Below are 72,089 nucleotides of genomic sequence, written 5' to 3' on the forward strand. Positions count from 1 at the left end.
TATTTTTTATCAAATATTTAAGAAAAACAATTTGGAGAAATGCTTGTATTTAGCAATATATGTTATAAATTGATAGAATTTCCCACTGCATAGATACCATATTTTTTCAAAATCAAGGGTTTTTTTGTGTATAGTTTCCCGCTTTAGTTCATCTCTTCTTTTTATCTTTAATTATATTTTTATTTCCCTTAGGATTGTGTGGTCAATGAATTCCTGTTCTAAATAGTTCATAAAAAGTATTTGGGAGTACTCATATGAAAATGATGATTGTTCTCAAAATTATGTCCTTCTTTGTAAGATCCAAATCTAAAAAAAAAAAAAAAAAGTAGTTGATATGTAAAAACTATTCCAAAAGATATGTTCTTATGTAAAATTTAACCATAATCTATTGTGGTTTTACTTATCTATCATAAAACCAGGAGAGATATGATTAATTTATAAAACAGCAAATGAAGAAAAAAAAAAGGATTCATGCCTATGGAAAAGGCATACTAAATTTTAACCTTCAAAGTCCTCATTCCATGATTATGGATCATTCCAAAAGCACAACTGTTTGAGAATTATTGGCTGAAAACATTTGTGAAAAATAAGTCTGGATTTTCTCCCTTTCTCGGTGGGAATAATATCCATTTTATAGGTGAAGGGATGTTATTCATGTTATATTTATGCATCTATAAAATCTATTTTGGTAAAATTGCAATTTCTAAGGCTTCTACAGTGCTCAGGTGCTACAGATTAATGATTTACTTTGCCAATGAATAATTAGGTAATTATATAGCTCTGGTTGGTATGATGAAATACAAAAGGCACTGGAAAGGAAGCTATGACTTCCTTTTCTTAATCAGCAATTGCAATATCCAAATGACTACAATAATGTAGGAGATGGGAGATCTGTTTACTTTGTCATCTCAAAACAACAATAAGGGATATTAAAATTTTGCATAACCTTTCACTGTACTATTCCATGACTAGAACCGAGTACTAAGGAAGAAATCAAGGATATACCCAAAGACACAGAGTCCCTGGAAGAGTTTCTGTAATAATGAAAGGCTAAATGTGCAATAAAACAATTGGTTAGCTAAGTTTGGTATATCCATACAATGGAATATTATGCAATCATTAAAGATATTTTCAGAAGAGTATTTTATTACTGAAGGAAGTTCATCATATACTGTTTGGATGTAAAAAAAATCAGATTAACAAATAGAATGAACACACATACACATATACATGTTTCATACATTTACAAAGTTGGGATAATTGTGTGATATATAGATATATATGCATATAAAAAAGCAAAGATGTATCCAAAAATATTACCAGTGATAATCTTTGAATTGCTTATCTCCCCACTAAAACATAAGCTCCACAGGACAAAGATTTGGTCTTATTCACCACTCTGTCCTCAGTTTCCAGCATAAGGCCTAGCATGGTACTGGCATCATGGTACTTAATGGCTGTTTGTTGAATTAAGGAATGGGATTTTTGTGATTCTTTGATTATTTCTATTTTATAAATTTTCATATGTATATATTTTATAAGGAATTTTAAAGCAGACCTTCTACTTATGCTTCTGTTATTTTCATAATTAAACTGAGTGAGAAAGCAGATTGAGCACCCTTCATGGTTGGTGTGGATCAATCTGCAGCTGTGATTAGCCAAAAATATTTTATTTGGACTTCTCCACACTCCTGATATGAGAATAAGGAAACAGGAAAATTTTTTTTCTTCCCAGATCTTTGAGCTTCCATTTAAGAAGTCACCTCAGTCAACAAAAGGAGGCAAGCTTTCTATTTTACTTCTACTGTTAACTGCTACAAATACTGTTGCTGCTATTGCAGCTACTGGCTCTGGAGGATTTACCATGCACTATTTTAAGAACTTTGTGTGTCATTCAAACCTCAAAAAAACTTAAGAGTCAGGCACTACTATTTTTCCCATTTTGCAGATGAGATTTGAAGCTTAGAGAGGTTAAGCAACTTGCTCACAGTTGCGCAGCTGTTCACTGGCAAAAAGTGAAGGTCTGAACTGGGCAGCTTTTCCCCAGAGCCCATGCTCTTCACAGCCACATTGCAGTTACAAAGGGCAAGGTCAAATACAGTGACTGAAGCAAATCAAGACTTGGCTATAGCTCTCCTTACGTTTGCTGCCTACACTTTGATACAGTTTTTTCTTGTAAGGAGAGACAAGGAAGAAAAAGAGAATGGATAAATGTCACTTCCCCCCCAAACAAAATGACATCTGAGAAGTTTCTATAGCTACTAGTTGGTAAAAGTAGTAGAAATGTCAAATAATACTAACAAGGTATATGACATATTCTGGGTCTGGTTTGAGGCAGACATTTCCTCTCATTATCCAGTCATGGGAGGAAAAAAGAGCAACTATTCCAAATCACATGTTTTGCTGCAAATAGGTTTCTCAGATAACCTCTATTTAAAACTAAACAACACCCAACATATTTCAGAGGGTAGAGTATCTGTAATGGAAATAAATAATCCACTCTCCATAGTCTCAATTCTTACTGCACATTAGAATAACCTGGAAAGATTATTTTTTAACCCAAAGCCCATGTATCACCAAGAGGTTCTGATGAATTGGTCTGGGGTGGGACCCAGGCAGAGGGAGTTTTTAAAAGCTCTCCAGGTGAGTCTAAGTGCAGCCAGCGCTGAGAATCACAGCAACCCAATGATACTAACAGGCTTCCTTCCCACTTGTTGGCTCTGTCCCTGACCAGCCACGTAACCCTGATGAAGTTATGTTCCTCAGCCTAAGCTTCCTTACCTCTAAAATGGGGATAACAAGAGGACTGATCCAATGTGGATTCATCGAGACAACACACGACACATCTAGAACAGGGTCTAGGACACAAAAACACTTTAATGTTAGCTATTATGACGGTGATGGTGCCATTGATCTTTTTTGCCTGAGGTTGGGACTTCAACACGTTTCTCTATCCCAGAAAGCAGGGATCATAACTTCAACCCAAGTAGGATGTCATAATCTTTACCAGGAGCTCCCTTAACATGAATAAACCTCTAGAACCGAATCTAATTTGTAGCTCATTGTGAGGTAATATTTAGGTCCTGAGAGGGGATGGACAACCTCATAGCTGTAGTTCACAACATAAAGGAACTCACTCACCTGGGATTGAAGTGAATTTTCTCGGGAACTTCCCTGGGGTCTGTGACCACTTTCTGGTTGTCTCTATAATTAATGGGATCATCAGGGATCCTAAATTTGGCCATCTGAATTTCAGAGTCACTCAGCTCAGCATGGGAGATTCTTGCATAACCCAATCTGTGGCAGAAACAAATGGTTTGTAAAGATTTTATTATCATACAGAAGTCTGATGAGATCTAGTATTATAGATAACACCTTCATTATTAACCCAATTTCCCATTTCTAACTCTACTCTGTATATCACTAGAATTAACTTGATTTATTACTCTAAATATTTATCAAAATATTGCTTTTATGATATAAATGAATAAGGAATATGCACATAGGTTTAATTAACTAAACATACTTGGCAAACTGACTCTACTTTATTACACTAATGAATATTCTGTCTGTACAAATTGCCTCTCACACATTTGTTTTGCGTCAATAGCAGGAATTCTTCAGAATGACAGGAGCATAGGCCTAAATTCTTTCTTACCTTAAAAAATCCTAAATTCTTTCTCACCTAAAAAAAATCTCATGTACATTTTCATTCACAATGAAACATCTAAAATAAAAGATTTTTAATGCCTGAAAAACTGCACAATTTTCATGTCTGAAAAAATTGTACATCTTGTTTTTGCTTACATCTTTTGGTTCTCCAGGAAATTCAAAGCATTTTGTAGATGTTGTCTATCTGGATAGTTATAGAGAAGCTCACGTGGAAAAATGGGAGAACCATAAGCAGCCAAGAATTCATTTTATTTTATTTATACTTTGCCTCTTAAAAAATGTCAGCTTCAGGGCTTCCCTGGTGGCGCAGTGGTTGGGAGTCTGCCTGCTGATGCGGGGGACGCGGGTTCGGGCCCTGGTCTGGGGGGATCCCACATGCCGCGGAGCGGCTGGGCCCGTGGGCCACAGCTGCTGAGCCTGCGCGTCTGGAGCCTGTGCCCCGCGGCGGGGGGGGGGGGGCCGCGGTGGTGGGGGGCCCGCGCACCGCGATGAAGAGCGGTCCCCGCACCGCGATGAGGAGTGGCCCCCGCTTGCCGCGGCTGGAGAAAGCCCTCGCACGAACCGGGGACCCAACACAGCCAAAAATAAATAAATAAATAAATAAATAAATAAATAAATAAATAAATAAATAAAGTAGCTATAAAAATTAAAAAAAAAAATGTCAGCTTCAGTCATTCATTTATTTAAAAAACAAATACATAGCCCGTCCCTACTACATGCAGGCATTGTTCAGGTACTGGGGATAAACAGTGAACAAAACGAAGGTCTTGCCCTCATAGAGCTTTCATCCTAGTTGGGGAGAACAAATTAAATATGTATATGTGTATGGTGATCAGTACCCAAGTACTATGGGGGAACAAGCAGGGTACAGAGGACAGGGCATGCTAGGTGGCAGAGGCTGTTATTTTATAGTGGATGGTCAGAGCATAACTCTCTGACAAAGTGACGTTTGAGCAAAAAGTTGAATGAAGTGAGAGAGCAAACCATACAGGTATTGGAGGAAGGGCGTTCTAGGGAACGGGAACAGCAAATGCAAAGGTCCTGGGGTAGAATGTGCTTGGCTTTTCTGAGAACCAACTCCACAATGACTAGAGTGGAGTGCATAGGGGAACCTGAGTTTGCACGGGGGTGGGGGCAGCAGATGATGCAAAGCCTTCCTGACAGACTTGAGATTTTCTTCTGAGAATGAAATGGTAATCCAAGGAGTTTTGTGCAGAGATGCAGTGGCTACTGTGTAGAGAGCAGACTCCAGGGAAAGGATCAAAGCAGAGATACCAGTTAGGAGGCCACTGCAACAATTTAGGTAAAAGACGATGGGGGCTTGGGCCACAGTGGCAGTAGGAGGAACACTTAAAACCTGTAACTCCATACAAAATAGAGACAGAAACCCAGAGCTGGAACCAGGGGAGGCAGCAAATCTGCCCACCACAGCAGGTAAGAGAAGAGCTATGATGGCATCAGATGTGGGTCTGAGTTGTCTGACAGGTTAATGCACTTGTCTAAGCTCAGGTCCCAAATCTGTGCAGTTCCCTGTAATTCTATGTCACTGTCTCTAGTAAATCTAGGTTATTTATTTCCCAAATCTCTAAGATCAAAGTTCTAACCCATTTCATAGACAGAGCCTTCAAAAAGTCCTTGACGATAAGGAACCTGACAATCCAAATCTTCTACTAAAACAGGGACTCTCTCGTTGTTGTCCAGTAAATATTTATTAAGTGCCTACTGAGAGCAGGGCATTGAATTAGATGATCAAGGTAAAGTTTATAGAATTGGTTTTGTGGACAGAAACTGAATAACAGTAGTCCTAACTTCATTAATTTTGGTATTTTCAAAATTACCTTCCTGTCTGTTACAGACTAAACATCTGTGTTTCCTCCCCCCAAATTCATATGCTGTAGCCCTAACCCCCTGCCCCAGTGTAGCCATATTTGGAGATAGAGCCTCTAAGAAAGTAATTAAGTTAAATGAGGTCATAAGGGTGGGTCCCTGTTCCAATAGGATTAGTGTCCTTAAAGAAGAGATATCACAGAGCATGCATGCTCTTTCCCTCTGTCTCCAGAAGCATGAGAAAAGTAGTTTCTGTTGTTAAAGGCACCCAGTCTATGGTATTTTGTTATGACAGCCTAAGCAGACTAATATACCATCTCTGACAGTCATAGTCACTATATGTATGTGTGTATATATATATATATCTCCAAATATTTCTTTTTTTTTTTTTAATTAATTAATTTGTTTTTTGGCTGTGTTGGGTCTTTGTTTCTGTGCGAGGGCTTTCTCTAGTTGCGGCAAGCAGGGGCCACTCTTCATCGCGGTGCACGGGCCTTTCACTGTCGCGGCCTCTCTTGTTGCGGAGCACAGGCTCCAGACGCGCAGGCTCAGTAGTTGTGGCTCACAGGCCCAGTTGCTCCGCAGCACGTGGGATCCTCCCAGACCAGGGCTCGAACCCGTGTCCCCTGCATTGGCACGCAGACTCTCAACCACTGCGTCACCAGGGAAGCCCCAAATATTTCTAAATATACACATATATTTGCCATCCCACTCTCCTAAGGAGAGACAAAGAAGGTCTTGGGCCACAAATGTACAAACAGAGCCCAGTGATTAACTATTATGGGCACTGGTACTATAAATACTATAAATACCCCTGTCCCTTGGCAACTAACAAGTTTTACGTCTTGAATATATACCTTTTTCAGTCTATATCATAAACTGTCTTCTAGAAATTCTAATATCCCCATTAAAGCAACCACTTTAATATGAATTTAAACAGAAGCAGTGTTTTCAATCTGAGATATCATATACTTTACAAAACTAGCATGCTCCCTCCCACCTTAATGTTTTGGAAACACCAAAATAATAGTCAAGCTATCTGTCCTGCAGCCATATGGGCATGTGCTGGGTCTTTAGAGTTTCTGAATTATTAGTGTAACCAGAATGAGCTTAGCATCTCAGGGGCCTCCCTGGCCACCTCAGTAAGCATATGAACCAATGAAATTATCCAGGAACCAATTTACTAAGTAATATCCAAAGTCCTTCATAAGAGTCCACAAGACCTGCTCCCTTCCCTCGCTGCCCACACACTCCCCACTTACCTCCTTTACCTCCATCTCCATATACACACTCCTGCCCCACGAATATCACTTTTCTTCAAAAACATCAGCCCTCCTGCCTTTGGGCTTTTGCACTAGCTGGTCCCTCTACCTGGAAAGGTCTTCTCCCAGACAGCCACATGGGCCACTCCTTCAAATCTTAGCTCTAATGTCAACTTCTCATTAAGACCTACCCAAACCCCTATTTACAACTGCATCCCATCTCCATATTCTGGATGTTCCTTATCCTGCTCAAGTTTTCCTCACTATAGTTATCACCTCCTAAAATAAGACACAATGGAATTATTGACTCCATCATTCCAATCATTGTCTATCTTCCCTCAGCCAGTTGAGGGATGCTTCTCTGAATGTTCACTGCCATACCTCTGGTGGCTGAGATACATTATGCTCCATCAGTACTTGTTGAATGGCAAATGGGGTAAAGAACAGTAGAACCTAATGGTTTGCTTTCACCAGACTGTGACTCATAAGTGAGCAAGCCATATCTCCAAAGGGAGAGAAGTTGACCCTGTGATTCTATATCATCTCCAGAAGGCAACCATTTCTTTCATCAATGTAGATCACAGATCTTAGAACAGAAGGTTACCTAAGAGGTGATCAGTTCCACACCAGCTCCCCTCTTCAGGCAGGCAATGCCAAGATGCCTCCGGGTGATGAACTGCTCTGTATGGAGGAGGAACTAAGGCCCAGAGAGGTCCATCCTAGAAGCCCCCACTGTCCCACAGTTCCCAGCACTGCCCCAAGGAGGGTAGTTAAGAGTCCTCAGGTCAAATAGCTCCAAACAGATTCTGTACTAACGGAATTTCAAGATGAGTTTCAGGGATGGTCTCCAGCATGTTGCATCCACTAAAGAACCCTGTAAGTGGAGGCGCCTGTGAATCCATCACAGTCAACAAGATCTGTCCCTCCTTACCTCTCTCACATCACCTCCCATCTCACTCTACTCCAGCTGTGCTGGCCTCCTCACTGTTACCCAAAAATACCAAGCATGCCCTCCTCAAACTCTTGCACTTCCTCTTCCCTCTGCCTGGATGCTCTTCTCAGGATGTATGCAGGCGGACTCCCCCCTCATTCGGGCTGCTGCCTGAACAGCACCCCATCAGAACAGTGACCCTGCCCACCCTCGGCACTCCCCACCCTTCTTACCTGGCTTTATTCATCCTTCTCATCACATTTATCACCACCTGGCATAGTCTATTCCTTACGTGCTTACTTTCTGTCTCTTTCCACTGGAGTGGAAGCTCCACGAGTCAAGGATTTTATTTTGTTCCTGTTATATTCCCAATGCCTAGAACAATGCCAATCATGTAATAGGTATTTAATAAATACTTGCTGAATAAGTGACTGACTGATTAGTCCCTTTTTTGATATTAAAGTGCTCTTTGCTTTGTTTAAAGCAACACTGCCTTCAAAACAAATTTACACAGTTACGTGTTTGAATTTTGAGATCTTTCAGCTACAGTATTTTTGAATTTTTATATATATATGGATAATATTTACTTTTTGATATGGGATGACATGGGGTGATATTTTTTAAAAGTATAATCTACCTTGAGAGCTCACCACAATATAGTAGTGGCTCCAACAAGGTAGTTACCTTACCCAAGATTACATGATTAGAAGCTGGCAAAGCTGGAACTCAAGTCCACGGTCCATGCTGTTTCCACCATGGCATACAGTCAAAAATGGTGCCATTCCTAACATGTACTGACAGTTACATAATTATCATGCTTAATAACTCACACAGTATCCTCTTTGCATAATTAAACTTAATTTGCTTAACCATTTACTCCTTCTTAAATCATTAGGCTATACATTGAAAAAAATGTTAAACTGGGTAACTAGTCAAATCAATGTTTATGAAAAGTAACACAATTAACTAATTGCTTCCAGAAAGTTTTTCCTTCCAGGATAGACCCAAAAGATCACAATAACAGTATATTAAGAAAAACAACAATCCAAAAAAAAAAAAAAAGGAAGAAAGAAAAAGAAAAAAAAACAACAATCAAACATCTATGCTTACTTGATCAGCCCTCGATACATAATGTATTCACACCATCTGTCTTGATCTGTGCTGTCAATATCCTAATAATGAAGAGAGAAGAGAATGTTTAAAGCATTAAAAACGGTGCTCTATTCTGAATTGCCAAGAAAATGTATGAGCTACAGTAATAAATATGCCTTTCTTTTGTGCCTGCTATTTTCTCTGCCTGACTCCTACTGATTTTTTAAGGTCAAAATCATTTATTCATTCTATAGATATTTTTGGAGCACCTACCATATGCCCATCTAGCCCCAGTATGAGATGCTGGGAGTAAAACATGAAGGTGGTCTAGAGAGGGAGTTAGGCAGCAATCACAACATGGTACTGGCTCTGCACAGGTTTCCAAGTCTCTCATCCCAAGCAGAATTGACTGCATGCTCATCGGTCATCCTGTGTAGTCCTTTATGCGCACCAGCTACACCACTCTGTACAGTTAATTGTTTAGATGTCTCCACTCTCCCCTTCCTGAGCAGAAAGACTCAATCACCTAGGCTCCCTGGTTCCTGGCAGGAAGGCTGGCATTTGGCAGGAGCTCAGTCTGTTTGTTAAATTGAGTCACTGGCAACACACGTTTCAGAAGTAATCATGAGTCTATTTGACGTTGAAAGCTTGAGACCAGCGTTACTTTTCATCAGAAAATCAGAACATAAACATTTTTTTCTGTAATGTGTTGGCAAAACTCTAAATATGGAGCTTTTATATTAAAGAAATATTCATTTTCTTCTTTTAAAAAATATACCTGACTTTTGACTATGTTGACTAAATTTTACGATTAAAATTTAATTTAAAAAATATTTTTAAATCACAAAGAACACACCACAATTTATTATGTACTAATTTTTTTTCTTAAGCTTGGTGGTGGACACATGAATGCTTGTTAATTAATCTTTACTATTACTTACATATCACACACATATCAACTATGACTTTTGTATACATGGAAAAACTGTAATACATTTTAAAAATTAAATTAAAAAATTTTAATGATAAAAAAAGCAAATAAATTCTAAAGGTACTGCTCTTGTTTGCCTTGGAAAGAGATAAAAATTTAGTCATTCAACTGTATATAGTGGGGTTAATCAACTATGAATATGTTTTACTATCTTTTTATTTATTAGGTTTTAAAAAGTTGCTCTCAAATTTTAAGACTACAGAATTTAAATATTCATTTCTTAAAGAGAAATATCTGTTCACTCAAGCATTTATGATTAAAACTCCTCTCTGCATTAATAAAGTTCCTAATAGAAAAAGTTACATGAGAATCCACTGCAAATCTTTTTTTTTTTAACATCTTTATTGGAGTATAATTGCTTTACAATGGTGTGTTAGTTTCTGCTTTATAACAAAGTGACTCAGCTATACATATACATATATCCCCATATCTCCTCTCTCTTGGGTCTCCCTCCCACCCTCCCTATCCCACCTCTCTAGGTGGTCACAAAGCACCAAGCTGATCTCCCTGTGCTATGCGGCTGCTTCCAACTAGTTATCTATTTTACATTTGGTAGTATGTATAAGTCCATGCCACTCTCTCACTTTGTCCCAGCTTACCTTTCCCCCTCCCCGTGTCCTCAAGTCCATTCTCTACATCTGTGTCTTTATTCCTGTCCTGACCCTAGGTTCTTCAGAACCTTTTTTTTTTTTTTTAGATTCCATATATATGTGTCAGCATACGGTATTTGTTTTTCTCTTTCTGACTTACTTCCCTCTGTGTGACAGACTCTAGGTCGATCCACCTCACTACAAGTAACTCAATTTCGTTTCTTTTTATGGCTGAGTAATATTCCATTGTATATATGTGCCACATCTTCTTTATCCATTCATCTGTCGATGGACACTTAGGTTGCTTCCACGTCCTGGCTATCGTGAATAGAGCTGCAATGAACATTGTGGTACATGTGGTACATGACTCTTTTTGAATTATGGTTTTCTCAGGGTATATGCCCAGTAGTGGGATTGCTGGGTCATATGGTAGTTCTATTTTTAGTATTTTAAGGAACCTCCAGGGCTTCCCTGGTGGCGCAGTGGTTGAGAATCCGCCTGCCAATGCAGGGGACACGGGTTCGAGCCCTGGTCTGGGAAGATCCCACATGCCGCGGAGCGACTAGGCCCGTGAGCCACAACTGCTGAGCCTGTGCGTCTGGAGCCTGTGCTCCGCAACAAGAGAGGCCACTATAGTGAGAGGCCCGCGCACCGCGATGAAGAGTGGCCCCCACTTGCCACAACTAGAGAAAGCCCTCGCACAGAAACGAAGACCCAACACAGCCATAAATTAATTAATTAATTAATTAAAAAAAAAAAAAAAGGAACCTCCATACTGTTCTCCATAGTGGCTGTATCAATTTACATTCCCACCAACAGTGCAAGAGGGTTCCCTTTTCTCCACACTCTCTCCAGCATTTATTGTTTGTAGATTTTTTAATGATGGCCATTCTGACTGGTGTGAGGTGATACCTCATTGTAGTTTTGATTTGCATTTCTCTAATGATTCGTGATGTTGAGCATCTTTTCATGTGTTTGTTGGAGAAATGTCTATTTAGGTCTTCTGCCCATTTTTGGATTGGGTTGTTTGTTTTTTTTGATATTGAGCTGCGTGAGCTGTTTGTATATTTTGGAGATTAATCCTTTGTCAGTTGCTTCGTTTCCAAATATTTTCTCCCATTCTGAGGGTTGTCTTTTCATCTTGTTTATGGTTTCCTTTGTTGTGCAAAAGCTTTTAAGTTTCATTAGGTCCCATTTGTTTATTTTTATTTTTATTTCCATTTCTCTAGGAGGTGAGTCAAAAAGGATCTTGCTGTGATTTATGTCATAGCGTGTTCTGCCTATGTTTACCTCTAAGAGTTTGATAGTGTCTGTCCACTGCCAATCTTGACACAGCTTCTGACTGTGCCAGTGGAACCCAACAGAGTATTAAATAAAAATCAAATAAAATTCCTCTTACACACACACACACACACACACACACACAAATTCTCTCTCTTATTAGGATACAATCAATTTTTTCTTAAATTTGCCAAATATCATCTTGTCTAGTATTCTTCTATACTTTATAGACCATATACTTATACATTTATCTAATGTGATTTGATACATACAGCCAGATGTACACAATACAAATATGTAGCTACCACTTATTAAGTGCCTCCTACATGCAAGGCTTAGGGCTTTTCAGGCATTACTTTATTTTCATCCTCAGAACAACCCTATGATACAATAGGTATTACTATCCCCTCTTTATAGATGTGGACATTGAGGCCCAGAAAGGTTAAATAACTTGCCTCAAGGTCACAAAGCTGGTAAATGTGGCACCAGGTAGGCTAGTGAGTGATAAGAGACTACATAGAGAGAGAAGCCCAGCCAACAGCCAGCACCAAGGCCCCAGACCAGTGAGTGGGGACATGTCAGACCTCCCCAGCCACAGCCACCAGCTGACTCCACGAGTGAATGCAGGCAAGAACAGAAAACCACTCAGTAGACCCACAGAGTCATGAGGATATTGGACCATTGTTCTTTTTAAGCCACTAAGGTTTGTAGCTTACACAGTGATACACTAATAAATAACTAATGCAACCCCTGTGATTCCACTCTCCAGATTTTCCTCTTACTCCTCTGACTTCTCCTTAATCTCTTTTCTGAGATAATTCCCCTCCTCTTCCCTCACCCATCACCCCCATGGTAGCCACACTAAATGTGACTCTATCAGGAGTTTTCTTTGGTCTTCCTCTTGCAATTCTCTAACTCCATAAGCAATATCGTCCCCTTCCATGGTTTTAATGATCACCTAGATGGTGGCAACCCCTTAATCTGTATCTCTAGTCCTGACAGCCCTTCTCAGTTCCAGATCCATATGTCCAGCTGCCTAATGGACAGCTCCACTAATATCCCACAGTTGCCTCAATTCAACCTAAAGCTGAACTCATCTTCTTTGCAAAACTCTTCTTCCTTATGTATTCTCTATAATAATAAGGGTCACCATTATAAACCCTCTGACCAAAGCCAAAATTAGGAGTCCATCTTGACTCCACTTCTGCCTTATCCACTAGGGCAGAGATTAACTCATCTCCCTAATATCTGCCTTGCCCCTCTTCCAAAGTTGTAGGATTTTTAGCTAGGTATAAGGGTATCAAGATTAAATTTTGCATCTCTCAACTTCCCGTACAGTGAGGTATGGCCAACGACTAAATTCCAGTCAATGAAATGTAGGTAGAAGAGGTCAGTTTCCTGGAATTTGCCTTAGAGATAACTTGCATATGCTCTTGGTCCCCTCTGTATTCCTTCCTCCCTCTTGCTAACTAGAACAAGGATGCTGCCATCTTGGACCATGAGGCAAACTTGGGAGTGGAAGCCTTGTAATGCGGAGCCACAAGATAGAAGGAGCACACTGCCGATACCACAAAGTGCCGTACCAGTGGTGAATCACCAGCCCAGACTTTTACATAAAGAGCTATACTTCTCTTATTTAAGCCACTGTCGTTTTGTGTTTTCTGTCACATACAGAATACCCTCATCATACAACTCTCTCTCACCTGTCTTTCCAAGCACTTGATAAAATGGATAAGTTTTTTTGTTTGCAGGTATTATCTCAAGACAATGAAGCACAAAAAAAAGACATGTAAAGGACCAAGAAATCTACATAGGGCTTAACTAAATATAATAATTGTATTTCTCATTATAAACTAATGTATTTAACCTTCTAGTGTATATATGTCTCAAGGATTTGATTTGTCTGTCAGTTTCCCAGAGTATGATTATATCTGGATACACTGAGAAATTCAACCGTTTGGGACCTGAACAGGTAAGGACAAATTCAGCGTCATTTAGTAAGGCCCTGATCAGCCAGCCTCTCTGTATGCCATTTTATCTTTTACTCTCATCATGATTAACTTGTACAATGTGGCAGATTGTATTTTCTACACATGGCTATAATAATCCACTTTCCATATGGCATTCTTATAATGTGACTTTGATACTCCTCTCATCGAGAGATGGGGTTTATGTTTCTTCCACTTGAATGTGAGCAGGCTTGTGATGACAGCAGAACTCACATTATATGACTTACAAGGCGAGGTCATACAAGGCAATACAACTTCTTCCTGGTTCTCTTAGGACACTCACTCTTAGGACCCAGCCATCATGCAGGAAAGAAGCCCAAGCAGCCCACGGAGAGGAAGCAAGACTCTGAGCCCGAAGCCCCAGCTGAGCTCCTAGTCAACAGCCCCACCAACTTGCCACTTATGTGTCATCTGCAAAGTGGCTCCGCCAGTCCCCAGGTGAGCCACCTAGCTGTGTGGAGCAGAGATGAGCTGTGCCCACTAAGTCCTGTCCAAATTGCAGATTTATGAGCAAAGAGATGAATGCTACTCAAAGCCAGTATGTTTTTTGGTAGTTTTCCATGCAGCAGTAGATAATCAGGATATATATTACAATGTTGGGTTAGGTTTTTCAAAACATGAAGAAGAAACACTTTATTTAAGAAATCAGAAGTCCTATGAAGATTGTGTTACCTTCACATTGCCACGTTCAATGAGCTGTAGATAATCTCTGGAACCAGGTGCTGAAGTGATATATCCCAGAAATATCACTTGCTCAGAGCTATTTTTCAGTAGTTTTGAAACAGCAATAGCTTAAAGTTTCCTATCGAGGTCATCTCTGAAAAAATGCAAAAATATACCTCTTTACTGTATTTGCAAAACAATTTTTAAAAAATATTAGGTACCTAAGTAAGTTCCCAAAGAATATCTTCAAACACTGCACAAACCCAGAATAATTCCTACTAGGACACATTGACTTAATGTTATGCAAATGAGCAAGACAGCTATAGTGCTTCAACTGAGCAGGCTGACAAACTTTTGACCAAGAACAACATGACCTGTCCCCGCAAATCATTTGGAGTCGAGTGGATATAAATATCTAAAAACAGCAATTGCTCAACTTTTCATCAGAAGAAATTATAACAATAATCTAAGACCTGGTCATCAGTATTACAGCTAAAGATTAGTAGTTTAAAAAAAAAAAAAGCAAGGAGTACCGGTAAGAGGGAGAATCCTAACATTCACAGAACACACCAGGTTTGTTAACCTACTCAGCTCCTTCAACTGAACAGTTTCTGAAAGCCTCCCTGGCTCTCCTGGTCAAATACTGGCTAAGTGTGCTGCTTTTATCATGCTAAGCACTATAAGTGTGTAACTGAGACAATCAGGCAAGTACATCAAGACTCTGAGGGGTTTATAGTCAGTCTGTCTGGGGAAAAATAGGGACATCATATTTGCATGATCCAGCAAGAAAAACTGAAACCACTCTAGGTGTTTCAAACAAAGTGAATTTAATACAAGGGATTGGCTACTAGGCGATAGGAAGCCAAACAGGAATCAGTGAAGCAACTAGTTTAGTAACAGTGAGAAACCACTACCACCTCTAGGGCTAGAGGGACAACAGGAAGAGGTGATATTCCCAGAGTCCACAAGCCAGTCCTACCTGGTGGGAAACGGTACCATGGAGGAAGCTACTCAGAAGGATCCAGGGCCACTGAAGGAGGAGTTGGAGCCACAGAAGAGACTTAGCCGCTGCCAGAGACAACAGAGAAAGAAGAGAGAGAGAATGAGAAGTACTCTGTCTCCTGCCCTCCTTCAGCCCTCCAGCCTTGCATTAGTGCGTCCCATTGGCTAAACCTACCCAGAAGCCAGAAGGCAACAGACTCTGGGAAATGTGGTTTCCTGCAATCTGTAGCTGGAAGGGAGCTGAACCAGGAATGGATCCAAAAGCAAATAGGCAGCAGACCAACACAGGCACTTACGGAGTAAGACAGCTAATAAATGACTGTTAAGAAAAATCAATGACAAAGGAAGATAGAAGGAGATCACCGAGAGCTGAGAAGACTGGAGAAACCTCACTGACGTAGGATCAGAAGACAGGACTAAGCTTAGCCATTCTTACGTATAGACAGCTGAGCACTATTAAAAGATGTCTCAAGAAACAGAAGAGTGAAAAGGATGACCATTTGCTAAACATCTTTGCCTAGATCCATTCCCAGCCCTTCTCTATGCCCTGGAGGCTGGTCTCTGCAGATTTCATCTCCTGGGCTTCCTTGTCTACTAATTTCCAGTGAGGTTTGGGTAGGAAGAGAGAGAAATTGGAGTATTTCTTCGAGCTGCACTCCTCATGCCTGGTGGCCCCTCTTCTGGTTCCAGATCAAACGGGGCTCTGGGAACACTGTTTCCTCTACCTGTCCCTTCAGCCCTAAGGATGGTACTGATTCCCCACCATTACTAGTGTCTGAGTACCTTAGCATCTCTTATCTGTTCCTCTGACCCTTCCAACATCGTGGTAAGTAGTCCCTTCATTAAGTCTGCAGTGAATTCTATTCCTTCTGACACACAACTGGGATTCAAATCCAATCTAGAGAATGCCAAAGTCACTGCACCACGGATAGAGCTTTCATTCAAATATGTTTTAGTAATATATTATTGGAAAATAATCTGTGAATTTGGCTTTACATTTTCTCAGGAGATAAATTTTATCCAGTGATAATAATAAAAGTAAAACCTATATGTATGTATGGGTATAAAGAAAGGAGGGGGAGGAATTAGGAGAGAGGGAGAAAGAGAGAGATTGAACACATGTTTTATGTTTTCTTATCTGTTGATATTTGATCAGCCCAATAGCCATATGATGTGGGCTAGAAAAAATAATTTTATCTGATTTTCAGAGACAAGGGAACTGGAGCTCACTGAGTTTATCTTACAACAGAACCAAAACTGTAACTACAGACTACAGGTTCTGTGCTCTTTCTTCTTTCTAGATTTATGCATGTTATAAGAAACAAACATGGTGATTAACTGGTGGCTCAGTTAATTACCTAAAATAATACCAATTTTAGTTACGGTGTATACCTAAGTAACTTCTAAGGAATGCTGCTATTTTCTGTTTATTGGTTGTAAAGAGATATTTGTGTTGTCAGTAATTTTAGAAATCCCATTGAATCAGCTAATAACATGCATAAGCGTTCTGTAATTCATTCCTAATATGATTTCATGTTTATATGCCATAATCACTAGAAAATGAAATCATGAAATATTTTTTCAGAGTAAGAATTTTTTATCTAGTATTACAAAAACAAAGGTGAGCAAAAATATGTAGTGATGGCTTCACAAGTTATTTGAAACATGAACTTTCTCATGTCACTTGTTGGGACTGGACAGGGCTTCTAAAGAGTGAGACAAGAGCTAAGGCTCTAAGGGAAAAGGCTGCACCTGGCATTGTGCTTGGGACACAATAGATGCTTGATTCGAGTTTGATGAATGACTTTTTTTTAAAGCTGCCCAATGCGCTTCACACTTAGAGGTGTCTGATTTGCTTTAATAATAATGGCCAGTATTAATTGAGCAGTTACTCTAGTCACATACTTTGCATGAGATAATATATCTTATTTAATTCCCTCAAGAATCCTATAAGTAGGATTATCGCTCCTGATTTACAGATGGGAAAACTGAGGCTCAAGATAGTTAAATAATTTGGTGAAGCATACACCTTGACTTAGGATTCAAACCAGATTGTCTGATTCCAGGTTCTGGAGTTTCATGCTCTTAGCCATTAAACTATACTGCTTCCCTTCCCTTCCCTTACAGTCACATCTCCTCGACAGGTGCTAGCTATTATCATTACTGCTGTGGTTGGCATCATTATTATTAAATCAAGTGAGTAAGGTAGCAAGCAAAGGGTATGTTGTTAGTTACAGAGCTTTAAATATGTGGTTAATAGAAAGTTAGAAAAGGTAATCCTTCTCTCCTCTTTTCCAAACAATTTGAGGGCTATCTTTTAGTCTGCTCTTCCCTCACAAGTCTATTCTTCACATTTCAGAGGTCAGAGGAAGTTAAAGGGGGCAGGGGAAAAAAAGCAAAGGAAAACAGGATGGAGTATACTCAACTGTTTCTTAGGTTGAGACCTTGCAACCTTTAAACACAAAAGTGCCTATTTTTTGAAAGATAAACCCAATTCAAGTGCAATTTAAGCTCAGCAGAATGATTTCTGAATGCCTATACTTGCAACCTGAAAATTGCTGGGAGAAACAGAAGGCGTTTCTTCAAACATCTTTTTACAGAGATGTGGACTGTCTATACCATCCGTCCTCCAAACACCCTTCCCATTTCTAAGAAGACCAGCAAGAGTCTGATTACCAAACAGTTCACATTAATTACATTTGAATGGCTAGTTTATATTCCTTATGCTCTGACTTATTTCAGAAAATAGTCAAGTATGCTTTCACAGATCCATGTAATACTGCGAGAAAAAGGGAAGTAATAGGAAAATATGGGTAGCAGACATACTCATTTTGCTTACGTGAAACTTACAGTACAACAATGTTGGGTTCTGTCATACTGTAAGTTTCACCTAAACAAAACGAATATGTCTGCTACCCGTATTTTGTCTGTTGTTTTTCTAATGTTCTATATGTCACTGTAAAGCTCTGTGGCCTCTTGTGTCACTAATGTGGACAGGGCCCCTATGCTGTATTTTATAGCGCTAAGCACTTCGCATTTGTGTTTTCAATTACTATTAGAGAATGTTTAGTATGGTAGAGTATAAATTATATACTTTTATCTTTGTTTTAACGACATATTGCTGGCATTATTCGTGATTTATTCAGTACTAAGTCACTGGTTGTGAATGTTATTCTTTGTGGATAAAATTCATTCCCCATTCTTCATGTCTCCTTGGAGGGGAACCGACTTAGAAAATCATCTCTGGCCTCTCTCCCTCTCACCCTTTACTTCTTGGGAGGATTTTTCTAATTAATTAAGCTTGTAAGAATGAACTGGGGGGGCTTCCCTGGTGGCGCAGTGGTTGAGAATCTGCCTGCTAATGCAGGGGACACGGGTTCAAGCCCTGGTCTGGGAAGATCCCACATGCTGCGGAGCAACTGGGCCCGTGAGCCACAATTACTGAGCCTACGCGTCTGGAGCCTGTGCTCCGCAACAAGAGAGGCCGCGACGGTGAGAGGCCCGCGCACCGCGATGAAGAGCGGCCCCCGCTTGCCACAACTGGAGAGAGCCCTCGCACGGAAACGAAGACCCAACACAGCCATAAATAAATAAATGAATAAATAAATAATTAATTTAAAAAAAAAAAAAGAGGAAGTACAAATTGCTATGGGTATTAGTGAAGGGAACAATTACGCATAAGCAGAAGAGAAATTATCAGAGGAAAGAAATCAAAAAAAAAAAAAAAAAAAAAGAATGAACTGGGCATGCTTGTCTCAAACACCTCCTCACTCTTCTCCCTGGAACCTGCCGGTTTGCAGAAGGGGTGTTTCCTTGCGTTATCTTCTCCACTAAGGGGAGAGTTTGACAGGGCAGACTCTGCCCCTGCCAGGTAGGTCAGCTGCTTTGGGGGAGCCAGCATCATGTACTGTTGGGGGAATGGATTAGCAGGTCCACGTGGACACACTTAAGCCATGTTGTCCAAATACGTTCATCAGAATCAAAAGAGATATTTTGATCCTCCTGCCAGATTCCTCTGCCTGCCTCTCAGTCGACTGAAAACTTGAGGGAAAAGGAAATGTTATTTAGTACCCTCAAATTCCAACAGTGCTTCCAAGTGGAGTAATCCTGTAGGAAAAGGGAATTTCATCTTTCCGTAGTCTGGTTTACCATGCGGTTTCAAGCACTTGCAGGCTCTGAGTTGGGTCTACTTAATTCCTAGCTGTGTGACCCGGGTTGGACAAGTCTTCTAACCTTCAGTCTAGTTTATTTATCTGTAAAATGGGGCTATAATAGTACTAACGTTATACAAAATGAAGATTAAATACAATAATGCACTTAGCACAGCACCTGCTCAGTAATTGCTGGCTAACATGGCCATCATGCTGCCTTGTACCATCGTTAAGGACTGCCTGCATCTCAAAGGTTTCTATGCCTGATTTTTTTTTCCTTTTTCTTTTTTTTTGTTGGCGGGGGGGGCGGTTTGCAGGATCTCAGTTCCTGGACCAGGGATTGAACCCAGGCCCTGGCAGTGAAAGCCCAGAGTCCTAACCACTAGGCCACCAGGGAACTCCCTCTATGCCTGATTTTTAAAACCAGCAACAAAGAGAAAAATACTTTGGAAAAAAAAAAAGGAAGAAGAAAGTAAGAAAGGTCAATGCATGGAAGTCAAAGTAATGTGTTAATAATATGTCTTGGCATTTGTGTACTTCGAGAAAGACCAAAGAAACCCACTCGTGGTTCCCAAAGTGGGTCACAACAAAATCCACCAGTTTGTCGGAAATGTTAACAGTCAGAGTGATGGCTGGTGCAATCTCGCCCTCTGGTGACAGAAGAAGGTGATGCTCTGATTTCACAATCCGGTATCTTGACAAAACCATAATCCTGTACTCGAATGGAAAGAAACACGTGCTTCACTATTGGTCCCACCATATCATGCAAACAGGACTAAGAATATGTGTTCAAGAGGGATGCACACACTTCAGGCATCCCACTGAGGGGCACTGAGAGCAATAATGTGGCGGAGAGGTATGGGGCAGTCTGCCGGACTGTTCATTGCATCTGGGCTATTCAGCATGTCTCACTGTGTCACCAAGCACAACACTTTCAACTCTGTTTAATACGTGTTATGGAAACACGAAAAGGGCAGAATTAGGATACACAAGCTCCATTTTACTAGCACTGTTACTCTGGCAACTTATCTGCATAAACAATTCTAATATTAATCAACGCATTTGAGAATGTGCGACCTTGCCAGCCAGGACACAGAGCAACAATTTACAAAATTAGGAATTACAAATGGTCCGAAAAAGATAGGAAAACCCGTTCCGCCTCACTCTAAGTCAAAGAACTACATGTGGAAAGGATGATCAGAGCTCAGACCTCAGGCTGCGCACACTGTCTGGCCTCCTGAAGTTCCTCTGACAGAACCACGCCTACAGTGATGATCCCTGAATGCACATGGCCAGCCTGTGCTGTCCCACTCGGCCCTCCAGGCTGCACACAAGCACCTATGGACGTCACCTGACCGTCCAGGGGCATCTTCAATTTAGCACAATTCTGATGCTCACCCGGTCATTCCTGTCCCATTAAATGGCATCATCTCCTATCAGGGACTCAGGTAAAACACCCTGGTGTATCCTTGTCACTTCCAGCTCTGACATCTAAACCATCAGGAAGTCCTGTCAGCCCTGCTCCAAAATAGCTCCTGAGTTTGCCCCCTTCTCTCCATCTCCACGGCTCCCACTGTCATTTCTCACCTGTGCTAATGCCTCTACCTCATCACCTGTCTCCCTGCTCCCACTCCTGCCCCCTGACAATCTGTTTTTCTAGGAACAGCCGGAATGATCTTTCAAAAATGTAAATCAGATCAGATTGCTCCTGTGTTTACAATCCTCCAGTGGTTTCCTATCAAAACTGAATTAAAGGGCTTCCGTGGTGGCGCAGTGGTTAAGAATCCGCCTGCCAATGCAGGAGACACGGGTTCGAGCCCTGGTCTGGGAAGATCCCACTTGCCGCGGAGCAACTAAGCCCGTGCGCCACAACTACTGAGCCTGCGCTCTAGAGCCCATGAGCCACAACTAGAGCCCGTGCGCCTAGAGCCCGTGCTCTGCAACAAGAGAAGCCACTGCAATGAGAAGCCCGCACACCACAACGAAGAGTAGCCCCCGCTCGCCACAACTAGAGAAAAGCCCGCGTGCAGCAACAAAGACCCAACACAGCCAAAAATAAATAAAATTAAATAAATAAATTTATTTTTTTTAAACACTGAATTAAATCAGTGCTAAGCATGGCTTATGGGACCTGTAAGATCAGGGGCACACCTTTGACCTCCTTTCTTACTAGCTCCCCCTCAAACCCTGTGCTCCAGCACACCAGGACTGACCCGGACTCAAGTCTTTACACTGGCTCCTCCCACAGCGGGTCCTGGGTCCTCCTCATCATGGGGTCGGCAGAGAGACCTTCCTGACCACACTACCTACAGCAGCATCCCCCGCTGCCCTGCCCACCCAGCCGCTCTCCTTTTCCACACAGCACTTACCATTATCTCAAATTATTTATTTCTGTGTGTCCATGATTATTTTCCATCTCTTCACACTATAATGTAAGCTCCATGAGGACAGCGTCCAGGACAGACACGTTTAGTGCTGTAACTTCAGCTCCTACACTAAATGGTTTTTATAAGAGTGAAGAACTGAAAGTATCCAGCGAAAGGGAAACCATTAAAATAGGATGGAATATGCATATCTTCAGCACCTCCTCATCCTCCAAGAAGCATCACTGGGACATATTCATAGGACTAAGGTATAACAATATCAACCATCCACTCCAAGTCTATGCTGCCTAGTCTTTCAGGGATATGTTTGGGATTAATTCCGAAGGGACACTCACCCCCAAGTGTGATCCCTTGCGCTTGGACCAAAGTCGGTATAGAAACCCAGCTTCTCCCCTAACCACATGGTCAGGTCATTGTTCCCAATATAGGGCTTAGAAGCGTCGCTCTCCAAAATTGTAATGAAATCTGCACCTGTTCAGAAAAAAAAAAAATGCACATGGTGATTAACCATAGCAATGTAAAAACAATTAGCAAAACTTGATTCTTTAATCCCCTGCCTTTACTCGTAAATCAAAAACCAAAGTAATTCCTAATGAGTTACTAAAGTGAACTAGTTCAAATCTGAGCTGTAAAAATTTTTTTACCATATTTAGAACGCAATTAAAACATGGGACACCTTGAGGAAATGTAGGAAAGGATAAAAACATAACTTTTCTAAATTTTCAAATATTAACATCGTTCCCCAAATTTCAAATAAGCTTAATACCTTTCTCAAATATCCAATTTATGTTCAGAAACAATAGAGTATACAGTAGTGTTTTATTCCTGGGCAAACACCTCCATTGCATTGACACAGAAGTAAGTTTATTCAGATACCCTGGTCAGATTTGCCCCAGAGGCCTGTAATCAGGACTAAAGGACTAAGAGCCAGAGAAATTTCTTAATGGCATTAGAATCATACAGACCCTCAGCTATTTCTCAGGAGACATGCTTATCATTAGGAAAGAACAGTTTAGCCCTTTAAGTCTCTTGCTCCATTCTCCATGTTGTTGATCTAAGAACCAAACACCCACATATTTTAAAGGATGCTTCATCCAAAGATGAGTACCCCAGGGCATGGAAACAAATAAAATTGGCCCTCAGGCTCTTGAAAGCAATTTGATTTGCAAATGAGCATCACTCCAACCCATTCTGCCTTTTAATCTGACAGTTTTCTGGTCCCCAACAGTGGGTTCCCAAGTGACAGGAGCCACCAGCAGGGGCATTTCCAAGAGCAAAGGCATGACAAGATTCTCCTGCAGATACCCAGTATGAGACTTTGTTCAGAATCAACTGAATTAATTGCTCTCAAGCAAACACAGATGTGGTTACAGAAGCTTAATCCTCCTGTAGCCGCCCACCAAAGTAAAGCCTTTTTAAGAGATTAGTTTATGACCCAGCAAACCCTCTTCCTATTACTTATGATCTTGCTCAAAATAAACATAACAGTAGGAGTTTCTCAAAACCTGGAAATAACTTCAGTAAGACTTACCTGCTTGACTGAGCAGTTGAGCTGATCTTTCTAAATTAGACCATCCTTCATTGTCAAAGCCAAACCTGAAAGGCCAGATGGCAGCAGAGACCTCTGTGGCTGGTGCCTGAGGAATTGTTTTAATGATAATTTAGGATGAACGAACAATGGCAGTTTCAGCGATCCACTCTTCTCCACCTCTCTCCACCAAAATTCATATTTCAGCAAAGGATATTTTTTAGGCATCTGCCCACAGCTAATGCATAATAATATGGAGATATTTGCTAGTAGGTATTTTATAATCTGTGAATTTCTAGCTTAGGCTTGGAAGTTAGGAAGAATGTTTGGAAAGTGATATTTCTGATAAGCATTGTTTATAATAGCAAAAAATTAGAAACAACCTGGCTGTTGTTTCAATAGGAAAAATAGGAAAATGAATAAAAAAATGATCATACATAAAATGGAATACTACACAGCCCTAATAAATGAATTAGGGCTACATATTTCCATATGGATGAATCTCACCAGGATTATTTTAAATAAAAAATTAAGTTGCAAAATATATATGTCAGATGTTATTTAGATAAAGTTAAAAACATGGAAAAATACAATATTGTATAGAGGTGTGTCATGTGTAGTAACAATATAAAGAAATGCATGAATACGATAACAAGCATATGCAGGAAGAGGTTACCCTTATATCAGAGAATGAGACCACAGAGGGATACACAGAGTCCTTTACCATATTTACAGAGTGGTCTGCCAACTCTGAGTTATACATGGTGTTGCTCCCCACTGCGCTGGCAAGGCCAAGGTTCAGGAGCACAGCACCCTCTGAAGAGTCCTCTTTTGAGCCCATGGGCCCAGTCAGAGAATGCAGTGCCCAACCCTAACCATCTATTTCAAACTAATACCAACCGATCAACAATAGGGATCCTGTGAAAGAGTATGGCCAGATTAGACCAACTCTATCACCACAACTGAAAAAAACAACTCAAAGTGGAACATACAAGTTCAAGCTGAGAGAAGGGTAAGCACCACCTCTTTGCATAGGAGGGCCACCACTTAACCTAAACAGCTCATTGTGCTACAGCAGTGGGGTGTGAATCTCATCTCTATGCAAGAAATATTACTCAGTTTACCGAATGTCCTATAAAGAGAACAGAACCATCAAGAGAGACTTCAAGAGGCATGATTATATTAATCAAATTATGCCTTTTCACGTAACTACATACCTATGATTAACTCTGGCTCTCATCACTCCAAAACCTGTTATTCCCACGTCAGTAAATGCTACCACCCTCCACCCAGTTGCTCAAGCCAAAACATAGAAGTCATCCTTGATTCTTTCCTTCTTCTCATTCAGTGTCATCTAATCCATCAGCAACTCCTATCAGCTTTACTTTCAAAATATATTGTAAGTCTATCCACTCCTCTCCAAATCCAGGGCCACGGCCCCCATCCAAACTTCCAGGGTCTCTCTCCTGGACAACTGAAAAAGCCTCATAACTTATCTCCCTGCTTCTACTCTACAATCCATTCTTCACAGAGCAGCCAAGTTAATATATATCATGTTTCTTCATGCTCCTGCTTGAAATATTCTGGTGGCTTCCAATTCAAGAAAAATCAAGTCAGAACTCCTTTCTGTGCTCTGTAGGCCGTATATCATATAAAATTCTATATCAAAACTTTTAATGACTTACCCCTCTTCCCAATTTCTTCTCATAGGTTTTATGCCGTAGTCCTAATCCCAACAACCCCACACCAACAAGCAGCCACAAAACTAAACAGAAACCAGAAATAATTGTTTAGAAGAAACTAAGTTTCTTTTTTAAAAAAATAATTTTATGAAAATATTGAATTTATTGGCCAAGATTTTATGCAAAGGGGCAATGTCTAGTTACTGGGTTAATTTTCATGTGTGACACGCATATATAACCCATACTTTAAACTCAGGTTTCAAAGAAGCTTCCCTAAAAATGTTCCAAGAACCATGAACTAAAATAAAAATAAATCACAAATATATACAAGAAATAATACACCAGAAAGCAAGTCTCCATGAGCAGGAACCACAGCAAAAACACCCTGCTGAATCAAACCCAAAATACTTCAGATATTAAAAATTTTAGAATCGAATATAAAATAAGCATGCTTAGCACGTTTAGAAAAATAAAAGAGGATATTCAATGGGATAACTAAGAAATATGAGATTAAATTAATGGGCAAGAAAATTTGTAAAGAAATTAAATAGACTTCTAGAAATAAAATGATATAATAATTATAACAATTAAAATTAGAAACTCAATGGACAAGATAAAAAGCAGATTAGACAAAACTTAATGGAGAACTAGTACAAGGGGCAGCTTAAAAACAAAGGTAGAGAATATGAAAGAGGTTAAGGGACATGAAGAAGAGAATAAGAAGATCCAACACATATCTAACTGGAGTCAAAAAAGGAGAGAAGAGAAAGAATGGGGAAGAGGTAATATTTGCAGAAATAATGCTGAGAATTTTCCAGAATTGATAAAAAAACATGACTCTTAAGATTCAAAAAGCCCAAACACTCGCAAGTAAGGGAGGGGCTGGATCCGCATCCAGATGTATTACAGTGAAACTCAGAACACCAAAACAAAGAAAAATCTTAAATGCTGCCAGAGAGAAAAGCCACTGTATCTTCAAAAGAGCAAAGATTACACTGATGGCTGACTTCCCAAGAGCAAAAATGGAAGTCAGACGATAGGGGAATACTATCTTTAATGTTCTGAGAAAAAAATAACCAACTACTGAAAAAAAGAAATTGAAGGTATAATTTCCAACCTAGAAAGAGGAGTGGAGAGGAGAAGGATAAGAAAAAAGGAAAAAGGAAACCCAATCAATGCAAAAGCAAGAAGAAAAAAGAGGAAAAATATGCCTAGAAAAAGTAGAAAAAGCAAAAACAAAGTAAGAGTATGGAAATAAATCATAACACAAGGGAAATCATGATAAAAATAAATTACATTTCAAGTTAAAAGACAAAGATTGACATTCTAGTAAAAGCAAACAATGGAGACAGTAAGGAGATCAGTGGTTGCCAGGGTCTGGAGGAAGGAGGGAAGGATGAATTGGTTGAGCACATTACCATGCTTACGACAGTGAAACTATTCTGTATGATACTGTATAGTGGATAAATGTCATTATACATTTGTCAAAACCCACAGAACACATAAAAAAAGAGTGAACTCGAATATAAACTGTGGACTTCAGTGAATAATAATGTATCAGTATTGGCTCATCAATTGTAATAATGCAAGATGTTAATAATGGTGGAAACTGAGGAGGTGGGAGTGTGAGCCGGTATATGGGAACTCCACACTTTCTGCTCAATTTGTCTGTAAACCTAAAACTGCTCTGAAAAATAAAATCTATTAATTTTTTTAAAAAAAGCAGACAGTTATTGCCATTGGCAGGGGGAGGGAGGGATGAACAGGCAGAGCACAGAGGATTTTTAAGGCAGTGACACTATGCCATATGATATTACAATGGTGGATATATATCATTATACATTCATCAAAAACCACAGAATGTACAACATCAAGAATGAGTCCTAATGTAAACAAAGGGCTTTGGGTGATAGTCCTGTTTCATTGTAGGTTCATCAGTTGTGGTAGGGCAGGTCACTAGCAGGGAAGGCTGTGTATATGTGGGCTCAGAGGGTCCTATGGGAAATCTCTGTACTTTCTGCTCAATTCTGCTGTGAACCAAAAATGGGTCCAAAAAATAAAGCTTGTTTTGGAAAATCATACAAAGCTATCTAAACAACTTTGTAAATAAGTTGTTTCAAGTGCCTCAATTTGATGAATGAATTAAATAATTTAATAATAATAGTAATAATAAAGACAAAGATTATCAGGACTAAAAACAAACAAACAAAAGCCGCCAGATGCTGATTTCAAGGGACAGACCTAAAGTATAAGAATACATACAAAAAAAAAAAAAAAAAACCACCTAAATTTAAATTTTTCCCCTAAATTTTAATATAACTTTTTCAAATTATGATGGAACATATATGAAGGGGTTTATCTAATGATCTTACTGCTTCATGACATTTCTTTTAGAAATATATTAAAATTTTATTTAGCTTCTTAATTGTTTTTTAGCTCTTTACACCATAAGATTCTGTCTTCTCTAGTAAAGCATCAAGTCATTGACGGTAGAGACCAGTTTTTATATATCTTTGTATTCTACATAATGCTATGGAGTTATGCAGTATGTTATATCCTAATACACTATCTGCAAATGTTACACATTCAATAAACATTTTTATTTAATCTAGTATATTTTGAGATGAGTCAGACTGAATAGTAAACTAATTTCATGCCTGAGTTTCCAGCTCATCAATATTCCAAACATTAACATATTAAATCTCCCAAAAAAGAACAAGAAATGAAATAAATGGTCTCAACTATTACAACAAAATATTTTGGAAATCCTACCTGTTAAATCTACATTAGAAGTGAAACAAAACTAATACAGAGTATTTATGGTTGAAAAAATACAATATCAGAGATTTGCTTTAAAGTATTTTACCAAAAAATATAAGGAAGATAGGTATTAACAACATTAGCAAATGTTAATAATTGTTGGAACTGCTTTAAGGGTACATGAGGGTTCATCATACTCTTTAATCTCATATGTCTGAAAATTTATGTTTTATAATAAAATGCTTTTTTTTAAACATCTTTATTGGAGTATAATTGCTTTACAGTGTTGTGTTAGTTTCTGCTGAATAACAAAGTGAATCAGCTATCTGCATACGTATATCCCCATATCCCCTCCCTCTTGCGTCTCCCTCCCACCCTCCCTATCCCACCCCTCTAGGTGGTGACAAAGCTGATCTCCCTGTGCTATGCAGCTGCTTCCGACTAGCTATCTATTTTACATTTGGTAGTGTATATATGTCAATGCCACTCTCTCACTGCGTCCCAGCTTACACATCCCCCCTCCATGTCCTCAAGTCCATTCTCTACATCTGCGTCTTTATTCCTGTGCTACCCCTAGGTTCTTCAGAACATTTTTTTTCTTTTTTTTTTAGAATCCATATATATGTGTTAGCATATGGTATTTGTTTTTCTCTTTCTCACTTACTTCACTCTTTATGACAGACTCTAGGTCCATCCACCTCACTACAAATAACTCAATTTCACTTCTTTTATTTACATTCCCACCAACAGTGCAAGAGGGTTCCGTTTTCTCCACACCCTCTCCAGCATTTATTGTCTGTAGATTTTTTGATGATGGCCATTCTGACTGGTGTGAGGTGATACCTCATTGCAGTTTTGATTTGCATTTCTCTAACGATTTGTGATGTTGAGCATCTTTTCATGTGTTTGTTGGAGAAATGTCTATTTAGGCCTTCTGCCCATTTTTGGATTGGGTTGTTTGTTTTTTTGATATTGAGCTGCATGAGCTGCTTGTATATTTTGGGGTTTAATTCTTTGTCAGTTGCTTCATTTGCAAATATTTTCTCCCATTCTGAGGGTTGTCCTTTTGTCTTTTTCTGGTTTCCTTTGCTGTGCAAAAGCTTTTAAGTTTCATTAGGTCCCATTTGTTTATTTTTGTTTTTATTTCCATTTCTCTAGGAGGTGGGTCAAAAAGGATCTTGTGGGCTTCCCTGGTGGCGCAGTGGTTAAGAATCTGCCTGCCAATGCAGGGGACACGGGTTCGAGCCCTGGTCTGGGAAGATCCCACATGCCGCGGAGCAACTAAGCCCATGAGCCACAACTACTGAGCCTGCATGTCTGGAGCCTGTGCTCCGCAACGGGAGAGGCCGCAACAGTGAGAGGCCCACACACCGCGATTTAGAGTGGCCCCCACTCGCTGCAACTGGAGAAAGCCCTCGCACAGAAACGAAGACCCAACACAGCCAAAAATAAATATAAATAAATAAATAAATAAATAAATAAAGGATCTTGCTGTGATTTATGTCATACAGTGTTCTGCCTATGTTTTCCTCTAAGAGTTTTATAATGTCTGGCCTTACATTTAGGTCTTTAATCCACTTTGAATTTATTTTTGTATATGGTGTTAGGAAGTGTTCTAATTTCATTCTTTTACATGTAGCTGTCCAGTTTTCCCAGCACCACTTATTGAAGAGGCTGTCTTTTCTCCATCAGATACTCTTGACTCCTTTATCAAAGATAAGGTGACCATATGTGCATGGGTTTATCTCCGGGCTTTCTATCCTGTTCCATTGATCTATATTTTTGTGTGTGTGCCAGTTCCATACTGTCTTGATTACTGTAGTTTTGTAGTATAGTCTGAAGTCCAGGAACCTCAACATAATAAAGGCCATATATGATAATAAAATGCTTTTAAAAAGGAAGCAAAATTATACTCACAAAGTTTCATGTATTTTCCACTCTCTCTGAAAAGCATTTTAGGACTGTTTTTTGTTTGAAGATGAAAATCAAGGCTTTTCTTGGGACCAAATAGCATATTCAGCCCAATAATTAGCATCACTGTCCCTGTTAAAAAAAGAAAGATGAATATATTACATTCTAATCCAAAAAATCCTTCTAATGGTAAATTCCAGGAGCCTTGATTTCATTTAAATGGACATATCCTGAAAAATCAGTTATTGAGTTATCTCAGTACCTAAGTAATTACTCCAGTTTTACTTTTGATAATTAGGATGATCATAAGAAATCAGGTAGGGTTCTAGAAATTATGCTTTACATTAAAAAACCCCAAACTTTTTCTGATGAGGGGTTACTTTGAATTTCCTGAGTGTTTCCTAGTTGTTAGGTTGGTGATAGTGTCGGTCACTGACTGTTGGTCATGCAGGAAAGGGTGGGGAGAAGAGAAAGCAGCCTTCTGGACTGCCTTAGGGACTCAGTCTTCTCCACTGAAGGGACCACAGGCACCGACCGAGTTGAGGAACAGAAGAGGAGGATTTGTAGGTTCTTAATACGGCAGTGTTTGTGGCAACAGTTCTGGCCTGGATTGTGGGTCCACACAGAGGATGCACGCTGGAATTCACACTGGGCCAAGAAAGATGAGCTTAACTGGGGTGCATTCCAATGTAGCTTACACATGAAGTCTACATACTTCTAACGTTGTATATAATGAGAATGGAAACAGAGGTATGATTGAACAATATATAAATTAGAGAATGTCAAGTAAAAGTTATGCTTAGGTGGAAGGCTAAAAAAAAAAAAAAGTTATGTGCAATTTCCAGGAAATAGCAGGAGAAACCTAGACAATACATTTATATCTAGTTTCTGATCTAATACAGATTCTTTTCAATCATTATTCAAAGCTACTCTGAACATTACTAATGTTCCTTAGTTTTTGTGGCCTTATCGACATAACGTCACTCTTACTGAAAAGAATTCTTAGTTGTTTGAAGCTGGAATAAAGCACGATTTCTGCAATTCCATAAGTAGCGAGAAGGAACTCAAAACACCCTTCATTCATAACATTCTAAAGAAAGAAATATATGCTTAGCATGGCTCTTACTTTCATTCGTTTGCTCCACATGGCAGACCCCCAAACAAGCTGGAGTAAGAAAAAAGCAGGGCATTGGATAGGAAGATAGAGCAGGAGAGAGTACACACACCTGAAAGAAATCAGAAGAAATACAAGGTTCGCAAAGCCGAGACTATCGCAGAGGAAATGCAGCAATGTATGTCTCTGATCAGCTGACAGCCTGGATGTCCCAGCAGAAATAGCAAATCCTCAAAAGTTTTTAAAAATATCTCACATAATTGAAAAATACCTCTTCCAAATCAGCCTGTCCTGACAGATGTCTAGCTCATAGAGGAGAAGAGTTTATGTGAAAATGTACAGGGCGATTTGGATATATTCCAAGGGCACAAGGGGGAACTGCAGACGAACATAAGTAGAAGCCCAGACTTTTGTGCAGCACTTACCCCAGCTGTAACCCCCTAAGAATCTGTCTAATCTGATGTGTGGTATCTCCCCCACTACACGGAAGCTCCAGGTGGGTAGGACCCTATGTCTCTTAAATCCCCTACACCTGGCACTGTGCCTGGACCATAGTAGGTGCAAAATAATTTTTTAATGAATAAATGAACAAATGGAAAAATGTCTGAACAAACAAGAACTGAATCCCCTATTAACATGTTTTGTCTCCTCAGTTTTTCAAAGATTTTATCCTGGAGGCTCTGGACATGTTTTACTTAAAATAAAACGACAAGCAATATCTGATCTGTGTCTGCCTGGTACACATCAGTAATTTCACTATTGCCAGAAGACAGTTTCTGAAATATTGAACTGAACTAAGTTTATGATATTTTAATTTTGGTACATAAGTTCATAACCACTGAAATGGAAGATATGTACTCTATGATTTGAGAATTTACCATTTACACTAAAATTCACACATGAAAAAATCTTTTGGTAAAAAGACGGTAAATAAAAACCATACATAAAATTCAGGGGAACCAAAAAAAATCACACTTCCTATATATATTTACAAGCCTACCACCAAAATAGCAATGTACGCACCATGCTCATATTTTTTCCTTACATATCATATAATATGGGGTTACGGGGACCTCTTTTATACCTTATTATGGATTAAACTTGTTTTTTTCACAGCTATTCACTTCCAAGGCCTTTGCAGTAATAAATATTACTGAAACTCATTAATGAATTAAGAAATTTCTTTTTAAATACTAATTTAGACATTCCTCCAGGTTTTTTTTTTTTTAACCAAAACAGTCTATTTCAATAAGAAAGGCAAGATCATCCTATTTATCTTAATCAGTCATGTAAAGTGCTAAATCCTAGTCAGCCCTGAAGGGAATTTTTGAGTAGTTACTTGAATCCAGACCTTTCACATGTACTCACCCAAAAGTACATCAGATCTTTCTCTAGCATACACACCTCCTGGGACAAATTTAAAAGCTGTGCACCATGCACAGAAAAATATTTCTAGAAGATAAAATACCATGGCAGTGGTCATGGCTTTCCCACGGCCTGACCCTGAGCTGATAAGGTGTCCAAGCACTTGAGGCCACATGGACGCCGTGAAGAGGGCGAGCACACAGCCAGAGAGAGCGGCTGCCCACGTGGGCAGGTAAAGGAGACCCAGAGCCGAGGTCGCTCCTGTTTGTGAGAGAGAGAAAGAAAAACAATCAGACAGGAAAGTCGTAATAGTCTCCTCCATTTTCTTAAAAAAAAAAAAAAAAAAAGAGGAATAATAAGCTTATAGGACGACCGATTTATAGCTATTTAGAGCCAGAAGGGACCTTAGGGGCATTCTGGTTCAATTTCTAGACTGGTGAGAAACTAAGGTCTTTGCAAGGTTAACATGCTTTGCTCAAGGTCATGCAGCTAGTTACTTGCACAACTGGAGGTGGAATGTGGGTCCAGTAAATCTCAGTCCAGTGCTATTTCTTCAGGAAGAACAGCAGGAGAGAAGAAGGCATTTTTAGGTTATTTGTGTTAAGATCCTTATAGCAAAAACTGGAAAAAAAAAAAGGAAATTACCTGTAATACCAAAAATTTGTTAATTTAATTTAACCAGCCAGATCTAGGGCATTAGAAAGCATGCAGAGTCATGTTTGTAGAACATTTTTGTTAAGAAACTTTCTAAAGGAGTTTAAATGCTGCCCTTCGTCCCACAATATATAAGTTGACTTTACCAACCCCATAGCCCCCAAAGAAGCTGTGACTGAGACTGCATTTGTAGACTCACTGCTTTACAGTTCTGCAGGCAGTTCATTCATTCACACAACAGCCTCGGAGGTGGTGGGGGCTGTGCCATCTGCCTGGTCCACAGCAGGCACTTAGTAAATGTTTGCTAATTCGTTGAGCCAAATCTGAGGGAATATAACATTTCTCCATAGTCCTATGAAATCCGCTTTGAGACAGCAGCACAGCAGGGACTTATAGCACCCCATTTTGGAGCCATCAATATAACACCTTTGCAGAGAATATGACATCCTCTAGACATTGGACATTTCAGTCAATGTTTTATAACAGTGAGCCACCCTTCAAGTATGTCTACAGCAGCCTCCTTACTGCTTGCGGCAAGAACCCCGAGAAGAGGATCCAGCCAGCTTCTTAGTGCCCCATGGCACTCACCCATCAGTAAGTTCTACTTGCACCATCACAGGACAATGCCATGTGACTGCCTATTCCTCCCCACTTCAAAAACAACCCACAGATTTTAACTCTATAGTTAGACCTTCAAAATCTTAGATCCAACAACAATTATTTTAATGATAAAAGTTTTTTTTCATTTTGAAATGAACAAACATAATGCCTATTCACTGCAGAAATTTTAAAAATACAGAACTGTGAACAAGCAATTGAGGATCGCCTAGGACTGAGATGCGATGATCCCAGCTAATACTCCTATGTATTTCCCCTATGTCTTTTTCTGTGTATATGCAGAAGTATTTTTACATAAATGGAATCGTACCACATATTGAGGATTATATTCTGCTTTTTGTGGGACATTATACCAAGAACATTTTTTTCATGTTATTAATGTTTTTCTTCTAAAACATGTTTATGTACATACACTCTTGCACTGCATAAATACACACAAAAATAAGCAACCATTTTCCTATTCTTGGCCATTTAGGAAGCTTCTGACACTGTGAGGAACATCTTTCTTTGTCAATTAATCTCTTATTACACCTCTGATTATTTTCTTAAAATAATTCTTAAAAAGATTCTTAGACGTACAACTATGTCAAGAGGCAAAAGCATTTTAAAGAGTCAATACTTGTGGTCAACTGCCTTCCCAGGAGGTTATACCAGTTCTCACTTCCTCCAGAAACTCTGCCAAAAGTCCAAAAGGTGAGCCTTTTGAACCCTGCCAAAAGCATTCCTTTTTAAAAATCTTTACCAAATTAATGATTAAGTCATAGCATATTTTGATTTTCATTTATTTGATTATTAGGGAGAGGGAATTTTTCCTGTTTACCAGCTTATAATGACTATTTTTCAAAAGAATGAGTCCTAGTTTGATATTTTAATCTAAAGATATCAAAATGACTTTGTTGTGTCTGTCTTACTACACAGAATTACCTGAAGGGAAAGAAAACATCTCTTCAAATTTCCCTCGACTGTTACCACTTTCATTTTTAATTTAGTTTCTATTTTTAAACAGGCTACATATTTTTAAATCCACTAAAACTGTACTTTTATTCTTTTTAATTTATTTTATTTATTTATTTTTTGGCTGCGTTGGGTCTTCATTGCTGCACGCGGGCTTTCTCTAGTTGCGGCGAGCGGGGGCTACTCTTCGTCGCGGTGCGCGGGCTTCTCATTGCGGTGGCCTCTCTCGTTGTGGAGCATGGGCTGTAGGTGTGCGGGCTTCAGTAGTTGTGGCACGTGGGTTTTAGTAGCTGTGTCTCACGGGCTCTAGAGTGCAGGCTCGGTAGTTGTGGTGCACAGGCTTAGTTGCTCCGTGGCATGTTGGATCCTCCCCTACCAGGGCTCGAACCCATGTCCCCTGCATTGGCAGGTGGATTCTTAACCACTGCGCCACCAGGGAAGCCCCTAAAATTGTACTTTTAAATAGATTATAAATTCAATCCAAACTCTGAAAGGTAAAAAAAGAGTCCCTCTGTCCCCTGTCACCTATTAGTTCCCCTAGTGAAGGCCAACAGTGTTAGCATTTTCTTCTGCATCCTCCCAGAGGTAGTCTGTGCACAGGAAGAAAAATGCCTGTGTGTGCATTTCCCTCTTTGTACACCAGTGGTAGCACATGATACACCGTTACTTTACCTTTTTCTCTTAACTATACAGCTTAACTATTTTTCGTTTGAGACTGAGTCCTCCCAAATAATCCCCCCCAGATCTTTACAACATCTAAGACACCAAGCAGAATTCATGGTAATTGAATATTCCAATGATATTTATAGTAACTAACATGTTCACTTTTAATCAAGTTTCTCATATAATAAAACTGTAAGCACACTGTATAGTACACTGGGGTCCTATCAGTGCATTTAGTACATTTATGCCTTTTTAAATAGAACTTTGATTTTACTAATTTAATTGTCATCAAGATCTAAAGTTCCTGTATCTTTGCATTTGGGAAATTCTATTGGTCACTGCCATAATTAATTTCATACTGGGACCCAGCTGGGACTTTAACTGTACAATGAAAAAATATGATTTCTTTTTCTGCATTCTGCTTTATGAGGTGTTTTCCAGAGACGAATCACAGTGAAAAGTGGGCACCATCTCTAGATAATTGTGAGCTCCTACTGAATTCAGGTGAGCAGACCATCAGAGAGGGAGACAGAGCTCACGAATTACGGCCCTGCTTTCCTCTCTACTGCAAACAGCCCATTAGAAGCCCTAAATCTGCTTGCCCCTAGGGCCTTTTATTTCACACTTCAGAGAGACAGTCAAACTAAATTAGGTTTAACTCTCCGAGGCTATGTTTACTTATCTGGGGAAATAAGCATAAGCATAAAACAACAAGTTCACAGCTTTTCTGTTCTTTAAGTTTATGTTTCTGTGGACCTCAGTTTTCCCATGTTTGAAATGAAGCTGCTAATTACCTGCCCAATAAGCCTTTTGCTCCTATTCCATAAGAAAAGGCATGATATAAATGCTGCACAACTTTCAATGTATTTCATGTTCATTTTCCTAATTGCATAGAGATTAAGAAGCTATATATGCTCACTGCACACTCCACATTTACAAAGTTCCCTGGCCATTTTTGTGCGGAATCTCAGGAGGCATTTCTCTGATGAGAAGAAAGGTTACTCCTACATTATATTCACACAAGCATCCCCACATGGAATGTCTACCCGAAAATACACAAGCAAGTAAAAACAGCTGAACGTGACTGCAACTGTTTGCTCACACAGCTCCAGGAGGATGAGGACCTCATTAACCTCAGGAATTAAGTAGCCTATTTGGATGACATACACGTCTTCACGCAAGGATGATGGCACTGAGGGTGCACAGAAACGTACCTACGAGGTTATTTAACCCTCATCTTCCATTACTGTTACGTGTAGTCTCACAAACCCACGCCCAGCCTCTAGTACAAAACTCTGCATCACCTGCTTAATTAAAATGTATAAGGACATCTCTCCTCACAGAAACCAAACATAGTATTTGCCCTGTCACAGAGCAGGAAGTTTTTTATTTAACACTAAAACTGACTCTCACCATTCCTGCCTTTTAAGGGGAAGGGAGCAGAGTGGCATAATTCAGTTTCAGTCACAGTAATGAAATGGTCATAATCATAAAAATAAGTAGATTGCTCCAGAAATAGGATAGTTTTCATTGATATTCTATATTCCTGAAGGGTGTGAATGGGCAGAGAGGGTCCAAGCCTTTGAATAAGCAAACATGGACCCCAAGGCTGGGTAGAGGAGTGAGGGCCAAACTGTTACACACAAAAGAGAAAGGGAAATTGAGCTTCATTGTGGAGTCCCAAAGGAAGGTATTCCTGAAAACAGATGCTCTTGGAGAGGGGAAGAGGTCTGGCAAAGTGGCAATGTCTGACCCTACATCTCCTCAGACTGTCAATAAAACTGTTCCGGGCTTCCCTGGTGGCTCAGTCGTTGAGAATCTGCCTGCCAATGCAGGGGACACGGGTTCGAGCCCTGGTCTGGGAAGATCCCACCTGCCACGGAGCAACTAAGCCCGTGAGCCACAATTACTGAGCCTGCGCGTCTGGAGCCTGTGCTCCACAACAAGAGAGGTCGAGACAGTGAGAGGCCAGCGCACCGGCGGTGAAGAGTGGCCCTCACTTGCCGCAACTAGAGGAAGCCCTCGCACAGAAATGAAGACCCAACACAGCCATAAATAAATAAATAAACAAATAAAATTTAAAAAAAAAAACACAACTGTTCCTGACATCTGTGCCTGGATAAGTCATTTAGGAGGCGAGGGAGTGTGTGTCAGCCCAGTCGGGGGATAAGACAGCTAAGGAGGAGAGGGAAAGTGAAGAGGAGGAAGCAGGGACCTGGAACCAGTAGCCACTGGTAACCGTGGTGACATCTGGGTTTTAGTGGCTGCACTTGGTGAGACTATCCCACCGGGCAACAGCACATGTTGTATGGTCATCTCCTTCCACTCCAGGGGCACATGGAGTAAGTTGGACAATTGCAAGTAAATTGGACAACGAAGCATTTCTGTAGGAAAACCACACACCTGTCATCCACCAGGTTAAACTGGGACCAGGAAACCATGAACAAGGTGAAAGCATCAATCCACTCGCCAAGCCCAGCAGAACTGCACCTCTGTAAAAAAAATGACACGTTATAGGACATCTGACATTGTTACTACTCCATTGTCCCAGATATAAAACAGATATGTATCTCCTACCTCTAGGCACATCCAAAAGATAATATGAGTATGAAACAACCAATGAGATAATGAAAGCCCACTGGGAACCAATATTATATACATTCAGAACATTGACATAAAAGCACCTCTGACTTGAGATAAACGATATCTGCAGTCTTTCATGGTCAGTGTAAACACAGAAATTGAGTTTTCTCAGACTATTAAATTATAGTTCATATTGGCCACGTGACATTTTAAATGACTCTGCCAAAGATAAAAAGAAAAAGACACTAGGAATAGTTTCTATTTAGTGTGCCTCTTTTCATTCTTTTCTCAACCTCAATACTGCTTTTATCAATAGTCTCTGCCTTCCTGGGACTGATGTGAGTTTGGTAAATAATTAATAGTTGTGTGTTTTTAAAAACAACCACAAACTATTTCATTCTTTTGCTACTTTGGCAAAAACTTGGAGGAGGAGGAAAAAAAAAGAATTTAAACTTTAGGGGAAAATCCAGCAGCAATAAAAGCTACAACATGGCACTCAGTGAAACAGCTATAATATAAATAAACTAAAAAACATAGTACTTACTACATACCAGGCACTGTTTGAAGATTTTACATATATTAGCTCATCTAACACTCACAAGTCTGTAGGTAAATGCAATAATTATCCCCATTTTGCAGGGGAGGACACTGGGGGAAAGAGCACTAAGAAACCTGCCACAGATTGTACACAGTCGCCCACATAGGACTAAGAATCCAAAAAAGCCCCTCCAGCTCTGGAGTGAGGCTCTCAGCCGCTCTCCTGCCTATCCCCACCTTCTAAGGTTAAGAGTGGTCCTGGGTCTACAGAACAGAGAAAAGGCTGGCGAGGACACTGTTGATCATTGTCTATCCCCAAGTCAACGACAAATGTTTATGAGGACCTACTGTGTGCCAGGCTCTGTTCTAGGGGCTTGGGATGCGTCAGTGAACAAAGATCCCTTTCCTTCATGCGCTCACATTCCAGTGGGGGAGAGGGCCAGACAATAAACACAGTTAGAAAATAACACAGGATATTAGAAGGTAGAAAACAGCACAGAAGAGGGAGAGTTTTGGGGTTGGGAGTGCTGGGGTGGGCTAATGGGAAGTTGGAACATGAGGCTAAGACCGTGTCCTGCTCCCTCATCCTCCCAGGCTCTGTGGTCTGCACTGATCCTCTGGTTTCCCAAAGTCCCCTCAGCACCATCTGTGCCTGTCTCTCACCTTCCTCCCATCTCCCACATCTTCAGCCCATCAAAACAGATTTATGACCCATTCCCTTAAGTAGAATCTAGAGAATTTGAGAGAGCAATTCCTACTATGACGGTCATAGGTGATGATGATCTAATGCAACATTTCTCAGACAGGGTTCTGAGAAACATCAATTTTATGATGTGTTGATAGGTGTTCTCACAAAGGAATTCCATGTTCGAGTAAGTTGGAGAAACTCCCGAGAGTCTCTGTGATGCTAATGTGCCTGTGAGTCACAAAGGAAGATGAAGTACAGTGTTTCCAAAACCTACTTGATCTAAAAGAGGTTTGGGTTTTGCTTGTTTTTTGTCTCAGATTACCCATTCACATCTCAAGAAACCAGTGTTCCACACAACACAATTTGGGAAATGCTGGTCTCAGGCGTTGCATCTCCATCTTCAATGTGTCACTCCAGCATACAAAATCATAAAATGAAAACCTTCATTTTAAAGGTGAGCAAAACAAGGCCAGGGATGTCAGGCGACTGGTCCAAAGCTGAATGGTGAATTGCTGTCGGCCAACCAGGACTCCAGCCCTCGAGGCTGGCCTCGGATTCCTGGTCCAGTTCTCCTGTTGCTCTTCCGCACGTCTTATGCTTGTTTTCATGGAAGCTTTGGACATGAAGCTTTAACACACAAGAATAAACTCCTTCCCTCCCCCTCTCTTCTTCTGTGCCTTTCTTCCTTCTCTCCCCTCCTCCCCAATATGCCAGAGCATCCAAGATCAAAAAGATATAGACTCTGGATGAGATCACATATGTACACTTCCTAGCTCAGGGCCGGATACAGAGGAACTCATAAGTATTAGTTCCTTTTCCCATTCCTGGCCCTCAAAGAGTTTAGCGTCTAGAAAGGATGAAGGACATAAAATAACTGTAGTATAAACAATTTGTAATACAGAATAATAATAAGAGATGTACAAGGAGGTGGGGATGGGATGGGCATTCAAGGTAGCCTGTGGGATAATCAGAGAAGACTTCACAGAGGAGATGCATGACCTGGGTTTTGAAGGGTGAGTAAGAGCTTGCCAAGACATCAAGGCAGAGGAGGTAGCCCAGACACAGGTTAGAGAACGTACATGCAGATGGAGGACTGGGACAATCTGGCACGTCTAGGGAACTGAAAGTGATTTCAGCCCAGGTGAAGCATGGGGATAAGGCAGGGAGCATCTTTAAAAAATTAAGTGAGGGTGAGGGTGCAGATCCTGTCTCATATGACCTGGTTTGGGGGAGAAAAACTGCTGAAAGGTTTTAAGCAAAAGAGTGATGGAGTCAGGTGTGCATCTTAGAGATCTCACTCTCAGTGTGGAGATGGCCACACTGCAGAGAGGCCATTAGAAGACCAGAGCAGTAGCCTGATGAAAGATGGGAGGATCCACTAAGGAGATATGGTGGGGGATAGGGAGGGAGGCACAGATGCTTTAAGAGAAGTAGTAGAATCGACTGGACTTAATACCAAGTGAGATGCAGAAAATGAGGAAGACACACAATTCTAAGACGACTCCTGGTTTCCAGCTTAGACGGTAGAGGGATAGATAGAGTAAAAACCAAGGCCCGGAGGAGGAAGGACATGTCTGGGTAGTGAAAACTACTGAGCCAGACTTGGACACACTGCATGTGAGACAACTGTGGGATGTGCCCAGACATCCTCTGGGGAAAGAGCCAGTGTGTCTCCATATGTGGGAATTTCAGCGTTTTAGGAGAAAACAGATATCTGAGGCAGAAGTTTTAAGGGTTCCTCCCATCTTTTTACGTGAAAGGCTGGACCTGGCCATGGGAGAAAAGAGGTGTCAGGAAGAGTAGAGAGAGGGTCAGTGAGGACCAAGCACAGGAACCAGCACTTAAGCTCAAGACTGCTAACTCCTTGGGAGCCCCACAGCTGGAACAAGTCCCACAGTACAGAGGATGCAGAGCTCCCCCAGGCTTCCCTCCTTTGCAGAGATTAAAGCTCTCTGCCTTGCTGCCAACCCGGTCTCTCATCAAGGCCCTCTGGTCTCATCCTACCCAGTGCCCATAACTGTAATAGGCACATCTGGAGGAATGCCATGCTTTCCCTGGCACCGAGAACGCTCTTCTTGGCAGGAATTCCTCAGCGTGCCCATGCAGGAGCTCCCAGGACCTCTCACTTAGCCGTGCACTATCCTCAGTCCTCCCTCATCTACCTCCCAGCAATCCCTCAGCACTGGGGCAAATACCCCTCCAGCTCTGTCATCTCCAGAGTAGATCCAGTACTGTCCTACTGCAGTAATGTCCTGCAATATTTCTGACATCTAGGGAAAGAGGAACACGAAACATCTGGCTGGTGCAGATCTAGCTGCTCACACAGAGGAGGAATTTCTTCAACAATACTAGCCAATTTCTGGATTGCTTCCAAACCCAAACTCACCCACATGGGTTAGGATCTGGCCCTGGATGGGGATGCCCACTCACTGCCCATCTGGAAACAAGAGAGACTTCTCCAAAAATCCAGCGGGTAAGGAACATGAGACTGCCAAAGGCAGCCCCTGCCAACAACCAGTTCGGTCTAGAAGCCATCACCCTCGCTGCCTCACCAGACTTCTTCCCCGCAGGTCTACAGGAGGCACCATCTAGAATGAAAAATGGAAAAGGATCAGTTACATGGAAATTTACCCTCTCTATTTAACAGAATGGTACCTGGCTTCAAGGAGCTTACTTCAGAAGAGGAGACGAGACGCAATCCAAAGCAGAACGTGCTGGGAGATAGTCAGTGCGAGAGGTTATTTCAGGCAGGCTAGATTGGGAACGATTTAGGGAGAACAAATCATTTTGGAATTTGACAACTGAAAATGCAGAAATTTATTTACTTCTTTAAAGTGAAATTAACAGTATGAGCTAAAATATATGTACAAAAAGTGAAAGGTATGTTCAGGGAACAAATGCAGTCCACCTTGAGTGGAACACTTTCAGAATACCAGGCTGCTTCTCCCCAAAAGAAAAGGGCTCTCATCAGCTCGGTGTTTTGTGACCACCTAGAGGGGTGGGATAGGGAGGGTGGGAGGGAGGGAGGGAGGGAGATGCAAGAGGGAAGAGATATGGGGACATATGTATATGTATAACTGATTCACTTTGTTATAAAGCAGAAACTGACACACCAGTGTAAAGCAATTATACTCTAATAAAGATGTTAAAAAAAAAAAAAGCCCTGAGGATAGGGCAAAATAATTACTATTCTTTGTATGTCTTTGGATGGTTTCACTGGATAAGTTTAATATACATTAAAAAAAATAGCAATAAAGGAAGGGAATGTGCTAATGTGGCAAAACTTCCCCAGTTTTGATGATGTCAGTGGACAGTATTCATTTAATCCCTCCCTAGAACTCATTTGTGTATACCCCTCTCCTTTTCTCTCACCCCTTCTCATCTTTACTCCCCTCATAGTATCTCCCATTCCGAGGTCTCAACAAACAATTTAGCATGTGTAATAAATATAAATACTGAATAAAATAAGAAAAAAAAAGCACAGGGCTCTCGTCTAACCCTCTGTGTCCCCGGAGTGACAACAGTGCATCGCCTGAGCAGTTACCATGGGCCAGGCCCTGTGCCCAGCCCTTTACATGAACTCATTTAATCTTCACAACCACTTTATGAGGTAGGCTTTATTACTAATCCCATTTCACAGATTAAAAAACTGAGGCCCAGAGAAAACAAGTAACTTGCCCAAGATCATACAGCTGGTAAAGAGAGCTTAGGCAGCACCTGTGTACTTTACTATACTATACTTCCCGGGACTGTTTAACCACGAGGTCTCAGTTTGTTGCATTAATGACTTCACATACAGAAACGTAACAACTGGAGAAAATGCTGGCAGTAGAATTTCTTTGTAGGAACAGAGAGCCTGCTGGGTAGATGCTTCATGACACTGAGAAGCCCTCTCCAGGATAGAAAGAAAACTTCGGGTCTGCCTGTGAGGGTGACAGCCCGATTTCACAAAGAGGAAGAAAGCCATTCTGCCAATAAAGGAGTGAGAGGAAGGAGAAGCAGAGCTGAAAGTTATAGGGATGAGGGAGAGAAGATGTGAAGACGGAAGGAGGCCAGGACCTGGAGGTTAGGAGACAGTCTTTGGAGAAGAGAGAAGCCTAAGCTGCATTTGCTGATTAACACTGCTGCATACTATGGTGGGTGACCCTCCCCCAAGACCCAGCAAATCTTCAATAAAGCTACCCCCAAAAATGCCTGGGATGATCAGATATCCTGGGGAAGCTGGTGAGAAGTCAAGTTTTGTAAATGGGGCACAGTGTAAAAACAGGAAGGGACCAACAACTGGGTCACATAAATTTAAAACAGAGGTGAGAAAGAAGAAAACTCCAGTCGGGAAATGTAAGCGATACCCTGAATCCAGATCCTTATCAGGCTGTACCTGTGAAATGTGCTGCCTGAGTTTCTACTTTTAGCGATTTATGAAATATAAAACATATATTAGGGCACTAGACCGAGTTCTAAATGTTCTAATTAATATCAACGTCCCTCGACCAATTTACGTGCATGATGTTCCCTTGTTCTCACTAACCCCACCTCATGCCAAAATTCGGGCCAAGGGGGAATTATACAAGCCCTTTGTTCATGGTGAGCCAAACCCTCTAAACTTCCATTAATCTGTGAGATTTCTCCTTGTATTTACAAAAGAACAGCGACTCACTGAGAGTTACACACAAAGCCAGGAGCAAGTTATGTAGAATCTAGTAACACTTCTCCCTTCTTTTCAGAAGAGTCTCGAGTTAGCATGTGAAGCAAATGTCCAAGTTTGTTTGTCAGCTCCAGACAGGTGATCTGAAAGGTGGTATGAATATGTAGGATTTCCTTTCTTTTTAAATTTCATATTTGGTGCTTAAATATGTTCAGAGCTGGGCCCGGGGCGGGGCGGGAACAAAAGCAAAAAACAAACAAACCAAAGAAAACCCAAACAAACCCATGCAGTTCCCACCGTCCTCGTCCTGGAAAGTCCTGTCCAGAGGGAAAGAGGAGGAAGACAGAGCTGAAAGCCAGCAGGGAGTATGAGGCCTGGGTCTACTCTCGCACTCCACGCTGAGACAAGCCAGAGACGGACTGCTATGGTCACCGTCTATGCTGGCGAGCAAAAGGTGCCTTCTGCCTAGATAACCGTCCACTACCTGTGCCGGCTACTCTTGCAGAGGGAGAAAAAGTAGAAACGGAGATAGAGTGCAGAAAGACTAGTTTTATCTTTCCAAGATGTGTTACATTCAGATAAGAAAGGTAAATAAACTGTGCAAGAGAGAAAATCCCTAAATAAACTGGGCCTACACTTACCTGTGTAAATGCGATCAAGTGTGGCGGTGGTACTTAATGTCAGTATCACTCTGTTGGACATCTGATAAGTCCAGACTGGGTTCAGTGAAGTGTTCCAAATGCGGAGAACAACAAGAAGAATCTGTCCTAAAATGAATCCCCAGATTCTGAAGTACCTGTAGGGACAGAAGTATTTTTAACAACTTTTTATGTGGTTTCAATGTACTATGTCCATTGTGAATTTCACAGTGTCAGAGAAGGAGTATATGAGGTAGTCTTGTTGGTAATCTACATGACTTAGCCTTGTTGGCACATGACTTAGCCTTTGTATAGCCCGTTACCTAGGCAACTTGTTAGAATGCCTTCATTCTCACAACATTATTGAGACTGATGGCAAATATTCACATCCCGACTTTGTGAAAAGGAGAAAAGTGAGACTTCTACAAGGCCTTATGCAAGGTAAATACTATATCTTGCAACTCCTGGTCCCAACCTTCCCTTTGGTAACTGACCACATTTGTTTGTCTGTAGGCACAAGATATGAACCATACCTTTGCAAACCACTTCCTGTCCACCACGTCACGGCTTGCACTACCAGTGAGGAAGACAGACGGAGCGCGAGAACCAAGAGCCGAAGTTAGGCATTTGGAGCCTGGAAGGAGGCTGTGCTGCCTGCAGATTAAGGAGAGCTGAACGTTTCTGGCAATCACGCGTTGGTATTCGATGATCTGCATTTGATAACTGCTGTGTCTGATACCATGGTTACACTCGGGAAGATAGAGTTAATATATAATTATCTGCGTGCATAAATCTTTTTGAAAATTTTTATTGAGATATCATTCATACCATAAATTCACTCTGTTAAAGTGTATGATTCAATGGTTCTTAATACATTCACAAAGTTGTGCAACTCTTACCACTATCTAATTCCAGAACATTTTCATCACCCCAGGAAGAAACCTGTGCCCATTAGCAGTCACTCCCTTCCCTCCTCTTCCCCCCAACTCCGACCCCCAGCCCCCGGCAATCACTTACCTACTTCCTATCTGTATGGATTTTTCCTATTCTGGACATTTCATATAAATGAAATCATAAAATATGCAGCTTTCTGTGACTGGTTTTTTTTCACTTAGCATAATGTTTTCAAGGTTCATGCATGTTAATGGGCCTAGAGACTATCATACTAAGTGAAGTAAGCCAAACGGAGAAAGACAAATATCATGTGATACCACTTATACGTGGAATCTTACCAAAAAAAAAAAAAAAGATACAAATGAACTTATTTGCAAAAGAGAAAGAGATTCACAGACAGAGAAAACAAACTTATTGTTACCAATGGGAAAAGTAAGAGTGGGGGACAATTAGGAGGTTGGGATTAACATATACACACTACTATATATAAAATAGATAACCAACAAGGACCTACTGTATAGCACAGGGAACTATTCTCAGTATTCTGTAATAACCTATAGGGAAAAAGAATCTGAAAAATATATTATATTATATATAAAATTGAATCACTGTGCTGTATACCTGAAACTAACATGACATTGTAAACCAATTAAACTTCAATAAAATCTTTTTTTAAAAAAGGTCCATGCACAATATGAAAAGAGGAAATATAGGTCCAGAGGGAAATATACAGGAGCTCTGGACTGCAGAAGGTTTAAAGGTGGTTTCCCAGAAGTATCACTTTAGCTAAGGCCTGAGCATGAGTAAAAGTTACCTGGCAGGAGAAAGAGAAAGTGCATTCCAGGCTGAGGTCCCAAGGCAGAGAGAGCCTGGTCTGCAGTGATGCACCTCATATGTTGGATACTCAGAGCAGATTCTTGTTAAATACTCCCTCGCTATTCAACACAATTATTCAGGAATAATCATAGATGAAACAAAGGAATAATGAAAGTCATCACAAGAAAAAAATTTTTTTGTGACTGTGTATGGGGACAGATGTTAACTAGACTTATTGTGGTGATTGCTTAGCAATATATATGAATATGGAATCATCATGTTATATTCATGAAACTAATGTTAATTAGTTTATAATTAACATTAGTTATAATGTTAATTATACCTCAATAAACACAGACACACACAAGAATAATGGCCAGTGAAAAATGCAGATAGTGAAAATCTTTTGCTGAATACCATGTGTATAATCGTGTCTGTAAAACTTTAAATAAAACAAAAAGATATTGTTATACAAAAAAGAAAAGGTAATAAAATGACACTTTAAATTTAAAAAAAAAAAAAAAAAAGGTCCATGCATGTAGTACCATGTATCAGTGCTTCATTCCTTTCTATGGCTAAATAATATCCCATGGCATGGATATACTGCCTTTTGTTTATCCATTCATCAGTCGATGGGCATTTGGGTTGTTTCCACTTTTTGGCTACTATGAATAACGCTGTTATGAACATTTGTGTACCAGGTCTTATGTGAACATGTTTCCATTTTTCTTGAGTCTATACCAAGGAGTGGAGGTGTTGGGTCATATGACAACTATGTTTAACATCTTGAGGAACTGCCAAACTGTTTTCCAAATCAGCTGCACCATTTTACATTTCCACCAGCAATGTGCGAGGGTTTCAATTTCTTCATATCCCTGTCAACACTTATTGTCTATGTTTATGATCATAGCCATTTTAGTGGGTCGAAATATTTAGGTCAAAAATAACCTAAATCACTGGTAGTATGAACTAGTTTAATAGTTAACCACATAGTAATCAACTTAAAATATCTGAGATGTCAGTGATGAGATAGCACAGAACACTCAGATCTTCTTTGTAGTTATGTAAGAATGCCTTAGGACTCTGTAAAAACAAAGTTGTTTCGTTTCCTTAAGAAGCATCTGAAAAGGGAGTTTTAAGGCAAATCATGGCTTACTTCAGCCTCTCTTTAGCATCAACAAAGCTCAATGGCTACCTGGAAGAACATCTGACAAAAACTGGTTTCTTCATCCTCAACTGAGTCACTTTCCTACCCACTCCCCTTTCTCAAATACAATTCTACCTCTACTCAAGGTGATGGGTTTTCAGGGAGGAAGCAGATGAAAGGGGAGCAACAAGAAGCATCTCAAATACCATACCCCCCGCCAAAGTTATCTACTATTACATTATAGCCTCCATAAATTCCTGGGCCAGAACTGGACTCAAAAATTTAAAAAAAACTGTCCCAGTAACTATTCAGTGGGTGGCTTTGTAGGTAAAGCTGCCACAGGCAGCATTGAGCAAAGGCAGCGAAAAAGGGCCACTGATGAGATCCCTCCCATAAAGCCAACCAAGGAGTATGATGAGGCCATCATCGTTCATAGAAGGATTCTGTAAGCCAAGGCCAGTTTAACTCTGTTACTATATATACTCAAAAAGAAGAAAGTTTCATTTCTATTATCTCTAGAGCTGAAAATTTCATGGTTATTTCATTCCTATAGACGTCATCCTTTAAAAGGATGCATTTTCCAATGGTCTTTACCGCTGCTATTTCTGAGCTCTAGACCTTTGTGGGTAACCACATAACTCACTACACTCACTAACCACGTTCTGCCTTCTTCAGGGACTGATGCACGGAAAAACAGAAGGCAATTCCCTAGTGATTCCTGTCACTGTTTCTGAAAAAAGTCAAGTGACTGTTCCTACAGCGTGGCTCAAGAACAAATGCCACTTGGAAAACTCAGAGAAACCAACTGTGTTATAGCACAAGGGCAAGACAGGCAGACTTCTCAGCTACAGATTCCACCAGACTGGAGTCTGGTGTTTTTGTTTTTTAAAACCATTTCTCCATGACCTCACCTTACTTTTTTTTCCTACCAGTACTTCTCCAAGGTCTCTCAATATTTACTAATGTTAATAACCTCAAGTGTTTGTGATAGTAAGTGTACATTTTCTAATTGCTGGGTTTTGGCAATGTAACGTACTGAAATTCAGAATTCAAAAGCTACAAAAGGTATACAGTGCAAAGTTTCCCTTTCATACCTGTGTCTAGGTACCAAATTTTTCACCTTGGAAGCAACTAAAATGGTATCAGGTTTTTAAAAAATACTTCTAGACCTATTTAATGCATGTCCAATTAATTATTAAATATATTTTCATCTAACCTATTTTACACAAATGCTAGTCTTCTGCACATACTGTTTAGCGCTTCTTTTTTCCCACTTAACAACATATTTTGAAGAACATTCCATTTCCTTACATAAATGTTCTCATTCTTTAATATAGCTGCATAGTATTCTATAGTACTCCAAGTTTCATAACCATAACTTATTTAACCTAACCTATCCCATTTAGATGACATATAGGTTATTTCTAACATTATTATTATAAACATTGCTGCAATGATTAAAGAACCTTTTATTTTTATCATTTTACACATATGTGAGTTTATCTATAGGATATACTCCCAGAAGTGGGATTGCTGAGTGAAAGATACATATTTGTCCTTTTGATAAACAATGCTAACCGATCCTTTGCAGAAGTTGTGACAATTTACAGCTCCGCCAGCAATGCGTAAGTGCCTGCTTTCCCACGCTTACAACACTGTTGTCAGAGTTTGTTCTTTGCCAACCTGATATGTGAGACTGTCTATGAATATATGTGTGTGTGTGTGTATGATTTGTATTCTATACATTTTAGTATCTTTTTAAGAACCAGTTATATTTCCTTTCCAGTAAACTGATCATATCCTTTGCTTTCTCTTCTATTGAACTATTGGCCCTTTTTTATTATTGATTTGTAAGAACTCCATATATTAATGAAATTAGCCCTCTGACTGGAAGAGCTGCAATAGCTGTCCTAATCTGTTGATTGCCTTTGCTTCATACGGTGTTCATCATGCATAATTTTCATATTTTTAGGCAGTATCATTTAACAACTTTTTAATGGCTTTGGAGTTTTGTGTCATAGTTGGAAAAAAGAACAAAAATATGTTCAAGAGTTAAGCTGTTCTCCAAGGTATCTTTCCCCTCTACATCTCAGAGATCCTTAAGCTCTTCCAATCTGACAGAAAAGTTAAAAATGTAAACATGCTGACTCTTGGTCTAGACTTCCAATTCTACTAAAACTCTTCAAGGTAGTAGTAAGAGAAAGAGAAATCTTTTATTTAATCATTTAGCATTCAAAGAACAGGGGCTTCCCTGGTGGCGCAGTGGTTGAGAATCTGCTTGCCAATGCAGGGGACACAGGTTCGAGCCCTGGTCTGGGAAGATCCCACATGCCGCAGAGCAACTAGGCCCGTGAGCCACAATTACTGAGCCTGCGCATCTGGAGCCTGTGCTCCACAACAAGAGAGGCCGCGATAGTGAGAGGCCCGCGCACCGCGATGAAGAGTGGCCCCCACTTGCCGCAACTAGAGAAGAGCCCTCGCACAGAAACGAAGACCCAACACAGCCATAAATAAATAAATTAATTTAAAAAAAAAGAACAGTCTACATGTTTTCACTTGATTTTTAACTTTAAAAAAAAACACAAAAAACTTAAGGAATCACTTTTAAATCTTACCAACGGTAATTATCCGCAACAGGGCTACCATCCACTTCTTGTTAACCAATTTCCAGACAGGAGTAATTGTGAGGAATAATGGAGAAAGAAATGCTATGGCAAAAGCTTCAAGCCCAGTGAGTTCTAGTGTTTGCAGGGGAAAGTAATAGATCATCGGTCCCAGGCCATCGCAGAGAGACCAAGAAACATATCCTAGGGGAAAAAAAAGTTTTTAAGAGAGAGAGAAAGTGTAACTTTCTCATTGTTTCAAACAGTAGCCCTTCCCGCCACTAAAACTGCTCCCGCTGGCCGCCCTCCTTCATGACCCTGGCCTTAACTGGGTTCCAGTAACAGAATTCCTCCCCTTTCCTGTCAGGCCCAGAATGAGAGTGGCTCAACATCCCTTGCTTGTCCCTTTAACCTCGTTCATACCTCCCATAGGTAGGTAGTCCCTTTATTAAAGTCTCTTCATTTGGACCATCTAGGTTAAATCTGGTTTCCTGTCAGGACCCTGATTGATAAAATTTCCTTAACTAAATCAACCCTTCTTTAATGAGAAATATCGTGAAAATCAAAAAGAGCAACAAATGGCAGAACTCCTTCCTCCCACTCCAGACTACAGCCAAAGGCACGTTAGTTAGGAAATAATCATTTTCTTGTGAGCAGACTATTTTAAACCTAACCCTAGGAGACAGTGTAGGGTAGTGGAAAACCCAGATTTGATGTTACTTTCACAGCTGCCAACTACTGACTGTAATCTTCTACAATGATGATAATTAACCAATGGGCAGTTACCATGTGCTAGGCTCTGTGCTAAGTATTCACTCCGATCTTCTCTCTTCTTCCGCATCCTATGAAATTGACACTATTTCTACTCCCCTCTTACAAATGCAAAATCAAACAACAAAAACTCCTTAGACTCAGAAAGTTAAGTAATTGCCTAAGGTCACAAAAGTGGCAAATGGCATAGTGAACTTAAAACCGAGCGGTCCGGTTCCAAACCATCCTTAACCACCGAAAACAGTACTTTTAACCACCTCGCAAAGCTATTAAGATTTTAAAAGATAAAGTACACACAGTACCTAGCACCCTAGGTACTCACTGAATGTAATTCGCTTTACATCGTGTACTTGTGAGATACAGACTAGGCCAAAAAATGAGCCCCGCCCCCCAGCCCAAGCATTACCAGCTCCCAGAAAATCAAGTTCTTAGGAAGGCACCCCTCCCCTTCATCGTGAACAGCGAGATGCTAGCAATCTCCTAAACGTTTGTCTGGGAATTCTGATTTCAACCATACAACTCGGACAATATTACAACAATAATTGTTCTTGGGACTTTCTGCAAAGCTGCTAAGTGAGCACACGGGACTCGAGTTCGACGTTTCCCGCCAAATGCTCAAATGTGCAGCCACTACCCAAGGCCACTTGTGAGGGGTCAACCCAGGCGGTAGCCACCGCGCTGACTGCTCACCTACAGCTACCGGGGGAAACGGGTGCCCCTTTCCTTCTGAAAGGTAAAGTTCGGTGCTGAAATTTATTCAGTTAAACTTAAAGATCACGGGTGAGGGGACTCGGGGTTGGTACCAGCTTCGCGGTTCAAGGCCGACAGGTGAAGAAGTCGGGCCCCTTGGGCGCAACACCAGGGTGGCGTGGGGGCTCTCTCTCTCTCTCAATTCCTCCAGCAGCAGAAGTTGCCAGGGGACGATAAGCATTTCTATTCCGGGCACCGAGCGCGCGTTCCTCCCTCCGGGAGCTCAGCCAACCCGGCCGAGCACCGCGGCGCCGGGCAGGGCCGGGGGAGCGGACCGGCGAATGCGCGGCGGGCGGCCTCGGCTTACCCAGGAGGCTCTCCAGGGGCACTTCTCTCCACGGCGAGGGCATGGCCGAGGCCCGGAGCGGCGCCGCCGAGGGAAGCCGCGCGGCCCGCACACCCGCCTCCCCGCGCCGGCCGCCGAGTCCTCCGGGGTCGGCGTCCACGCCTCCGGCTCTCTTCGAGTCTGCAGCCGCCCGCCTGGCTGCCCGCCGACCCGCAAGCCGCGCCCAGGCGAGGGTGGGGCCCGCTGGCCCCGCCCCGTCCCATCCAGCGCCGCCCGCCCGGCCCCACAGCCTCTGAGCGGCCCGCGATCCCGCGCCACCGGCTCCGCCGACGCCACCGCGCAGCGAGCGGGACCCGGGGGCCTCCGACCTGCCGCCCAGAAGAAACCAGGTGGCCGGGCTCGCTGGCAGGGCAGCCCCGGGGATGGCGCGCTGCGAGCGCCCAAGAGGACGGCATCATTGCAACTCTGCACCCGCGGTGCCCTTTAAACGAGGCCCAGGGGCGCGTTGCGAGGGGAAGGCTTAGACGCAGGTGGGGAGCCTGAGCTGCCAGGGGCTCTAGCGCCTTCGGCGAGCAGGTGCGAACAGGACCTTGGCGTTCCTAAGGCCTGGGCGACGCTCTCGGGCGAGCGGGCACCTGCGATGGCCAGGTGTGCGCTTCTCCTTCTCAGCTTTGGTAGTAAACAAATCTCATTCTGGGAAGGCGGTTGAAAAATTCTAGAGATTACAGAATTTTCTATGGCTTTTAGAGACGTCGCAACACTTGGCCAGAGGAGAGAAAACCAGTGATGGCAGTGGAAATTCTGCCTTCCTCCACTTTATGGATAATGATCTTTGAGAGTGCCCGTCCCTGAGGAGAAAGGGAGAGACGTTCTAACTAACAATAGAGCGAGTAAACTAGGCCAGTTATTTCTCACTCAAATATTACCACACCCCAGGATGTTTTGAACTTTTTTAGAACCTTCTCAAACAATTTATTTTAATTCGCTTTAATTTTTTTGGAACAGTTTTTCATTTACCACTTTCGGGAGGTTTGCTCTGAAATTAAACAAACAATGATGGATTGCCTAAAAGTGTAAGAATCAGTTAAGAGCAGTTTTGAGCAAAGAGTTCCAAATCGCTTAATTACTTTCTAGTACTCATTGTCACCAGATAGAGATCAATTGAATAGAATTGAGAGTCCGGAAATAAACCCTCTCATTTAGGCGCAAATGATTTTCAACAAGCTTGCCAAAACAATTACATGAGGGAAGGGGTGGTCTTCTCAACAAACGGATTTAGAACAATTGAAATTCCACGGGAAAAAGGGTAAATCGGACACCACCCCCCAAAAATCTCATACCATATACAAAAATTAACTCAAAATGGATCAAAGACTTAAATGTAAGAGATGAAACTATAAAAATCTTAAAACATAGGAGTAACTCTTCATGATCTTTAGTTAGGCTATGGATTCTTAGATACAACAGCAAAAGCACAAATGACAAAGAAATAATAAATAAATTGGACTTCATCAAAACTAAAAGCTTTTGTGCTTCAAAGGACACAGTCCAAGAAAGTGAAAAGACAATGCACAGAATGGGAGAAAATATTTTATAATTATACATCTGGTAAGGAACTGGTATCTGGAATATATATTTTAAAAAATTACAACTCAGGGACTTCCCTGGTGGCACAGTGGTTAAGAATCTGCCTGCCAATGCAGGGGACACGGGTTCGAGCCCTGGTCCAAGAAGATCCCACATGCCGTGGACCAACGAAGCCTGTGCACCACAACTACTGAGCCCACATGCCACAACTACTGAAGCCCATGCGCCTAGAGCCTGTGCTCCTCAACAAGAGAAGCCACCACAATGAGAAGCCCGTGCACCTCAAAAAAGAGTAGCCCTCGCTCACCACAACTAGAGAAAGCCCGTGCACGGCAACAAAGACCCAATGCAGCCAAAAATTAATAAATAAAAATTATTTTAAAAAATAAATAATATAAAATAAAATTACAACTCAGTAATACCCACTTTAAAGATGAACAAAGGATTTGATAAGCCTTTTTCCAAAGAACATCTACAAGTAGCCAATAAGCAAAGTATATTCAGGAAAATATATTCAATATCATTTCATTAGGGAAATACAAATCAAAACCACAATGAGAAACTACTTCACACTCACTAAGATGGCTATAATCAAAAATGTCAGATAATAACAGGGGTTGGCAAAGATGTGGGAAAAGTGGAAAACTCCTACATTGCTGATGGGAATGTAAAATGGTGTAGCCACTTTGGAAAACAATCTGGTAGTTCTTCAAATGATTAAACAGAGTTACCATATGACTGATCAATTCTACTCCTAGGAGTATATACCCAAGAGAAATGAAAACATAGAGAATTTGTGCACAAATATTCATAGTAACATTATTCACAACGGCCAAAAGTGGAAACAACCCAAATGTGCAACAACAAATAAATGGATAAACAAAATGTGGTAAATACACACAATAGAATGTCATCCAGCAATAAAAAGTAATGGAGTACCGATACATGCTACGACATAGATGAACCTCAAAAACACTGTGCTAAGTGAAAGAAGCCAGTCACAAAATAAATCACATATTGTATGATTTCATTTATATGAAATGTTCTGAATAGGCAAGTTTGTAGTGACCAAGAGTAGATGAGTGGTTGCTTAGGGCTGAGGGGACGGGTAGTGAGGGAAAGGGAATTAATGAGTGGGTATACAAGGGGGAATGAAAATGTTCTAAAATTAGATTGTGGCAATGGTTGCACAGTTTTGTGAATATACTAAAAACATTGCATTGCACATGTTGAATGGGTGAATTATATGGGGTGTGAATTATATCTCAATAAGACAATTTTTAAAATACAATTCATTCTAGTTATACCTTGTAAAAATGTTTTGACTGGATTCCAGTCATTTATATCAGGCATTCTTCACTGTTTGATAGACTTCAGTGACTGAAAACATCAGACACTGCATTTTCCTTCCTCTTTGTCCAAATATATTTCTTTTCCATGCACCCGTGTGAAAAGCATCTCATTCTGTGCTCTGTATACTTAGTAGGTGCTCTTCAAAGTTTGTCCCTTTTCAAAGCTAAGTGCTAAGAAAAGCTTTCCTTCTACTAAGTATGCAGTGTGTTTTCCACCCAGAGCTCAATTTTTGTCTTAGTAGGGTTTTTTTCTCTTTAATACTTTGATCACAACTAACTGCAAGGGAGTCTGGAAAATGCTGTCTAGCTGTGAGCCCAGAAAGGAAAGAAACCAAGTTTTGGTGAGGAGCTGTCATTTCTGTTATAAAAATCTACTTTATACATCATATTGGCCTTGTGCTAAGCATATGGTAGGTAAGTACATGTTTGGCAATTACATCAATAGCCTCTCCACCATCCATCTCCATCTGAGATCATTGCCTTCTGTAGGCTTTCTCTAACTTATTCTCTTTTCCAACTGCGGAGACAAGAATGTCACTCAGGATGCAAGGGGGAATCTCACCAGAGGTTTTTTTCCCTCCCCTTCTACAAAGGGATAATAATGTTTTAGTTTACAATAATTACTCTGCGGACTTCCCTGGTGGTCCAGTGGTTAAGAATCTGCCTTCCAATGCAGGGGAAGTGAGTTCGATCCCTGGTTGGGAAATTAGGATTCGATCCCTGGTTGGGAAATTAGGATCCCACATGCCACGGGGCAGCTAAGCCCGCGCACAGCAACTACAGAGCCCACGCGCTCTGGAGCTCGCGCACCACAACTAGAGAGAAGCCCTCTCGCCACAACAAAGAGGCTGCACGTCGAAACGAAAGATCCCACATGCCTCAACTAAGACCCAATGCAGCCAAAAGTAAAATAAATAAATAAATAAATATTTTAAAAAATAATAACAATTATTCTGATTTATCATTTTGTCCCTCCATGGCACATTGTGAGAAATTTTATCATGGCTCCTGATCCTTTCCTTTGTAGCTTGTAAATCTGAATTATTATTGTCTCTATAGTCAGTTCACTATGAAGTTGCTTTTAATTTCATTCCCAAATATCACAAGTCAAATAGAATGCTCTTATGAACTTTTAATTCCCTTGTTCTCCATTGAATTTCATTGCTATTTAATTACTGGTACTGTATAATTTTTACTCATCACATACAGGATAGGAGTTACTTGCATAACTGATAACAGCATCATTTGCTTTGCCCTGCTCTGTGAATGCAACCATTATATGTAAATTCACTGCTGCTACCTCAGTTTTTGTATTTACAATCTGCCTGGTTTCAATTTAATTTCAAAGGCCATGGCCTTTTCATTTGTGTCAGAATCTCTTCTTTGACCTCAAATTGCCATTTACATTCTTACTTTGCATGGAAATGAATGAAGCCCATTATGGCACTGCCCACTGTTTCTTTCTGCCTCCCCTATTTCTTGGGGCATGAACACATCAAGTTCAATCAGAACATAATGAGATTATTTTTCTTTTTATCAGAGGACAAGAATCTCTACTAGGAGATAATACTTTTTACAGTATAATAAAGATGTTCTGATCTAGCAAAAAACAGAAATGTTTTTCTTTGAAGCTGTGAAATAAGGAGAAACCCATTCATATTACTTCGACCTCTCAATTCTGTTTGTTAATTTTTTCAAAAGCACCTCTGCCACCTAAGGATAAGCTCAGTTCGCGTTTTACGATGACAGATGTTTATTTCTTGCTCACATCACATGTCCGTGGTGGGTCGGCGGCAGCCACTCTCCATCATCGTGCATCTGGGACTCAGGAGCAGTGCCTGCCTGCGGGTCTCCTGGAAGGACCACATCACTTCCACCCACATGGCAAACTCAGTGACCAAGCCGACCTCAATGGGACAGATAGTATACAAAGGAGGCGGAAAGTGTTTTTGAACAATAATGTAATCTATTACAACCCTCTTTTTTATAAATGCTTTTATTTATTTATTTAATCATTCATTCATTCATTCATTCATTCATTCATTTATGGCTGTGTTGGGTCTTCGTTGCTGCATGCGGGCTTTCTCTAGTTGCAGAGAGCAGGGGCTACTCTTCATTGTGGTGCTCAGGCTTCTCACTGCGCTGGCTTCTCCCGCTTCAGAGCACCAGCTCTAGGATGTGCGGACTTCCGTAGTTGTAGCGCATGGGTTTAGCTGCTCTGTGGCATGTGGGATCTTCCTGGACCAGGGCTCGAACCCATGTCTCCTGCATTGGCAGGCGGATTCCCAACCACTGCACCACCAGGGAAGCCCCAACCCTCTTTTTTAAAAAAGAAGAACGTATAGTTCTGTTAGTTCACTTAATTTTAGTTAGTCATTGATTAGTAGTTATTTAATTATCTTTGGTTCCCTGCTTTCTTTACCTAATACATTACGGATATTTTCTCATGTCGATAAACTGTCTTGTGCAATGTGATTTTTACTGGCTCCTTATTATTCCATAGCATGGTTATATCTAATTTACTTAACCGTTCCCATTTTGATGGATACTTAGGCAGCTTTGTTTAGGGTAATATTCAAATGGATAGGCTCCCTACCTAGAAAACATGAACATCTTTTTTTTTCCATAGAGTCTATGAAAAAGAGAGGTTATTAGGAGATTGGGATTAACATATACACACTACTGTATATAAAACAGATAACCAACAAGGACCTATTGTATAGCACAGGGAACTATACTCAATGTTTTGTAATAATCTATAAGGGAAAAGAATCTGAAAAAGAAAATATATATATATATATATATATATATGTATATATATATATACACACACACATATATATTTATATATATAACTGAATCACTGTGCTGTACACCTGAAACTAACATGACATAAATTAACTATACTTCAATTAAAAAGATAAAATTAGAAAAAAAAATAAATATCAAAAAAAGAGAGAGAGGTTACTTGTCTTCAATAAAATGAAAAAAGTAATGAACTTCTCTAAGAAGCTGGTGGTCTCTGGCTCTGCTTTAGCCAAAGTCTTCAAGGCACTGGGTTTTTTGTTGGTTTTTTTTTTGTATACATATCTATTTTTAATACTTAACATCAATTATTTTTCTTAACATTTTTATTGGAGTATAATTGCTTTCCAATGGTGTGTTAGTTTCTGCTTTATAACAAAGTGAATCAGCTATACGTATACATATATCCCCATATCCCCTCCCTCTTTCGTCTCCCTCCCACCCTCCCTATCCCACCCCTCTAGGTGGTGACAAAGCACCGAGCTGATCTCCCTGTGCTATGCGACTGCTTCCCACTAGCTATCTGTTTTACATTTGGTAGTGTATATATGTCCATATATACACCACCACTCTCTCACTTTGTCCCAGCTTACCCTTCCCCCTCCCTGTGTCCTCAAGTCCATTCTCTAGTGGATCTGCGTCTTTATTCCCATCTTGCCCCTAGGTTCTTCATGACCTTTTTTTTTTTTTTAGATTCCATATATATGTGTTAGCATACGGTATTTGTTTTTCTCTTTCTGACTTACTTCACTCTGTATGACAGACTCTAGGTCCATCCACCTCACTACAAATAACTCAATTTCATTTCTTTTTATGGCTGGGTAATATTCCATTGTATATATGTGCCACATCTTCTTTATCCATTTATCTATTTATAAGGCACTGGGTTTTGCTTGCCATCATCAGATTTCCACCTGCAGCCATGAGGAAATGGAGGAGTACTCTTTGCCTGCCTCTCTCCAATGTGGACAGGTAAGTGTCTTTCCTTGAATGGGAAAACGTGGACGCTCCCTATGGCAGAGAAGGTTAACTCTCTATCAAACATCCCTGCTCGTCCTTCTCTGTCCGTGCAATAGAGTTGCTACTGGAAAGGAGCTGCCAGCCAGGGGCTGCATTTCTCAGCTCCCCTGCCATCTCCATGGGGTCTTAGGTGACCAGCTGTCACCAATGGAAGGTGACCAAGTGATGTGTGTCACTACCAGACAAGCAGGCTAAAGAGTGCTGTCTTTCTCCCCACCTCTCCCCTTCTGCTCATGACAGGGAGGCTAGGGAAAGGCTGAGCCACAAGAGGAAGGGAGCCTATGTCCTTGGATGACTGCAAGGAGGAGAGCTAGCCCTTTGACTGGGACACAGGCCTCGGGCTGCCCTGTGTGATTGAGGCACGGAAGTGTTGGGATTTATTCATTACAGAACTAACATTGCCCTGACCAAGACACCCACATCCAGTGTTTTTCCCAGAGGCTAAGGGGGTATACAAATTAAAGGGAATGCCTTTGAGCATTCATCCTATGCCCCTCTGGGCACAGGAAAGAGAGAAAGAGGAATACTCAGGTTACAAAATATGAGTGTGGTGCTTGAACTGATTTCTCCTCTAGGAACTGTTATGCTGCCCCGAATGAATATTTGTTCAGTAAACACCATCTAGGGAAATCAGTACAGGCAGGGAGCCAATCTCCTCAACTCCCAGAGTCCTCTGTCAGATTTTTAACTAAAGTTACAGGTGGAATCACCACATTCTTTTGAACTGGCAAAGTGAGGAGCATAATACAATTATTAAGAGTGGGGCCTTGCATTGACATATATACACTACCAAATGTAAAATAGATGGCTAGTGGGAAGCAGCCGCACAGCACAGGGAGATCAGCTCGGTGCTCTGTGACCACCTAGAGGGGTGGGATAGGGAGGGTGTGAGGGAGACCCAAGAGGGAGGAGATATGGGGATATATGTATACGTATAGCTGATTCACTTTGTTATACAGCAGCAACTAACACAACAATATAAAGCAATTATACTCCAATTAAAAAAAAAAGAGAAAAAAATAAAATAAAAGGAAGCACATAAAATAAAAAAAAAAAGAGTGGGGCCTTGGACCTCACACCAGTCAGAATGGCCACCATCAAAATGTCTACAAATAATAAAGGCTGGAAAGGGTATGGAGAAAAGGGACCCCTCCTGCACTGTTGGTGGGAATGTAAACTGGTGCAGCCACTATGAGAACAGTATGGAGGTTCCTTTAAAAACTAAAAACTGAGTTACCATATGATCCAGCAATCCCACTCCTGGACATATATCTGGATAAAACTCTAATTCAAAAAGATATATGCACCCCAATGTTCATAGCAGCACTAATTACAATAACCAACACAAGGAAGCAACCTAAATGTCCATTGACAGGTGAATGATAAGATGTGGTACGTATATACAATGGAATATTACTCAGCCATAAAAAAGAATGAAATAATGCCATTTGCAGCAACATGGATGGACCTGGAATATATATATATATAAGTGAAATAAATCAGACAGAGATAGACAAGTATCATATGATATCATTCGTATGTAGAATCTAAAATACAATACAAATTAACCTATCTATGAACCTATCTTCACAGACATAGAGAACAGACTTGTGTTGCCAAGGCGGGAGGGGGAGGGGGGAGGGATGGATTGGGCATTTGGGATGAGCAGATGCAAACCATTATATATAGAATTGATAAACAACAAGGTCCTACTGTATAGCACAGGGAACTATATTCAATATCTTGTAATAACCTATAATGGAAAAGAATCTATATTGGAGAAGAATCTACTCTTGTGCTACAATCTGGACAGGTTGCTCTCCAGGCTGGCTGCACACCTGTTGTCCTGGAGCTTCCCACCAGCCCCATTTGAGAGATGCTTCCACCTGTCTCCTGTGTTGGACTCCCCATTGCCAGGATCCCATGTCTTCCTCTTAATTGGTTTACTCCAGTGACTTCCTGCAAAAGAGTACATAGGAAGTAGGGTTTTTTTTTTTGAGGCTTTACTTGTAAATGTCATTGTCCTACTCTGTCAGTACCATCCACTGAGATTGAGAAATTATTAAAATAGGAAACATTTTATTGCAATTTTTCATCCCAAGGTTTGACCAAGTATGGCAGAAATTCCAAAACAGCAGTGGCTTGAACAAGATTGAGGCTTTGTCTCTCTTATGATAACGTTGGCATAAGTAATCCCAGGCTGGTATGGTGGCCCCATGGTCATCAGGAACCCAGGCCCTTTCCATCCTGTTTCTCACTGTCCTCAACAGACAAATTCTACTTCAAGATTCAAGATAACTGCTTCAGCGCCAGGCTTTGCATCCTCATTCAAACCATCAAGAATAAGAAAGGGGAGGGAGAAAGAGAAAGGACACCCCTGAAGGACACTTCCTAAAAGCTGCACACACTGCTTCTACTTACATCCCATTGACCAGAACTTCGTCATATGATTGCATTAACATTCTATCCTTATTTTATCCTTGTTTTTAACCTTTTCATGACACCGCCCACAGATTTTATGGTACCCCTATATCTACATTGTGACTATTATTGGATTTCAAGCACATGGTGTGAAGTAAACATGCCTCTTAATTTGTATTACTTTCTATCTTTCATTTATAGCCAGATGTTGGCTGTCATCAACCACCTTTTCTGTTGTATAAGTTATTCTAAGTTTGAAACGCAACATCATCCTATCCCCCAGAAGAAAACCCACCCCACAAAACAATAATGATTTTTTTTTAAATGTCATTTTATTTATTTTTTATTTTTTTGGTTTTTTTTTTTAATTAATTAATTAATTTATTTATTTTTGGCTGCGTTGGGTCTTCGTTTCTGTGAGGGCTTTCTCTAGTTGCGGCAAGTGGGGGCCACTCTTCATCGCGGTGCGCAGGCCTCTCACTATCGCGGCCTCTCTTGTTGCGGAGCACAGGCTCCAGACGCGCAGGCTCAGTAGTTGTGGCTCACGGACCTAGTTGCTCCGCAGCATGTGGGATCCTTCCAGACCAGGGCTCGAACCCGTGTCCCCTGCATTGGCAGGCAGATTCTCAACCACTGCGCCACCAGGGAAGCCCAACAATAATGATTTTTGAAGTTTGGCCTGGTTGCCTTCCACAGGAATTTGTCCGTGTTGGTGGCTTTAGGCTTCCAGGTGATTCTTAAGTTCCTTGGCGGTGGAGGAATGCCATGAGGCAGGGGAGATGCTGCTGTTTCCTGCCGTGAGGAGGAAAATGGTTTTATTGAGAAAAAAATGAGAAGAAGGGCAGAGAAGAAAGAAGAGTCTTGGCAGCATTCAAGTCCCTTGTTCTATCTGTTTCTAAGACCCAGCTGCCTGTGTGCCCTTCCCATGGTTTGCTTGCTCAAATGTCCATGGATCCTGTTAGTCAATAAATGCTCCCTTAGGAGGTTGCGATTAACATATACACACTGCTGTATATAAAATAGATAACCAACAAGGACCTACTGTATAGCACAGGGAACTCTACTCAGTACTCTGTAATGGCCTATATGGGAAAAGAATCTTAAAAAGAGTGGCTATATGTATATGGATAACTGATTCACTTTGCTGTACACCTGAAACTAACACAACATTGTAAATCAACTATACGCTAATATAAAATAAAGATTAAAACATAAAAATAAATAAAAACTAACATGAAAAAAAATGCTCCATTTTGGGAATGCTCTTGCACTGTTGGTGGGAATGTAAATTGATACAGCTACTATGGAGAACAGTATGAAGGTTCCTTAAAAATCTAAAAATGGAACTACCATATGACCCAGCAATCCCACTACTGGGCATACACCCTGAGAAAACCATAATTAAAAAATCATGTACCACTATGTTCATTGCAGCACTATTTACAATAGCCAGGACATGGAAGCAACCTAAGTGTCCATCGACAGATGCATGGATAAAGAAGATGTGCCACATATATACAATGGAATATTACTCAGCCATAAAAAGAAATGAAATTGAGTTATTTGTAGTGAGGTGGATGGATCTAGAGACTGTCACACAGAGTGAAGTAAGTCAGAAAGAGAAAAACAAATACCGTGTGCTAACATATATATATGGAATCTTAAAAAAAAAAAAAAAATGGTTCTGAAGAACCTAGGGACAGGACAGGAATAAAGACACAGACCTACTAGAGAATAGACTTGAGGACACAGGGAGGGGGAAGGGTAAGTTGGGACGAAGTGAGAGAGTGGCATGGACATATATACACTACCAAATGTAAAATAGATAGCTAGTGGGAAGCAGCAGCCTAGCACAGGGAGATCACCTCGGTGCTTTGTGACCACCTAGAGGGGTGGGATAGGGAGGGTGAGAGGGAGACGCAAGAGGGAGGAGATATGGGGATATATGTATATGTATAGCTGATTCACTTTGTTATACAGCAGAAACTAACACACCATTGGAAAGCAATTATACTCCAATAAAGATGTTTAAAAAAAAAATGCTCCATTTTGCCCAAGCCAGTTTGATTTGGATTTCTGTCACTTGAAAACACAATGATCCTTACTAATTCATATTCATACAAAGTAGATTCTTGTACTTGCCGCAGAGCTTTCTCCCTGTGCCTATGGCTAGTCTCCGCCCATCTCCCACCCTGGCTGCGGGGAGAGGTTGGGGTTGGAGCCAAAGGCTAGAGGTTTCTTTTTTGTGGTGATGGAAACGTTCCAAAATTGAGGGTGGTGATCTTTCCACAACCCTGTGAACACACCAAAAGCCATTAATTGGTATAAATAGGTGAATTTCACGGTATGTGAACTATATCTCAGTTAAGCTGTTTTAAAAAACCATTATAAGTTGTAGATTTGCCATCTGTACCTATAAAATAGTTAACAAGGAATTTTCCTTGTATCTATCTGAAGCCAATTTAACTCGGGGTCCTGTAAGGGTGGTGACCAAGACTATTCATGTCATCCCCACAGAAGACAACCAAGCTGTGTACCTGCAGCAGCAAAGGAGGGAGTGCCTGTTCTCAGAGACAAAAACAATCCCTGTGGCCTGATCCACGAGGGTTTCCCAAAGAGTTGAAGGGGAATCAATCCAGAGTAAAGAAGATATGCTTGAGTGAACATTTTCAATACAGTAAAAATAGAAAAAGAAAGTCTTGAGAAACATTGAGTTCATGTTCTAATGTAAGCATTAGATTCTTTTTCACTTAGACTTATACTCTTAGCACAAGTTAAAAACACAAGGGCCTACTTAGAAGACAGGCCTGGAAAATCAAGAATCCTTCAGCAGTTTTTTGGATTTATATATTTTTATTTATTCATTCTCACACTTCCTAGGAGCCCTCCGTGTGGGAAGCTGAGCGCGCAGAGATGATCAAGACAGAGTCCCAGCAAGGAGGAGCTCTTGGCCCACGGGTGCAGTCTGAAGTGCTCAAGTAATCTCAACCCAGCATGAAAAGTGCTACGTGAAGGCCTGAACTGGGGGCGCTTAGGGCCCCTGCAGGAGGGAGTTGGCCTGGGTGCCCTGAGAGACAGGGGTGTTATGGTCTATTTACTCACGGCTACTGTGGTGCTTGTTTATCTGCCTAAGCCTCCACTTTCCCACCTGTAAAGTGAAGCTAATTATAGTAAGGAATGATTGCATCTGTGCACTAGCTGGCCGGACTTGAAAGAAACACAGATCATACTCCTGCTGGTGAGTTAACTCCCTTGGAAGACTGTGACCCAATATATAAATTTCTGGAAGGAGTTGCCTAAATACAAAATTTCCATTAGTGTTATCAGATTTTTTATTCATGTATTCATCCCATAAACATTTATTTAACTTCTAGTCGCCATGCTCTTTTAACTGGAATACACAGCAGGGGTGAGCAGCTGTGGATCAGAGGATATATAGACTCAGAAATTCAATATGGCACATCTTTTCAAAGCATTAAGTTTACCTAGTATAAGCAGTTCATAACATTTTCATGTTAAAACAAACAGGGGTATGTTACAGACAGGATTGTAAAACGCATACAAAGTTTTAGGATAAAGCTTTGGGGGCTCATGGTAGACTTCTTTGATTTATGTCTTCCAGAATTCAGGGAGAATGTGTTCCTTCTCTGCTGCCATTAACTGAGCATCGGTTGTTAAATAAGTATCTTAGAAGGTACAAAATATACATCCCTCCAAAAGTATATAATCTGAACTGAAACAAGATACATGAACAAATGAATCAAGCAGATATCCATACGTGTGTCTTTTTTGAGAAGTATGAGAAATTGCTTCTGTGTCTGTGAAGTCATTATATGTTAGACTCCAGCCATGACAGAACTGTGAGAAACCAATTCAGGGTCCCCACTAGAGAAAACTGGAGAAAAAAATAAAATTCTGCAAGTAACTCACTAAGGAAACAGATTCAGAAATAGCAAAGGATGGGTCTTTCCTACGCAGAGCAAAAACTCACATCTGCTAAGGTGACCAAGGCAGGTGGGCTTGGGAGGATGGAGAAGATTACAAAGGGCAGGAATTGGGGGAAGGCCATTCCAGGTAAATGCAGTGGCATCTAGAAAAGGAACAAAGTCAGGAAAAGTGAAGTTGTATTTGGGGTTCAGGGAGTAATCATTTGGTCAGAAGTTTCACCAAACGTGCCAGTGCGGCCTAATGAAGGGACCTTGAAACCAAGGACAAAGAATGTGAAATGTACCTGCCACTTAGGACACGCTCAAGTGAAGCTTACTGACTTAACACAAACAGGACGAGGCGTGTGTGATGATGTACTCTACAGCGTCCTGGCAAGTTAAAACGAGTTCAGCTCCAGAGTCTGCTTGAAATGTTTCCAGTTTGCTCCCTCCTCCTCTTCCCTCACCTCCCTGTCTATTCTCTCCCATTCCAATAGGGAAACAGAAGACATTCTGCAGTACCACCCACGCCATTATATGCAATTAAGTCAGGAGTAGTCCTGTGGGATGACTATCCAGAGGTGGAATAATTTATGCGGGCAGATAAATTGGGAAAGTGTTGGGATCGCTCAGTTTTGGGTGTGTATTAATTTGGGTGTGTAACACAATATGCAAGATCGTATTAATTTTTACATCTTCACAGTTGCTAGATGTCCTGGGAAGGAACCGTGTCTTGATTAGTTTAGTTTCCGTGTCTTGGCACATAGTGCAAGACTGAGGGAGTCGGCCACAGGCAGGCCTAGAAAACCGCAGGCCTCACCCCACCAGGCAGAGTTTTTACTGGGTGGTCAACTGCAGGACGTGACACGTGCTTTCTGCAGCGATCCCAGAGAGGAAAGGAGGAGGAGGATCTGAGGGTTGTATGACAACAACTCCTTCCCAAACCACCAGCATCTCCTGGGGGAAGTTGGAGTAAGGTGGCATGAGAGGACAGATGTGTTATCCTAAAACGTGTCCCTAGAGGCCAAGACGTCGGTGCCATATGTGGCATTACTAACCGTGTGTACACTGGGTGGTCTGTGGGATGGGGACCTTGCTAAGGCCAACTTGAAACAAGAGGCCCACTGAGCAAAGATGTTCAGTTGTTCTAGCTGGTCCTGTGTCCAGCCGTGGAAGCTGCAGCGTAACGTTTGTCCTGGAAAAGATCAGTTGCTCAGTCCCTCTTACTTATGAGATAGATGCATTGTCCAGGAGACATTGGAGGAGGGCAGAGGGTGTATCAGAAGGAATTTTGGCACTGTTCCTCCTGGAGGTCTCTAGGATGCAAAGTAGGTTGCCAGGGAGGGATGGAAGGAATTTGCACAAGGAGCCCAGGACCTCCTGGGAGAGAATGAATCTGAGACCCAACACTTCGGGCCTCAATACCTGTTTCCAGACTTGCAAACTGGCTGGTCAGATGGAAATAGTATCGATCTTTCCAAGAGACAATAAAATTTGAGACTACAAAGCAGATTATAGCAACAAGACTTTTATTTTTTATTTAAATTATTTTTAAAACAGTACTTTTTCCCTAGAACAAGTTTATTCACAATGTTGTTCAAGTTTACTATATCCTTACTGATTGTCTACTTGCTCTGTCAATTATTGAGAGAGGTGAAATCAGCAAATATAATTGTGGATCTATTTTTTTTAATGTACATTTTAAAATATTTCCTAATTCTGAATTTTCTCTCTTTTAGACTGACTTTCCATCCACCTGATCTAAATTAAAACAGTTTTCTGCACAGACAGGAACAGCAGAAAGGAATCAGTAAGTAATACAGAGTTGTTCCCAAACTCTGGCACTTCCTGGAAACAGAAGGGATTACAGTGGGATGTGGAAGAGTCCCCGTGGAGCTAATGACCCCTGCGAGGGGCCCCAGCACTGTGCTCACGTGATCATCCATTTACACAAAATTTTCAAAAGTAAGATATTTTAACCACAGTTGGTTTAGATAGCTGTCCCTTTCCACTCCAACTTCTTGTCTATCACATTTCCCTCATATCGAAGGCATTAGAGTGACTGCAGGCAGTTATGGGTCCTGCGGAGGAGAAATTGGGGAGAGTGGGGAATGTATCAGCTGCAGTTTTGAAAGTTGTTTTGCAAAGTTTCAGTAAAACAAATGAGAAGCAACAAACATCATTTGACTTGTCATTTATTTTATTAAAGAACCGAAAGAAAACATTTTTTTCCAACGTCATTGAGGTACAATTGACCAAGCTGTGTAAATTTAAGGTGTACGACATGGTGATGTAATATACATATCTACTGTGAAATGATTAGCACAATAAAGTTAGCTAACGCACCCATCACCTCACATAGTTACCATTTTGAAAGAAAATTCAGATTAAAAAATTAGTGGAATATGAAACAAAAGTGGTTACTATGAAGAATGAAACCAGGAGAAATTAGTCTGACACTGAAAAGCAAATTGTGACCAAAAAATTTCAGATCATACCAAAAGCAGTAATTCATCAAGAGGAAGAGACAAATTTCAAATAGAAGTAATAAATTGGTTTTTGGGATTGTTTGATGATCCCATTAAGGGAGAGAAGCGAAAATACCTTTAATTGGAACAATATTTAGATATCGTGCTAATTTGACATGAAGTGCTGCCATCTAAAAAAAAAAAAAATAACAGAAATCATACCACTACAAGGGGGACATAGAGATAAACTGGTTAATAAGTGCTATCAATTTCAGAGTATTCAAGATTACATATTGTACAAGAAAGTTAGAAAATGTCCTGAAATCTCATACATGAATCATAGAAATTTCCCCCAAATTGACCACCAACCTAAAATGCACACAACACTACAAAGGGATTGTGAAGTTGAGAGAAATTCTTCTCAACTATCAACAGTAAAAAAAATTTTTTGAACCATGATCAAGGAAAATCTGAATTATCTTTCTATTTCCACCATAGAAAATATTACAAAATCGTTTTTTTTTTTTACTAAAAGACAAAGAATTTTTTAATGCAGGGAAAAAGAGTGTTAGGGAGGTGTGTGAGAGAGCTAGTTAATAAAAAATATTTTATTTTTCTGGATTGTGTGGTGTTTGTGGTAGTTGTCAGCATTTTTTTTTAAATTTTATTTATTTATTCATTTATTTATGGCTGTGTTGGGTCTTCGTTTCTGTGCGAGGGCTTTCTCTAGTTGCGGCAAGTGGGGGCCACTCTTCATCGCGGTGCATGGGCCTCTCATTATCGCAGCCTCTCTTGTTGCGGAGCACAGGCTCCAGACGCGCAGGCTCAGTAGTTGTGGCTCACGGGCCTAGTTGCTCCGCGGCATGTGGGATCTTCCCAGACCGGGGCTCGAACCCGTGTCCCCTGCATTGGCAGGCAGACTCTCAACCACTGCGCCACCAGGGAAGCCCCAGCATTTTGAAATTTGTAACCTGTTGTCATTTCTTTTCTCATTCAAAAATAGATATTCTCTTCCATATCTGATTTTGTATTTCTAATTTTTTATTCTTTCATCTTAAAGAGGGTCCCCCAAACTGAATAAGCTACAGGTCGCACAAAACCAGGACTTGGCCAGGATGTAAGTTAAAATAGCAATGTATTTTCTTAATTAGAAGAAATTGGGGTATCTTTTTGCAGCCTTTGGGGAGCACAAAATCAGAAGCTGACCAGTGTGGTCATGGAGCTGTGGGTTGTCCTGGGCCTTGACCAGCAGGGGACAGTGAAGTAGAGCAATTCCAAATAATAGACTGCATTGCCATCAAAACTAAGAACAAAATAAAAGGTTATTTTTGCATACTGCCTTGGGCCAGAGGTTTTACTTTGGTGCTTTGGAATATTTTAGAGGACGAATGTTTTAAGAAAGATGTGAAGCATAAATATAGCTTCCCTATATGGTCAAAATAAATCAAAAGAGTCAGATAATTAATTGCATGTAGACACCCCTCCATCCCCAGTATTATAATTATTTATTTGGTTATACTGTTATGAGCACATATACTGTTATGTGCTTCAGAATTTTACTACACCAAAAGGAGTTTCTCCTAAAGAGTGTCTTCTTCCTTATTACCTTGCAGGAGAGTCCATTGTTTTTCTACTTCAGAACTGCCTCTTCTAATCTTGAAAAAGCAAATATTAATTTGCAGGTCTGTTTCATGCAAAATTAAAAGAATTTCATGTTGGTGAAGAACAGCCAAAGCAGTCATAGCAGTAACATGGGCTGGTGGCAGGTGAAAAGGTCATGGTTAGTTAAACCCCAGGGTCCTTCCCAACACTGATGCTCAAGATCCTTGGCGTAACTATTAACAATAACAGCTAGTACCTCCATGGGGCTGACTCTATGCCAGGCATTATACCAAGTTCTTCATATTGTCGTATTAACTCGGGTAATGCTCACAACAATCCGTCACTATAGTAGCGCTATTACTACTCTTGTTTTCAGATGAGGAAACTGGGCCACAGAGAGGTTAAATAACTGACTAAGGTTACACAGCAAGCGACAGAGATGGGCTTTGAGTCTCGGCAGCCTGGCTCAGAATTGAGGTGCTTGGCCACCTGCTACAGCCTTTTGCTACAAGTCCAGTCCTATCTTTATCCCTCCCGAAGAGAACATCATTATAAAGCGATCCGTAGGACATACCCCAAGAACAGCAATGTTGCAATACTCCGGTCTTTTAAAAGTTATAGAAAGGATGCTGTTACTAAGTCGGATTCTCCGCTCCGTGTTAGGAAAGCTGCATTGCCCACGAGTGGAAGAGAGAGAACTGTGCTTCACTCACTTTTCCCCTCTGGTGACTGACGAAGGCAGCTGCCAGCTCACAAACTTCCCACGGGATCACACTAAGATTTCTCTCTACTCTGTACTTCCCTCAAGTTATACAGTCTCTCGTCTCATTGCTGTGAAACTCTGAAAGAATCGACTGTACTGTCTTTCCCTAATCATTCACTCACTCTTCACTCCTCACCCTGGCTTCTGCCCCATCCGTTCTCGGGGAGCTGATCTCAGTGAGGTCACTGAAAACCTTCAATCAGCCAACTCCACCTCCCCCCCAGACTCTTCCCTTGGCCTCCATAACCCTTCTCTGGTTCTCCTGGTACCTCTCTGCCTTTCTTCCTTAGCCTCCATTGCTGACTTCCCCTCCTCTGCCTTGCTCCTCTCCTCTCTTCTCTTCTCCTTCTACACCTCTCCTTGGCCCTCCCATCATCTGGCCCTGTCTCTTAGAGACCAGTGGCTTCCAACACATTCTTGTTCCAGCCAGTCTCCTTTGTGCTCATCTCATATTTCCTGCCGTCCACTATACATCTTTCGTTGGATGGCTCTACTCAAAATGTCCAAAATATTATCTTCTGCCCACCAACTGCATTCCTTTTCTTATTTTCCCTGTTTCAGTTAATGACATCATCCAAACCAAAACTAGACATCCCAGCACCATCATGCATCCCTTGCCGTCCCTCAGATCTGTCTGGTCAGTGAATGGTGGTGACATGTTTCCAGGCCTCTTTCCCCTGGGTCTCCATTTCCACAACCCCTGTTCAGTCTCAGATCTATTCATCCTCATCAGCTCTGTACAATAGCGTTTCTTAACTTGTCTATCAGTCTACTTTCATAGCCACTGCCCCTATTCCTACCCCCTAACTTCCACACTATCACACTTACTTTGTTCCTAAAATAAAGACTGATGACATTACTCTCGTACCTTAAGATCTTTGGTGGCTTCCCACTAAGAACAGCATATGTTCCTTAGAATGTCATTTAGGGATGGCTGCAGTCCAGTCCCAACTTGTGTGTCTAAGCTCCCCGCCGGCTACAGTGCCCACTCTGCTCCCTGACTACACACCCTAGACTTTAGCCACCCATCTGGACAGGGCAAAGAACAGAAGTTTGTTAGGCAGACATCCTGGGGGTCAATATCTAAATCTCCCAACTTCTAGCTGTGTGACTTTAGAAATATGACCTCATCTCTCTGATCCTCAGTGTCTTTCTCTCCAACGTGGCTCTAATGAGCCTTTTTCATCAAGGATGCCGAGGCACTGAACAAACATTTAGAGAGTATCTACTGTGTACCTAAGGTGGAGCTGAGAACTCGATAAATATTAGTTCCTTTTCTCTACACCTGCTTCCTCCTCACCTTTGTTAATGCAGTTCTTTCTACCTAAGCAGACCTTTCCCACCCCCTCCCCGAATCCTTCAAGGCCAGGTTGTGACGTTAATGAAGGTTCAAGGGAAGGCCCAGCTTGCCTCCCTCGGGACTTGGACCAGTTATTTACAGTGTATTTTGTTAGCTTTCTAATGGATTCTTTCCTCCTCCAGACTAGGAGCTCTCTGAAAGTAGGAATGGTGTCTTATGTACCTTTGCATCTTATGCATCTAAATATGTACATAAATACATTCAAGAGGAAAAAATTAGTGTTATCTATTGTTACCAAGATGTTATAACTCTTAGCATGATTTTCTGGACATTAATTATGGATATACCTTGTGTTGAAATGTCCCAGACATTTTCAAATTGCCTTTCATATTGTGCTGAATAACTTTTTTGCTTTGGTACAATAAAACCCTGTGAATTTGACCTATGAACTGTTTGAGAAAATACACGTAAATGAACCATGTTTGGATTTTCTAATATTTATATTAGGAAATGGTACTAGTTAGCTAGAAAACATCCTTTTAATGTTTGTGTATTATTTTGAATAAATCGTTTTGAATTAATGATGTTTAACTATGCTTGTCTCTGCTATTATTATACACCTTTCTGTTACTTGTTTTGTTTTGTTTTTGCTGTCTCCCCACTCCCCACTAGAATGTAAATGTTTAAAAAGGCAGGAGTCTCGTCTATCTTGTTCACTGCTATGTCCCCATAGTCTAAAATAGTGTTTAGTAACATTTGTTGCTAGATGATGAATAAATGAATGTATGCTATACTTTAATTTTTAATAGAAAGTAAATGATTAAAATGTAAAATATGTGCACCAATATATTTAAGATACTGGTTGAATTATAATCTAGATGGTTCAATATTTGTAGATATCTCCATACGTATGACCCACAAACACCTCAAGATCTCATGTCTTGTGTCTATTTGAGTTTCCAACCCACATCCTACAGCCAAACCTTTTCCACACTCCTTTGGGCCCAAATTCCACCCCCATTCCTTTCGTGTTTTGAAGACACCTTTGCTTTTTTCCTTACTTGGACGTTTGAGACATCTGATGTGAACTTCTGAACTTCCTTCTTGTTTATTTCAAACTTAACTCCTCATTAACTTGACTCATGGTTCCCTTTCCATGCCTCACACCACTTCACCTCTGTACATTTCCTCTTTTCCTAGAATTCTCTTTCCAGCTCTACAGGCCTGACTCCTACTCCTCCTTCACTGCCTTCCACAGAAACTATTTTCTCCATGAAGCCTACTTAGGTCTCTCCAGCCAGAATTAACCCCTACCTCACCTGACCTTTCTCAGCACTTTATGTGTATCTCTTTTAAGACATCCTAACAAAAATAAGGCTTCTT

The 72,089-nt window shown here is 40.8% G+C and overlaps 1 protein-coding gene across 1 annotated transcript; it reads right to left on the reverse strand.

Annotated features, from left to right (window-relative positions):
- Positions 1-227: 227 nt before the first annotated feature.
- Positions 228-51,609, reverse strand: CWH43 (cell wall biogenesis 43 C-terminal homolog). Its single transcript, XM_059923036.1, is given in 16 exon segments — positions 228-306; positions 3,142-3,297; positions 8,803-8,864; positions 14,328-14,472; positions 20,034-20,183; positions 22,191-22,326; positions 23,387-23,492; positions 25,069-25,148; positions 29,743-29,868; positions 32,219-32,476; positions 37,508-37,596; positions 41,299-41,500; positions 44,199-44,353; positions 44,729-44,849; positions 49,668-49,859; positions 51,484-51,609. Coding segments are annotated over 16 exon segments (2,100 nt in total). The 5' UTR covers positions 51,527-51,609.
- Between the last annotated feature and the right edge of the window lie 20,480 nt (positions 51,610-72,089).

The sequence above is a fragment of the Balaenoptera ricei genome, chromosome 5 (genome assembly GCF_028023285.1).
Source record: "Balaenoptera ricei isolate mBalRic1 chromosome 5, mBalRic1.hap2, whole genome shotgun sequence".
NCBI classification, from domain to species: Eukaryota; Metazoa; Chordata; class Mammalia; order Artiodactyla; family Balaenopteridae; genus Balaenoptera; species Balaenoptera ricei.